At 41.2% G+C, this 72089-nt stretch overlaps 2 protein-coding genes across 6 annotated transcripts; both read left to right on the forward strand.

Moving 5' to 3' along the window:
• The first annotated feature begins 6437 nt into the window (after positions 1 to 6437).
• Positions 6438 to 12906, forward strand: LOC117042299. The gene is made up of 4 exons (XM_033141846.1): positions 6438 to 6496; positions 10100 to 10261; positions 10941 to 11426; positions 12349 to 12906. Exons 2-4 carry the CDS (start codon positions 10109 to 10111, stop codon positions 12676 to 12678), a joined length of 969 nt encoding a protein of 322 aa, XP_032997737.1. The 5' UTR covers positions 6438 to 6496; positions 10100 to 10108; the 3' UTR covers positions 12679 to 12906.
• A 20013-nt stretch (positions 12907 to 32919) lies between these two features.
• Positions 32920 to 57281, forward strand: SLC25A48 (solute carrier family 25 member 48). Of its 5 annotated transcripts, none has more exons than XM_033140141.1 (8): positions 32920 to 32938; positions 44468 to 44511; positions 47560 to 47631; positions 48745 to 48997; positions 50300 to 50560; positions 52231 to 52364; positions 54513 to 54639; positions 56879 to 57281. In XM_033140141.1, the coding sequence occupies exons 4-7, from the start codon at positions 48766 to 48768 to the stop codon at positions 54630 to 54632; spliced, it is 747 nt and encodes a 248-aa protein (XP_032996032.1). In that variant the 5' UTR covers positions 32920 to 32938; positions 44468 to 44511; positions 47560 to 47631; positions 48745 to 48765; the 3' UTR covers positions 54633 to 54639; positions 56879 to 57281. The 5 variants fall into 5 exon arrangements, with proteins under 5 accessions (XP_032996032.1, XP_032996028.1, XP_032996029.1 ...); XM_033140137.1 differs by lacking the exon at positions 32920 to 32938 and adding an exon at positions 36517 to 36820; XM_033140138.1 differs by lacking the exon at positions 32920 to 32938 and adding an exon at positions 36517 to 36820 and having other exon boundaries at positions 50303 to 50560.
• Positions 57282 to 72089: the final 14808 nt, after the last annotated feature.

The raw sequence follows: 72089 nt of genomic DNA on the forward strand, positions 1-72089 counted from the left end.
AAAGATACCACCTCTACAACACGGTTAAATGCATGTCTGTTTGACACATTATTATTTTGTGGCAACAACCTTGTGCGTCTTAGCTCTCATTATGGAAATTCCGCACATATCCATAAAAACATGCTAGCAAGAAAAAAACTGAAATGGCTGCAAGCCACCCCAAAAGCCTATAATAGGTTTAGCATTCCATTCTTTGTCCTAATGCTGTTGCATTTAAATCAATACAACCATTGATGAAGACCAGACTCTAGTAGTGAAAACATTTCTGGAACTCACTGTAGCATGGAACACCACAGCAGCACTTGTAAGCAACATTTCAAAAGAGAATCCATCTAATGTTCAGAACTCAGAGGATTAATGAAATGCTTATGATGACCAATGTTAACTTTGCAATAACAATTCACACACAGTTCAACTGTTGAAGGATTTGTGTTTAAGCATGCCTGAAATATATAATAGTATCTATGACTATCTTGATTTATAGACTGAAGGAGGGGTTGTCCAAAAAACACACACAGCACTGTTAGACTTTGGAATTTGATTTTCTGGGTCAGTATGCAGTTGTCCATAAAAAGCCAACTGGGTTGTCCAGAAGTCTTTGTCACTGGCTGGTGTCAGTAGGGTGGGGATGTTTGCATGGTATTCTTGATTCTCAATGTTGTGTACAAAGACCTACCACCATTCATCTTGCATAGTTTATTGAATGACTGATTACTTCTTAGATTAATTCAACCTTCCCAAGCAATAGTGATAACCAAGTGTAAACTGAAGAAAGGTTTCAGCACCCTCTTGAAATGCTTCAAGTAGTTAGTATGTAATGCCTGTACCTTAACACCCTGTAACAAAAAAAATATACTCCTTGTACAAGACACCTGAATGTGATGTTCCCACTTATATGAAAGAGCTGAAGTTCTAAAATCTAATTGCTTAATGATGAACTGGGACTATATGGCTTTCATAACAGGGACACTGAAATTTTCTGTATATGCATAGACCGCTAGCAGCAGCATATACAGAATATATATACAATACTGAAGCTTGCATGTCAAGTATACCTATTTTACTAGTATCACTTTGCATGAAAACCAGTGTGTGGATTGCACAGAGATCCTGGTTTCTTGAGCTTCTTTCAGTGTGTGATGGTGGCGAAACCATGATCTCAACACTTCTTTGATGTGCTAAAGGCGCCATCTTCATTACTTCCTGCCATAAGTCATGAAATATTAGTGTTGCTAATATTTTTTAATGGAAGCTCAGTGTTTCATTACTTTAATTCATTGTACTGTCTGCTTTTTATTTCTGCCAGGGGAGCTTTGAAAGATTCTAATGGTTTTGCATTGTCTTTCACCAATTCATTATACATGTGTTTGCAAGAGAGAATGGAATCATTACTCATTAGAGAATTATTTAACTGTAGCGTTAAGACCAAAGAGTCTCTTATTGTCCCATAGGGCTCTTCCAGCATTCTTTTGGATGACCCATTCCTCACCTCTTTCCCACAAATACTCACCTGAAGGCTAATATATCTCTGCATCCTCTTTCTCAAGATTGATGCTTCCTGAAATCAGCAGGTCTTCACAAGTATCATCTGAACCCAATTAGCCCATCTGAACCCAATTAGTCCATGCAATAAATGGACATGCTGTAATTTCTATCGGTTGTGAATAAACTGGTCCAAGGCCATTTGATCTTCAAATGAAGTCTTCCACCCACTCTCATAATATGCCAACCCAGGGTCACCCAATAAAACAGAATCGTGTGAGATTCAAGACAGTCCAACAGGAAACAGTTCTTCATCCAGAGTACTGTTCAGCTACACAATCCACTGCCATAATATGCAGTGATGGTCACCAATTTGGAAGGCTTTAAAAGAGGATTAGACAAATGCATGGAGTTAAAGGCTATCAATAGCTACTAGGCTATGGTGGCTATGTACTACTTCCAGTGTTGGAGTCAGTATTGCTCTGAATATTAGCTGCTGGGATTCACAATTTGGGATAGTGCTGCTACATTCAGGTCCGGCTTATTGCAGATATTAATATTGCACAGTTTGAAGTGACTGGGTGCATTAAAAACTGACTATGTTTGAAATGAAGCATTGTCTAGATCCATTAGATGGTTCAAAACTTTACTGGCAGAACTTCCTTCATAACATAGCAAAATGATACATCCAAACAGTTCCATGAGACATATGCGAGTCCAAGGCATAGGCTCATCACTTTACAAAAAATTAAATACTCCTAACATGCCTATAAAGGATGTGGGTGGCGCTGTGGTCTAAACCACTAAGCCTAGGGCTTGCGGATCAGAAGGTCGGTGGTTCGAATCCCTGCGACAGGGTGAGCTCCCGTTGCTCGGTCCCAGCTCCTGCCCACCTAGCAGTTCGAAAGCACGGCAAAGTGCAAGTAGATAAATAGGTACCGCTCTGGTGGGAAGGCAAACGGCATTTCCATGTGCTGCTCTGGTTTGCCAGAAGCAGCTTAGTCATGCTGGTCACATGACCCGGAAGCTGTCTGCAGACAAATGCCGGCTACCTCGGACTATAGAGCGAGATGAGCACCGCAACCCCAGAGTTGTCCGCAACTGGACCTAACGGTCAGGGGTACCTTTACCTTTACCTTTAACTATAAGCAGAGGTCTCTCTCCCTTTGCAGCCTGCATTTGCCCAGAGCTGTTTTCCAGGAGAGCTTCATTTACAGCCTCACTCTCGCAGAGTCTGAGAACAAAAAGACTCCAGCACTTCCAAGATGGCAAATTTTGCAATTCAATACCTCTCATGTGATCTAAGGTTAAACTATCACATCTTAGCTAGCAGAAAACAACAATAGATAATTATCAACCGAGTTAAAGTTCAGAGTCCTATTCTTGGCTTCAATATACAGTAGCTCCATAGAAAATCCCCATGTTAAATCTTTCATTGATACACACAGCCATTTCATTTCAATGTGAATTACGGTAAACCAATTATACTTAACACTGCTTGCAGGCTTCCCTTAGGCATTTGGTTAGCCACTAGGAGAATAAGTTGCTGGATGAGATGGGCCTTTGATCTGATCCAACTAGGCTCTTCTTGTACTCTTAAATTATTGTATTTCTCATTTCTGTTCATTTAAGTACACTCATTTAATATGACTGTGTTGGTTTTTCTGCAGATATTACAAACATTTTAATTTTCTTACCATTTCTCACATTATGGTAAAACTGTAACAGTCTCTCTGCTTCTTATTTGATATTTTCCACTTTCCATTTCAACCTTATTACTCATCTGCTTTCCAGTAGTTTCTCTCTTTTCACCTTCACTTTAAACTACCTGTACTTACTTTAAAAGGTTATCGTGATCTTGCTTCTCCAGATCTGACGAATATCATAATTTCTACCCATAGGGTAGAAGCACAGGTGGAGAGCATTGTTGTGGATAACAAGCTGTGGCTTGTGTTAGTCCATCACTACTGATCTCGAAGTCCTTGAAGACTTGCATGAATTATTACACACAATGCTTGTACTGTCTTGCTCTAGAAACACCCTGGAAGTTGCTCTGCTTCTCTGGCATTAACCACAACAATTTGAATTTCAGTTGATTCTAGTACCTATGCCATATTTTATTATTTTGTTTTCTTTATTGCAATTATATCCCACTTCTTCTCTAAGGAGCTCAAGGTGGTGTGCTCCACATTTAGTCCCCACAACATCCCTGTGAGCCAGTGTGGTGTAGTGGTTAAGAGCGGTAGACTCGTTATCTGGGGAACCGGGTTCGTGTCTCCACTCCTCCACATGCAGCTGCTGGGTGACCTTGGGCTAGTCACACTTTTCTGAAGTCTCTCAGCCCCACTCACCTCACAGAGTGTTTGTTGTGGGGGAGGAAGGGAAAGGAGAATGTTAGCCGCTTTGAGACTCCTTCGGGTAGTGAAAAGCGGGATATCAAATCCAAACTCTTCTTCTTCTTCTTCTTCTTCTTCTTCTTCTTCTTCTTCTTCTTCTCCTCTTCTTCTTCTTCTTCTTCTTCTTCTTCTTCTTCTTCGAGGTAGGCTAGCCTGGGAAGCAGTGTTTGGCCCAAGGTCACCCAGTGAGCTTCATGGCTGATTGAGGATTTGAACTCTGGTCTCCCAGATTCTATTCCAATACTCAACCACTACACCACACTGGCTTTCATATATAACATATGCCTCAGCATTCACCTCTATCATGAAAACACACACACTTAATGAATGGGGTTTACTGATTCATAGAAACTGTGGTGTAAAGTGCCCCTTGTCCTACTGAAATTGATATGTGTGTGCAAATGTGCAGTAAAGGATAATATTAGTCATTTTATCTGGCCTGTTCCACACACACAAAATGTTTCAGTTACAGTGCCTATTTTAGGGGGGAACAAGTGTACCTTGCAGAAGACACAAGAAGAAATACTTCCCTCACTTTTCTATGCTGAGAGGAGCTTGACTTATGGATTCCATGTAGAAGAAAATTAATGATCTCCTTTCAAAGAAAGATTCATACAAGAACCAATAAAATAAAACAGATGTTATGACTTGACCTGGGTTGTGTGTATCAAATACAAACCTACATCCATATTTTAAAATCAGATGATAATAATAGAAGCCTTTGTTTTAAAGAAGGGGTCTAAACCAGAGGCGCTGTCACAGCTGGTCAGTGGGAGAGATTACACCCATTATTCTGTCCTGAAAAAGAACAGAATTAATGGCAACCACGTTTTAAAGGGAACAAGAGGGCACTTGAAATATTTCAGTAGGTTCTCTGTTCTTCCATGACAGATTTTTCCCCTTCCTGCCAAGTATGCATTTTTATAAATAACTGATGATTTGCTTGTTGTAACTATAAAAGGATGGATGCCCCCCCCCCGATTTTTATCAATTTGTAGTTTAAAGATCTAAATAAGGGATTGGGAATCTGTGTTCCTCCAGATGTTGTTCAGTTACAACTCCTGTCCTCCCTAACCATTGGTCATAATGGCTTGATTTCTAACAGAAATCAAGCATTTGTTTCCTTTCGCAGAAATCTGTTTTCGTCCAGGGTTTGATCTTCAGTAGTTTGTTCAGTACCTGGTGGTTCTCTTTGAAGTTCATCATATACTTTTTGTACATTTAAAGAGGGCTGCGTTGTTTTAGCCCAAACTAACACCCTGTTCTATTCAAGAAGGAGTTGGAATTATTTAGCCAGCTGTGAACACAGATGGAATAGCTTGGAATGTATTTCCAAACAGAAATCTGGAAGTTATGCAAAGAAAAACAACAAAAACCTAAGATTGTGCTGTTGACCAGGCTAATATTAAAGTATTAATGTGTTTTTGCAATGGACTGATGCACATGAGAACTTTTCCGAAAAAAGAAGTGAGCCTTCCAGTAACACATGGAACCTAAACATCTGAAGGGATCCACCATACATTTCTTTTGTCTTGCCTACAAATGTTATGCTATGCCTCGCCCCATCTCACCCCAAACCACCCAGTATGCTAAGTTCTGAGTAACCCACAATCTCAACGGATAAAACTGCTTTTGGTGGACTGGTAAACTGAATGGACTGAACATTAAAAAATAATAATAATCAAGTGGTTGAAAATGTGCTTGTATTTATATTTACAGGAGCACGAAAAATCACAGTTCATCATCACAAGAACCCTGTAAGGTAGAAAAGGCAGGGAGATAAGTGACTTACTGAAGGCAATCTAAAAAGCTTCATATTTCACTAAAAATTGTCCACCTGAGTCAATCTTAATTATCTATATACAGTTGTACCTCAGGTTACAAACACTTTGGGTTACAGACTCCGCTAACCCAGAAGTAGTACTTCAGATTAAGAACTTTACCTCAGGATGAGAACAGAAATCATGCAATGGCAGCGGGAGGCCCCATTAGCTAAAGTACCTCAGGTTAAGAATGGTTTCAGGTTAAGAACGGACCTCTGGAACGAATTAAGTACGTAACCAGAGGTGCCACTGTACTGAAAACACTATGTAAGCTTCTCCCCTGCATTCCAAACAGGCCCCCAGCCCAGTTTCAATTTTTAAAGGGCTGGGCCTTGTGTGCGATCCAGTAGGGGTAACTTGCTGCAGTAGCCCAAATTGCTGAAGAGGGATGTTTTCTCTGTAGTTCAGCAAACACCCAGCATTATCGGTCTCACATCATGCCACCATATTGTATCTTTGTACCTTACTTATTTTGAAATATACACCAGAACAAGTGATTTCAAAGTTCCAGTATAATAATGTCTCTTGAAGAAATACGACAAGGATCGGGTCCAAAAGAAGATGAACAATGTATATATCTGAAGCTTAACAGCACTTTTTGGTATTATCAAGGAATATGGCATGGTCAGACACAATGTCAGGAAAGGAAAATGGGGAATCTTCTATCTCCATGCAGCTGGTCTTGTTGGAAGCCTCTTGGAACCTTACTTATGACCTCACCAAAGGAGAGAACAAACTGCCGTCTTGATGTCATGACTGAATCCTACTATTCATAGGTCTGTGGTTTGACAGAAGGTAAGCTATGAAAAGGGGAAAGCTGAATATATCTATGAGTCCCTTGAAAATCTCTCACAAACTCCTCTTACGCCCACACCCACACTTCATTGGCATATGTTTGAGATACAAAATTAGGAATAGTCACTCTAAAGAAAGAAAAGGGAAGCAATATAACCAGAATTTCCTGAGTTCAGAAAATGTCTTTATCCTCCCCATCCTCCAATGATTCTAGCTTATTTTGAAATGTGTGGGCTTTTGCTCTGTGAAGTCTTTATAGGGTGCCCTGAAGTTGCCTTCAAAGAAACATTTCTTGGAGAACAGTTTTTGGCTTGAAAGAGAAGAACCCACTTGGGAGTTGGTGTGGATGAAAAATCTTCAAACACTAGTAGATCAAAGATAGACCTTACAAAAATGTGACTTTCTGTTCGAGCGTTGGTGTATTTCAGTTACTGTTACAGCTGGAAAGGAATTGCATCCAGTGTAGCTGCTAGGAATTGTTAGAAAAGGAAGAGAAGACAATGGAGGTGCTTTTATCACTCTCATGCATAAATGCAAGCAGTGTGGTCTTTTGTTTTTATCCTTCCAGAGCACATGCTAAAGGTCACAGGTTCAATCCACAGCATCTCAAAGCAGGGTTGGGAAATAAACTTGTTGGAAACCCCAGAGGAGAAGCTGCTAATCTAGGCATAGGCAAACTCTGGCCCTCCAGATGTTTGGAGACTACAATTCCCACCATCCCTGATCACTGGTCGTGTTAGCTAGGGATGATGGGAATTGTAGTTCCAAAACCTCTGGAGGGCCGGAGTTTGCCTATGCTTGTGCTAATCAGTGCAGGTAATCCTGAGCTAGATCAATCAATTATCTGACGTGGTATAAGGCAGCTTCGTATATTCCAAATCATACAGCCTCACACAGACACAACCAAGAAACAATTCAAACAAAGCACATTAAAGCATCATTGATTTCAGTGAGACCATCAAGCACATGCTTAAATCTCTACTATTCAAATCAATGGGAGTGGGGTGTTTTTAGTTTTTAAATTGAGAGCCAGTGTGGTGTAGTGGTTAAGAGTGGTAGACTCGTAATCTGGGGAACCGGGTTCGCATCTCCGCTCCTCCACAGGCAGCTGCTGGGTGACCTTGGGCTAGTCACACTTCTCTGAAGTCTCTCAGCCTCACTCACCTCACAGAGTGTTTGTTGTGGGGGAGGAAGGGAAAGGAGAATGTTAGCCGCTTTGAGACTCCTTCGGGTAGTGAAAAGTGGGATATCAAATCCAAACTCTTCTTCTTCTGTAACATACTCATGAGTGAGCTGCAGAGGGTGCTGCCCTTCTGACCTCCTGTTGTCTGTGTTGCTACTGCTTACTGGGAGTGCAGGAGCAGCACAGTGTGGTGGAAATGTCTACCATTGCTGTTCATACCTACACTGCCAGGGCCGGTCCTGGCAAGGTGAGGCAACTATCTCAGGTGACAGGAGCCACAGGGGAGGCAGATGTAGATCTTTATTCTCCCCTTCTTCCTGATGTAGATATTCACTCACCCATTCTTCCCTGGCAAGGAGGGAGGCAACTTTTGTGGTGTGCCTCAGGTGCCAAAATGTCTTGGGCCAGCCCTGCCTATTGCATACACATTTATGTGCTTCCTCTCGGCTTCAGGATATGTACACCCAGCAGTTCCAGAATATGGTAGTGTAACAGACGAACCCTTTTGAATCAGACCAATGGCCCATCTCATCCAGCATCTTGTTCTCACAGTGGCCAACCAGATGTCTGTGAGAGGACCCGCAACAAAGACACAATCGCACTGTCCCCATGTGTGAACCCTGCAATGGGCATTCAGAGGCATGCAGTCAGTGGTGGAGCTTCATGCTCCAGCACCAGGGGGTGGAGAGCAGGCAGGGGCGGGGCTGGCACGTGTCCCAGGGGTGTGGCGCGCCGTCCACAGGGGCATGATGTGTGTCCCGGGGCGTGGCACAACGCCTGTGGGGGTGTGGCACCCAGTGCAGGTGGGGGGCAGCCGCAATGGCACCCCACCGGGATCGCGCTGCCAGGGGTGGTACACTCACTCCTCCTGCAGTGGAGGTAGAACATAGCCATTGATCGCTGTGTCCTCCTGTTTGCTTAACTGAGCAGACATAGGAAGGGCTATGAAGAGCTATGCATGGGCCTTCTATTCCCCATAATGACATAATGTAGCATCTATATTTATTCATTATATTTTTACCCCATTCTTCCTCCCATAGGAACCCAGAGTGGCATACACATAGAATCATAGAATTGTAGAGTTTTAAGGGGCCCCAGGGACCATCTAGCACAGCAATCCAGTTTAAACATTTTAAACAGCTGTACAAAAATACTATCAGTATAGCAAACTATACAGCACAGCAGGAGGGAAATAACAGCCGGAGTCACCTTTCCCCAAAGGCCTGTATGCACAAACAAGTGCATTTTAAACTTTTTTGAGAATGATGCCAAATGGGACCATATTATGCAAAGAGTGGGTGGAAGACGGAATGTGTTACATCCTGTTGAGACGGAGCTGAGTCATGCGTGCATCTCCCGGAGTAAGAAAAGGGAAGAGGAGCAACAACAAAAATGGGAACGTGGAATGAATTCAATGTTTACAAAGGTTACAAAACCAAGGCTTCTGTTTTACACACTAACTTGGCTGGAGGGTGATGGGTCTGATCAAGACAAATGAGAAAACAGTGTCAGCTCTGGGGAAATTAAAGGAGTAAAATGTTTTTACCTTTTTTATACAGCATATGAATGACAAATCAGCTAAACAGGCAGCTGGATTAATATAAATAGGAGAAACTTTTTTTAAATATTGCAGACAGCTTAGCTGTAAGTCTTTGCGAGAAGGTTCAATGAAGCATCATGTTATGGGGTTCAGAATACAGACATATCCATTAGTTGCCATTAGGTGGGTTGAAGGTACAAAGCAAAAAGAGCTGTTTGGGTTGGTGAGCTCAGATAGGGATTTGGCCATGATTTCAACTGGTTGCATTTGAACCAATGACTCAGGGCACTTCCAGATGACCTTTTTACGGAGTTTTCGTCCTGTTATGTCTGCACAAAGTTTGCAGGAAGTTGTACAATGTTGACTGTTATTGATAATTTATTCTGATTTGTTGTCCGAGAGGTTACACAATGTTGCACCAAGTTATTGATATCCCTCACTTCTGGAAAGTCGCTTTGAGCTGCCTGTGGCAAGAAAAAGCAATGGATGCATTTAATAAATAATCATAATAATAGTCAACCTTGATTTTCCAATTGTGCTGGTAAGGGCAGCATCACAGGGACTAAAACTCTTTTCTGCATTGCTTATGGGCAAAAGTGTATTGAAACCCTCCTGGAATCCCCTTAGGGCTGCAACACTTCTATTATTGCAAACCAGAGGAACTAGAAGGTCTTTGTCGTGCCAGACTGTCCTTCAGTCTTTCCTTTTGTGCTACCAACCTCTTACCCATTGCATGGACTTGCAGTTAGCTACTTTCATAGTAAAGGTGTCTCAATGGGGATATCCTGGCTGTGATTTTATGGATATTAGCGCCTGGTTTTGGTGACTAAATTCAGGGAGCACACATGTGATGACCTTTTTGTTTATTTCCATCTTAAAGCTACACAAGATGAAGGAGGAGGACAACTCAGAGGCTAAAGTAACCCAGGATGAAAGGAATTATAAGCAGAAAGCACACTGCCGATTAATGAGGAAACAGAAAAATGGGATTTCACTCTGGAAGAACACTGGGAAGTTAAGGAAAAGGTTGCAGTCAAAGGAGGTACGGCCTCCTCTAATTCTGTGAAAGAAGTGCAAGCACCCTCCAGGACCTAGCCTTCAATGTCAGGGAGCCGACAAGGAGAGCAGGTCATTCACAGATGAGAGAAAAAGAGTGAAACACTTGGCTAACTTACAGTTAGTTCCTTTATGAAGGAAAGCAGAACAAAGAACACAGAGAGACTTCTAAAGGTTGCTCCTGTCTTAGTGACACTGTTGTCCAGACTGGGTTGTGGCTCCCCTTTCACTCCCTAGCCCTCTGTGTCAGGCCCCTCCCTCTGTCTACAGCAGCCTCCAAGGGGCCTTCTCTGTGGCTGCCTGGCTCTCTGCTCAGCAGCATTCAAAAGATGCCTCACTGGGATTTAAGGCAGGTTTCTCGCCCAGCCCTACCTAGAGATGCCAGGAATTGAACCTGGGACCTTTAGCATGCAAAGGAGATGCTCTGCACTGAGCTATAGCCCTCTCCCCATCTCACAATGTTCAGAGATGTAATATTGGTTTTGGCACAGGACGAACTGCAGCAGAGTGGAAACAGTGTTGCATGAGACGGTTACAGGGAGGAATGGAAAACAATGCATTCTTACATCTCTGCTTACAAGTGGGGTGTGTGTGCAAAATCAATAATTGATAATAGATCATTGATGTATGAAATTATGATTGTGGACCTTTCATTTTCTTTCTAGAAAAGCCAAGAAAGTTTAAAAGAAACAAAGGAAAGAGCACCAACTCTCTCCTGTGAAGAAACCTCCGAGTCAGCTGAGAATAGCGCTGAGGATTTTAATACCGAGTGGACCATTTTTAATGATTTTTTCTTCTCAAGTGATGTGGCACCCTGTAATGAGTTCATACCTTATTACAGGACATACTCAAACCTTGTGGAAATCCCTCTGGAGATAAATACAGAAATGAGCCATGAGAATGCAGAAGGAGAAGAAGTTCAAAGCGATGGCTGTGTCTTTAATCCTAAGTATGAAGATGAGCCTCTAAAGGACGTGAGTCTCACCACTGGATATTTTCCATATTATAGAACATATGAGGAATACTTTGGCAGCTCAGATCTTCCCAGTGAAATACACAGTAGAGCAGAGAGTGAAGAGAGTGCAGCAAACAGTGCAGAGGAAATCAAGAGTGAAATTAGCTGTGAAACTGAGGAAGTATCTGAAGATACTGTAAGTACAAGAAAGCCTAAATATTACGTTGAACCCAATATCATATGATAATTCCCTTTATATCTTACTTTTAAAGGACACCTGAAGGCAGCCCTGTTTAGGGAAGTTTTTAAAGTTTAATGCTGTACTGTGTTTTTAATATTCGATTGGGAGCCGCCCAGAGTGGCTGGGGAAACCCAGCCAGATGGGCGAGGTATAAATAATTTTTTTTGTTGTTGTTGTTGTTGTTTAGTGCTTTATGGATGGCAGAACATTATTTTTGTTGCTGCTCACGTATGAGATTTAGGGCCTAACTAAATGTTACATATAAATATGTGTATTAAAACACCTGTAGTCCTTTTTAAAAAGAGAAAAGTCAATATGCAAGTGGGCAATTTAGAGGTGTGAGATTGTCTAACCTCTCCCTGGGAACTCTATACTCTTACTTGTTTATTATTTTGGAATAATTATTGCTTCTTTTGTCAAATTCGTTATTTGTTACAATATTTTCTTGCCAATTAGAGATACATAAATAATAATGACGGAGAGGTTGCAACACTCACACTTCACAGATCTGAGGCCCATAGATTTCTGAAAGAGCATCCCAAAGTAGTCCACAGCAGGGGTCCCCAAACTAAGGCCCGGGGGCTGGATGCGCCCCAATCGCCTTCTAAATGCAGCCCGCAGACGGTCTGGGAATCAGCGTGTTTTTACATGAATAGAATGTGTCCTATTATTTTAAATGCATCTCTGGGTTATTTGTGGGGCATAGGAATTCATTTTTTTTTTCAAAATATAGTCCGGCCCCCCACAAGATCTGAGGGACAATGAACCGGCCCAAGGCTGAAAAAGTTTGCTGACCCCTAGGTCCACAGTTATTAGGGACTGGTCCTTATTTCACATAATCCATGAATTTTGACCATACACCCCTTTATGTTTTCAGGATATTCAGGAAAACTGTGAAACATCAGAGGATACTAGCCAATGTGCTGAGAGTCTTCAGTTCACTGAAAACCAAGTATTAACTGACTCCATTGTTGAGTCCTGCGATTCTGACCTCTCTCTCTTTGATGAAATTTTAAACCTAAGGCAATCACCTTCTGACAGGGGTTATTTTCCATATTATAGAACGTATGGGAAATTGCTTCTCGGCCCAGAAGCCTCAAGTAATGTGCTCTGTAGCAGCAGAGATGCACTGGAAATGTTTGGTATGGAAAGTGAAGGAACTTTACCGGAAACTAGGGACAATGACAATGGCTGCTCAGTGTGCTGACTGCACTGGGATTGAAATCCCAGGCATGGTTTTAAGGACTCTTACCATTGCACGGCCTAGTAATAATTTATATTGACACATTTTAATAAGAAAATCTTATTCATATTAAGTTGAGACATTGAAAAAATGGGAGAAATGTTCAACTAGCTTTTGCTTGAACTTGAAGAAATTGACCATCTCTGGCAGAAGATAAAGGAGATGAAAAAGTTATCTTTAAAAAAAAAAAAAACTGCCAACCCTATAGATGATCAATCAGACTCTCAAATTGTTGAAGGAAAGAAGAATTTTGTCATGATCAAGGCAAGTTCCCAAAATACGTTCCTCCCCCCTCATATCACTGTTTAAAATAAGAAGTTGATAATACATGGTTTGAGATTTAGCTTCCCTCTCTACCACAAAAACTCAAGCTGAGAAAATTGGAGAAGTCTTTCTGCAACCAAATAGACCAGCTGCAAAAAGTGTAGAATTTGCAGATTGAGGCATGGAGGATAATATACTGCAGATGAAAAACTACATGCATAGTGTACTTAATCTAATGAGCAATCATCTCCAGTTGCTGCCACTGACAATGCCCTCTACAAGCACTCCTGTTACAGAAGGAAGACAGGGACAACCTGACCAATTCTCCATCCTGGCCAACAGCATAACAAAGATTCAGTATGTAATAGAGGTGTTGTAATTGGTCACTAAACAGCAACTTTCAGTCTGTAGGGATGAGAGATGTATTATTCATTGCTATCCTTACCAGGTGATTCTTTGTCAGAGTTTAGAAAAATGCAAGAGAAGAAAGGAGAGGCATGGAGCCTTTGACGAGGATGTAAAAGTCTTCAGATTACTAGTATGGCTGCTGATAAGACATCTTTCAAGCAATACTGTTTTTCTGCATAGGAGGGGACTATTTTGTATAAAAACTTAATAAATACAGCTATTTATTAATGTACCATGTTATAAAATGTGTGCTCTGTATAATCCTCTTTGAGACTGTTCATAAGTAAACCCAATATGTACAAGCAAGCACATATATTTAGACAAATGTTTCTTCCATGAAGCCCGGAGCAGCTTAAAAATGCCCTCGGACAGTCTTCCACGCAAACACGGTACAGGATCAGACCTGTTTAAAACTGCATCATGTGCTATAGGCAATTCCTTAGGCATAAGCAAAAAGGCCAACTGGTTTTAGGAATGCCAAAAAAATTCTGTGGTAACTAGAGCTGCAGCCAAAATTGGGAAAGTATAATGGAATCTGTTTTGATTTTGCCTCATTGAGGGGCAGTGTTTCAATATGTGTAGGAAAATGAGAATACCCCTAAACGTTTTTTTAGAAGAAGAAAAAAAGCACTGCCTTGCTCTAAGATTCTCAGTGGTCCCACTGTGGCCCTAATCTTGTCAACACTCAACCTCCTAAAGTTTCTGTTAGAGGGAATGATGCTGAAGAGTTGTACAAAAAAAACCCCTAAAAGATTATCATGAAGCTTAATTTTTGAATTTCTAAAAATTCAGAGGATCAAATAAAGCCCTCATTTCTAGCTACGGAATATATCTAAAATTAGCTCCTCTATACTGGCTTTTCTGTATGATTTATGTGAACAATGAATCTAAGAAATCAAGGATTTTGGAGATAAGTGCATTATAGGCTTTCTGGATTATGAAAGTAAATCTGAAGCAAAATCATTAAGCACTTCACTTCACATTATCATATGAAAAGTTATTTTTAAAATATTTTTCCCATGGAACCATGAAATGGCAGAATAGAGATAATTAACAAGAAGGCTAACTGCAGTTTCCTTGCTCAAAGAATACTCACTAAACAACTTTCCATTTGTGTTGTTCTATGTAACAAAGTTAACAGAGCACAGGATGAATTTCTCAAAACTTTCTCCATATGTCAGCACTGAATTAGAAAAGGGCACAATATAGCCTTCACCAAGGAAAATGCCTCATTTGGGAATGACAAATATGTCAGTAATGTCTTGGCAGACTGGAGCATATTTACTTTTATCTTTCTGCTTGAAAAATCCATAATTATTGCTCTGAGACCTCAATATTTCAATATTATTAGTGGTTCTTTCAAGTTTCCAAAACAATCCACAATTACTTAGAAACACACCATGTAGTTTCCATTGATCTTATATAATCCTTTAATCTCATGAATCCACAAAGTTAATTTTTGAAAAACAAGACTCAACAAAATGCTTTCTTTTAATAATGAAATGGGTTATATTGGTGGATCTTCAGGGACTTCTCACAAGAGACTGGATGGGCCTCCATTTTAAATCAAAATGAAAAAGTACCCATCATCATTACCGCCACCTTTTGTTTCCCTGTTATGAGTTCGACTTCCACCAAAAGTATTTTGCTAGAGGGGTTTTGTTTGTTTTGTTTTGTAGCCCAGTCACTCTCTCTCAGCCAAGCCTCTTACCTCAAAGAGTTTTCAGAGGATACCTTGAATCCCTTAGGCAAAGTGGGAGGGAAATCAAAACAAATAAACCATTCTTCCCTGTTTCTATATCTGAAAATAAATGCAGGGAATGTGGCTGAATCTAAATTGCCACTGCTACATACCCAGTGTTTATTTAAATGGTTTTGACATTGTCCAGGTATTATTACCCACAACTCGTCTCAAGCTCTCTGTTATAACATGATGGAGTGCTTCTAATCTCATACATGCCTTGTACCCCACCAATAACCATATATTAGCCATATATACTAACCGGGAGCAGCATCTCTACAAGGTTTCAAGCAGGGGATTTGCCCTGTCCAGAGTTGCCAGGTGGAAATGGGCAGATATGTCAGTTTTGGTTTTGCTCAGTTGCTCATTTTCCCAATAAGTTTCTACTTAAAAAGAAAAAGGGGGAAAAAAGTCCTCATGCAGATTCCTCAGCATCGGAGTGCTAATTTCTCCTGATATGCAGATATGTATGCAGTTTTGCCTAATAGGATTCAAATTTTGTATTTTATTTTCACAAATATATACAGTGGTACCTCTGGTTAAGTACTTAATTCGTTCCGGAGGTCTGTTCTTAACCTGAAATTGTTCTTAACCTGAAGCACCACTTTAGCTCATGGGACCTCCCGCTGCTGCTGTACCACCAGAGCACAATTTCTGTTCTTATCCTGAAGCAAAGTTCTTAACCTGAAGTGTTATTTCTGGGTTAGCGGAGTTTGTAACCTGAAGCGTATGTAACCTGAAGCGTATGTAACCTGAGGTACCACTGTACATTTACCTGACTGGAGCGTTACTTGACTGGAAAACTGAGTAGCAAAATTCAGAAAAGTATAAATTTCAAGGAATGGCTGGGTTTCAGTTCATATAATGTTTCAGAAAGTGTGGATTAGGTAAGTTCATTTTTCAATGCAAACTGAATTGAATTTCTCACCTGTTCCTACAAGCCAAAGATTGGATCCTGGACCTCTTTCTTATCTTGGTCCAGAATAGTCTTGACTATCCCCTGTCATGCTAATCAGGTTCCATTGGAAACCTCATGTGCCCTCTGGGACTTGAAATCCCTCTCAAAGTATAGAAGTTATCCGTTGGACAATGGCCAGACTGCCCTGTTTTACTCTGCTTTAAACCCAACTTTAATCCTGCACTGGAGGAATGTAATTTCTATCCCTATCTTCCAGGAGCAGCTGGTAGGAGCAGCTCCCCATGCCTCACTCCTTCCCTCTCTCTCAGTAATGCACAACCAACCTTCTTTGTTGTTGTAATTCTCTCTATCATCGTTATCATTACCATTACAACATAACCAACATTTCCGCCCTTTCTGGAAGATGTGAGGTCAAATTACATCAGATCTTATATTCCTTAGGTCATCGCATTCCAGCTATGTGGCAGTTTCCATTAACACATGCAGTCATGGCAATGGAAATATTTTAAAATGTGGAGGAGATCCCGTGTGCTCCTCTTCTGCACTGTGCATAATATAAGTGTGTCAATCCAACCAAAATGTTCTCTATTTCATTCCTGTGGCATTTGCCCGTTCTTTTGGAAATGTCTGTACAGGGGGAGAGAAAGGGTTAATAGGTAGACCAATAGAAAAGCCCAGAGGCAGAGCCTACCTGTTTTTAAAAGGCTTAGCCAGAGGTTTAGACAGTTGGGGGAAAGCAGTTGGAAAAGCAGTTGGAAGACAGTTGGAAATAGAGAGACAGTTGGTTCGGTTGGTTTCTTGTGGGTGGAGGCATAGGAGTCAGAGTAAGTTGGAGACAGAGAGGGGGAATCGGACTACAGTGTTACAAAGAATTTAAAACTTGTTTGCGTTCACAGTAAACTGGAAACTTTGTTTTTTTTTAAACAGAATTTATTAACATTTTCATAATATAACATAAACCCAACCCCACACCTACAAATACAAAAACAACTACAAATACACATAAAGTCAGGATTCTTCTTCTTAATTGTAACCTTACAAAAAAAAAAATTTCTAGTTCTGAATCTTGACGCTTGACTTCCCCCGCCTTTTCACCTTCGGTTTTAATTCAATATACTATTTCCTTAACAACTTTTCTCTGTAAAAAACTTAACTTTACTTAAAAAAAAAGAAAACATACTTATCTCCATCTTTGCATTATACCTTAAATCGTAACCAGATATTCTTATAGCTAAACTTATTTCTTCTGTCCTTTATCATGCTGCTTTTAACTTAAAATTCAATATCTCCTTACTTATTTAAAATAAACTTATCATTAACAGACTTCACACTCCGACCTCGGATACCATGGCAGACCATTTAGATTATACATTTAGTTCTTCAACCCACTCCTCCTCTGTCCATTGTCTTTTCCTGTCTTTCTCCAGCGCCAAATCTCCCATTGTCTTTCTCCAAGTGTCCACAGATCCAGGCTGCATCCACAGCAAACCCCGCATCAAGCCTCAAGGCGTTCCTCATCTGCATTCTGGGCTCCTCCGTTTCTTTTGCTTCTTCTTCTTGTAAAAATTCTAATTCCATGTCCCTCGCCCCCGAGCTGCCACCTCGGGGTCTGGATATTGTAAGTTTTCCCATTTCCAGTTGCTTTCCCCGGTTTTGCCCAGCCATCTCAGACCATCTTTCAAACGCCTCTCCCAGCTCTTTGCCAAGGCATGATTCCATTGTATAGAACTTTTGAAAAGCCTCCTCTGTGGAAAGTAGATCTTTTTTATGAATAATTCCACTCAAGACTTGTAGTTTCCGATCAAGCAGTTCCATCTGTAAAATAGTGAGCTTTTCCTCATCCTTTAAATATGAGTTCGATGCCAGTGTGAGCGCGAAGTCCAGCATTTTGAGAGAGAGGGTGAGTGTCAGATTTCAGTTCCTGTCTCTTCCTTCCTTTGTTTCAAATTTTTCCTACGACACTCCGAGTCGCCGCCATTTCTCCGAGGTAGGAGTATAAAGATCCAAACTTCAAACGGAGATATTTTTCCCCCAGTTAACCCCCGAAGGGAGGTCTCAACAGACTCAGTTTTCAAATTCCAAATACTTTCTAATGATTGTTGTGGCAGCAGTCACTTAAAGAGTTAATTTCTTTCACCAGCCGAAGGGAGGGAGGCGGGCTGCCTTTCTTCTTTCCCCCAGAGCATTCCAGGAATACAAAGAGTCAATCAATTACTCACAGCCTCCGGGTTCTTATCAGCTCCTTAATGACAGGTAGAACTTAGACGCTCATCACAGGCTTTGCCGCCGCAATTTCATCCCGGTTGGGGCTTCTCCCCTAAAGCCCGGCTCCGTAGTCCCTTCACCCCCACTCCCCCTTTACAGGGGGTGCGGGGGAAGGGTTCGGAGCCACAACGGGCACAGCCGGGGAGCCCAGGGCACGGGACGCTCTTCCCGCACCCCAACCGGAGCCCTGCTATGCGGCTGCAGGGCTCCTGACCCCCGGGATGAACTGGGTGCTTCGCAGCCGAAGCGACCCACGACCACCCATAATGGCGTCGCAAGCGGAAGTCGCAAGTGGAAACTTTGTTAATGGGGGCTCTGTGCGAACGCCACAGTTCCCCTTCATGTCTTTAGTTTAGTAGTTAATTTTTACCTCAGCTGTAATTGCCAGGTCCTCCAGATGTGCTGGTGTGACTCCTACTCTGTGGAGAAGCTGGAAGATGAACTGAGCCCTACACAGGTCACCTCACTGGCTGCTACTGATGTCTTCTTGGTTGCAAGCATAGTCAGTCACAACACAGAGGTGTCAGGTTAAAACTCAAGTGGCATGATGCATCATAGCTTCGAACAGCTACCCCAAAAGAATCTTTTTCTTTCTCCTCTTATTTGGCCAGTGTAATGCCTCTTGGACAGTGGCGTAGCAAGGGCAGGGCATGGGGGCGGGGTGCCCCAGGTTCTGGGGGAGGGGGTGACACTTCGGCCAGCCCCACCCCACCCTGCTGGCGGGCCCCAAGCAAGCTGCGGAATGAGACAGCCTCGCCCCGCAGCCTGCTCGCAAACCTGCTCGGCGGCCTGCAAGCAAGCTGCGGAGCGAAGCTGCTTCACCCTGCAGCCTGTCCGGGGTCCGCCTGCCAGCGCCGCTATGGGACTGCCGTGCGTGATCGGCGGCTCGTGGGGCTGCTGAGCGCGAGTAGCACGCGTAAGGCCATGCTGCTTTTTGCGTGTGGCAACACCACAAGCCGTCGATCACTCAGCGGCCCAGCGACTGAGCGCGCATGTGCCAGATTTCGCGCATGCGCACTCCATTCTGGCGTTGCATTGTGATATCACGCCAAAACGTCATGATGCCCCACCCACAGGGGGTGCCTCCGTTCGCCGCCCTGGGTAGCGAGGAGGCTTCCTCCACGCCTGCCCATAGAGAAACAGCAGTGGAACTGGTTTCTGGGGAGATACCACCGAGATCTCACAGAGCACGTGAAATCTCACAATATTTCAGCAAGGTGGCCATCACTGGGGCAGCATGTTCCCATTTTGCCTCACACAGTGAAACAGGATGTGCCATCCCTGAGTTAATAGCAAGATTCTTGCTGATACAAGCAGTTTTTGAATCCACACTCCATAAGGGCATATTTAATGAAACAACCAGTTGTGCTCTGGGAAGCGTTGGTGCCAATGTCCACTGCCCCAGTGAGGTTTTCTCAAGCCCTAGAGTTTTGAAAATGAAAGTGCAAAGCAAGCTGCAGAAAACTACATAAAGAACTAACAGGGTCTGTTTTAAGGCTGTTTAACGGACTAAATTGTTACACTGAAATGCAGCGCCAGTACATCTAAGCTCTTGCCTCTCCCCGTGAATCTGACTTAATAACTTAGCTTTGAACTCTGGTTAGAAACTAAGCTTTGGAATGTCACACATATCACAGAGCTGCAGAAGTTGGCATTCAACAAAAGAGGCTTATAGAGTTTTCTCCTTTCTGGTTCATATAAAAATGGAAAGGATTTTTTTTATTATGAAGCTGCCTTGCTTCCATTCAGAAATTCCCTTGTTATTCAGGTGGTTTTAAGAGCAGCACCTTGACCTGGGATTGCTTTGTCCATTCAGCACTAAGCGAGCTACATTCAATGCATTTCTGCGCTATTTTCACTAACAGCATGTTGAAAGTACCTTTGAATTTTGCACAGATCTGAGTGCTCCGCAAAATGTCAATTTGGAGCTAGGTTTGCATTTTAGATCCTGATTCACATGATTTGTTTGGTTCCGCCAAAGGGAACAGCTGTGACAGTTGTTGTGGTTCAATTTCAAGGATGCACTTTTTATGGTTGAACCATATCACAAACACATCTGAAGAAGTGTGCATGCACACGAAAGCTCATACCAGGAACAAACTCAGTTGGTCTCTAAGGTGCTACTGGAAAGAATTTTTGATTTTGTTTTGACAAACACATCTGTCTAGGAACTCTGGCTTGATTGCCAATAATTCCAAATTAGAGATAAAACAGTAATCTCTCACACTGGTGTGTGTGTGTGTGTGTGAGAGAGAGAGATCTCAAGTTATTGGGTAGAGCAATCCAAACTCTAGGAAGCCAGTGTAATTTATGCCACACTAAATCAAACCAGCGAAATTTACCCCTATTCCAAACTCAGTTCAGCAGCAGGCCAACCAAAGCCTGGCAGAGGGAAAATAAGCCTTTAAAATAGGGGTATACTTGCACCACCCTTTTGTCATTATATCTTTTGCTGAGTTAGTCACAAGATCAAGCTGAATGGAGTTTCAAACTGGGTAAGTCTCCCCCTGTCCACTGAAATTAATGAATTTAAGTAAGTCATGCCCATTAATTTGAATGGGTCTACTCCAAGCTGTGCTAACCCTGGATACAACCCCCATATGTGACAGGTATGCAGCAGGCCATTTGGACTGAATCAGCTTCTCCTGCATCTCTCTCTGCTTTTATGACAAGTTTGGCAAGATACGAGATCATCGCCCTTATTCTTTTTCACTTTTGCTTCGCTTACTGCTTCAAAGGGAAAGCAAGTGGCTTGCCGAAAGTCACCTAGTGACTTTATAATAAAAGAGAGGTTTGAACAAAGGACTTGCTAATTCACAGCTCACAGTGAGCCAGAGTTGAAAAACCAGGAGAATATAAAAATACAGGATGACTGGAATGAATCTCCCTCCAAAAATATAGCAGTCTGTAAAGGCATTGCTGAGGCCTCTGATTAACAGCTCCTGGAATTCCCTCACCACTTGGAATCCTTTGACTTGCACCAGACCTGCAGATGATGAAAATTGCAGTCAGAGTCAAAAGAGGGGGTAGCTTCTGCATCATGTTCTCCTCTTGATCATATTGGTTCAGACTCCCTTTATATATTATGCCTTTAAAGCTCAGTCCAAGGAAAAGAGTTGCCCTAAATTTGGAGTTTTGTGCTTTTTAAAATACTTTTTTAAAAAGATAATTGTAAGTGGACACTTGCTGGGTGACTAAGAGTAGAAACATCTGGGAGACGTAGAGCTAATTCTTATCCTATGCAGTATTTATGGTGCCTGGTCATATAATATTATTATCTCAGGTTTGAAAGGAGAAGAATAGAAGCACACAAAATGAGACAGCCCAGCCAGCTATGATCCTTATCCCTCCTGTACTGTTCTGTACACAATAATATGATTCCCATAAGCTCCCTTGTCTCCCCATCTATGGTGCCACATACAATGCAAGCTGTTCCCAATGATGTGAAGATGTCCTGATAACTAGTGAGCCTCCTGCTTTCCAGGTTTGCAACTCAAATAGTATTCATCACCAAGCTTGTATCCCGGAGAGAGGGTGGGCTGCAGGATAACTGCGTGTAATTGTGGGCAGGAGAAGGACCTCACATTACTGGGAATGTTGGAAGATGTTGTGTTGTGTCTGGCAGAACAGCAGCATCCCCAGCTGAGGAGAGAAAAATCCTCAGCAGAAGCTGACCAAGATCTTTGTCACACACACACATGGAAAGGAAAGCTCATGCTGAAGATTTTTGTGAAGAGGTGATGGCTTTAAAAACAGACACACGAGCACTCTTTAGGAGGCAGCTTGTTTGACTAATACCAACTTGGCCTAACATATCACACGCATGGTCATCAGTCTCCACCAAAGAAACACTTGTTTTAATGAGCCATGCTGTCAATACTGCATTGCTGTGATGGGCCTTAGCTGTCACTGCAACTGAGAGAAATGTTCCCCTAGGTACATACTGTGAGAGCAGCTATAGACAGCCATTTTTGTGTTTGATTAACCACAGTTAAACATTTTCTCCACACCCTAAACTATGGTTAATTTGAACTATGGTTTCTTGAAACAAGCCAGCTTCATAAACTATGGTTTGAAGCTGGCTTCTTTCAAAGAAACCATAGTTGAGATGAGCCACGGTTCAGATGACACAACAAACTGTGGTTATTAAAAAACAGATGCAAACGATTTCAGATGCCTCCTCATGGCACTACCAGAGGAGGATGTGGGCAGGCAGTGTGGCCTGAGGCTCACCAAGTCTCATTTCTAGCATGCTAAATCATAATTTATTGTGACATCTGGATATAGCCTTAATTAATCATTTTTCTCTTTTTCAAGTTGCTCTGGGTATTATTAGTTTTTAACAGTTATAAGCATGACGTATAGTATCCAAAGGGACGCGGGTGGCGCTGTGGGTTAAACCACATAGCCTAGGGCTTGCTGATCAGAAGGTCGGCGGTTCGAATCCCCATGACAGGGTGAGCTCCCATTGTTCGGTCCCAGCTCCTGCCCACCTAGCAGTTCAAAAGCACGTCAAAGTGCAAGTAGATAAATAGGTACCGCTCCGGTGGGAAGGTAAACGGTGTTTCTGTGTGCTGCTCTGGTTCGCCAAAAGAAGCTTTGTCATGCTGGCCACATGACCTGGAAGCTGTACACCAGCTCCCTCGGCCAGTAACGCGAGATGAGCGCCGCAACCCCAGAGTCGGACACGACTGGACCTAATGGTCAGGGGTCCCTTTACCTTTTTACAGTATCCAATGTTTTATTATTATGTGTTAAGGGTTTACTTAATTGTGTATTACATAGATGCTTCCTTTTCATCCCAGAGCTCAGCTAGCAAAGAAAAATAGGAATTTTTAAAGTGATTTACCTCCTGCTTATTTGAGGTCGATATTCAATAGCATTGGATGGGATTACACTGTAACTTAGTCCTTGGAGGACAATATTTTTTTACTTTTTTTTTTTTTAGACCAGTCCAAGTCCTGCTTCCCTGGGAGTAAGCCTCATTGAACTCAATGGACTTAGTTTGGAGTAGACATGCATAAGATGACACTGTTGGTTGTGGGGTTGTGTGACAGTGTCTGGTTCCAAATGAGCCTCGCTAGCATCTAATGGTTTATGATGAGAGATGATTAATAGTGCTTATTCTTTCTTCCCTGTTTTCCTTTCATAAATATTTATATCTGGCAGATGTATCCCCACCGGACTGCTTCAACTATTAGGTCTTAGTCATCAACGCACAGCTGAAATATTACGCAGCAACCTGGAGGATGCTTTTCAAAAGCGCCACATGTTATGTGCAATTGTATCTTTACATCATTTTTATGACACTGTTAGACAAAAATGTTTCGTTCACATACAATGAACAATGAAATAAAAATATATAAAGAGTGAGAACTAAAAAATTGACATTAAATGCTTAAATAAGCTATTTAGAGCTAGTTACATCACCACACACAGTCAAAGCCACAGAAAATAATTTAAAGAACCTTTAAAGATGACAGCTTTTCTACTTATGGAAATATCGCTCCAATTTGTTTGGGGGGGGGAAGCTTGCATTAAGAGAAGCTTAACCGCTCTTTTGCATCATCTGCTTAAGATGTGGAGATCTCCTGTTAACGGAGTTAATGCCTGTTCATAGGTAATTTATATGACTGTCTCATAAATTAATCAGAAATCAATTTGAAAAAACATATGGCACTTTGAAAAGCATGATCCTCCAGACAAAATGGCAAATAGTTTCTGTCTTGTTTCTTATTGGCAGAATTTATTTCTGCTCAAACCTCTGAGACCCAGTCATTTGATGATGGGAATATGCCATTGTGTCAAGATGTGTCAAGCCATGGAATGTGAAGGGTGAAAAACACATCCCCCCCCCGTAGTTGCAACATAATCCTATCCATGTTTACTCAGAAGTAAACCTCACTGAGTTTGTGGCCACTGATTTCCAAGGTAGTGGGATAGAACTGCAGTCCTGGTTGGCATCCGTCTATCTCAGGAGACAGTGATGATGTGCGCCTTTGAGTCCAACTGTTGGAGAGTTACAGCACCTGCTGTGGTGTAGAGACTGATACAGGAGGGACATGTTTTGTTGCAGCTGAGGCAGATGAAGGAATCCAGTTGTGCTGCTGCATATGCACCATGGTGTTTCTTCTCTCTGCACTCCTCTGAGCAGTCCATTCCTCCTCTGATCACTTCTATGGATGCATGACCTGTCTGTCTGTCTCTAGGCACTGTGGTTGTCTGCAGGGGATTCCCCCATGGTGGGGTTGATGTTTCCAGCCTTCATATCACATTTGCAGGTGTCTTTGTAATGCAGAGTTAGTCTGCCAATGGGCCTGGTGCCTGAACCCAGCTCCCCATAGAGCACGTCCTTGGGGATCCTACCATCTTTTATTCTGTGGACATTACCAAGCCAGTGTAGACGTTGCTGAGACAGGAGTGTGAACATGCTGGGTATGTGGGCTTGGGACAGCACATCTTTGTTTGAGACTCTGTCCTGCCATGTAATGTTAGCAATTCACTCCTCCTGTTGCTGATATGTGGCTGGATAGTCACATGCCACTGTTTACTTTCCTGAGCTGGGAAAGTCTGAGGACGGAAGTTACGTCTTATCTCTTCCGTTGTGTTGTGCTGTTGCACTGTTTCTTTCTCTCTGTGTCTCTCTGTGTCTGCTGCTGCTGAAGAAGAAAGCAGACGCCATTATGATTTGTCCTGTAAATATTGCTTAATAAATCCTCAGGATGCTCACATTCATGCTTCCACCCATCACTGCTAACTCTGCTGATTAATAACGTGCACAGGATCATCCAACCTGTGTCACTGAGCACACTGGAAACCCAGGTAGACAAAATTGTCTACCACCTCAAGTGTGTGGTCACCAATGCTGATGTGTGGAGTGCTGGCGATGCCCTGACCTAGGATGCTGGTCTTTGTCAGGCTGATGATAAAGCCAAACTCTCTGCTGGCTTGGGCAAAATGGTTGATGAGTCTCTGCAGAGCTTCCTCGGAGTGTGTGTGGTCAAGGCTGTGTCATCTACAGACAACATGTCTCAGATAAGGACCTGCCACACATTTTTCTTGGCACTGAGACATGTCAGGTTGAACAGACTCCCGTCACTCCTTGAATGGATGTCAAGCTGAAGGCATATGAGAACAACCTATTTCTTTGCAAAACAGGGCAAGAAAAGGGGAAGCCAGCTTACTTTGTTAGCTGGACTTGCTCAAAAGGAGGCTTTACAGCCTAATTCCTATGCTTTCAGTTGGCTGTCAAGAAGGGGATTTTAAAACTCTGCTTAACTCACACATGTGGATGCCTGGAGGCATAAAAGGGAATTAAGATATCCTTCCCCTCCCCACTAAAACCCATCCTATACAGCTGACCTAAATCTTGTTATTTAAATTTCCACCCACTGGAGTCTGGTGAAGCTTGGCAATTGATTAATGTGCCCCTTAAAAAATAAAATAAAAAACAGGGTCTCCAAATTTAACTGTCTGTAGCAGAATTTGTGGGAAGCTAGGCAGGAGTATATACAGGTAAGTAAGGAACACATGGGGAAGAGCCTGACTCCATGAGTACAAGGGGAGCCCCAGTTGACAAAGCTCCATTGTGGAAGAAAGGCAGCATAGAAATGTAATAAATAGAAATGAATCAATTCACAGGGTGGTGGTTCCATAATCACATGTAGGAGCTCACTCTTTATGTCACTACAAAATTGTGTTGTTGTTGTTTTTGTCATGTGGCAGAACAGTTTTATTCTATTTGTTGTAATCAGAACTTGAATAGCACAGAAGTCCTCTTGAATCAGTTTGTTCCCATCTTTGCTTTTCATTTGTTATAATCAGTTGAAGAAAGCAGGTGAACAGGTGCTGGGGTTTATTTATTTATTTATTCTAAACCCCGATCAAATTATAAGCACACACTGCTGCCTAAAGGCTATCCGAGGAATGACTCTAAGCAAGGAAAGTACTGGTGCTCTGAATATATTATATGATATTTGCAAATATACATCACCAATCTAAGCAAATAGCCTCAAATTTTAAAAGGTCCACTGGTGTGTTCAACTTATGTTTCAGTTACAATTTAAAAAACAACAACCCAAAAACCCATCAGAACTTAGAGAAACAATGATTTTAGACAATGCTTTGTCAACAATGCTTTGAAATATAGAAAATTAATATTTCCAGCATGATTCCCTGTGATCTTGATCAGTAGGCTTTATTCTCTCAAACCAGTCCCGCTAGTAACATGCTTGGGATTGGGCGGAATCCCACCTTGTTCAGCGTCACTTCACCAAAAATGGAGGATCAATAGAGTGCAATGTGTATTCAAACCACCTCAGGAGATGCTGCAGCATTCTCAATGAATTTGTCTAATCCCCCTTTAAACCCTCTAACTTTGTAGCCCTTGCTGTGTCTTAAACAGCATCATTTTAACCATGTGAAGAGGTACTTCCTTTTGTGTGTTCTGACTCTCTTGCCATTCAGCTTAATTGGGTGACCCCAGTTTCTAGTATTATGAGAGGAGGAAAGAATTCTCCCTGTAGGCGGCTGATTGGCTACTGCCAGAACAGGGTGCTATAACAACAACAACAACAACAACAACAACAACAACAACAACAACAACAGCAACAACAGTACCCCACCCATCTGACTTTTCTGTGATCTGTCAGGGCTATTTTTATATTCCTGTCCACTGTATAAAACTTTTATAAACTAAAAACCAGGGAACCAGGCAGAGGGCCTTCTTGGTAGTGGCGCCTGCCCTGTGGAACACCCTCCCATCAGATAGATGTCAAGGAAATAAACAACTATCGGACTTTTAGAAGACACCTGAAGCCAGCCTTATTTTGGGACTTTTTTTAATGTTTGATGTTTTACTGTGTTTTTAATATTCTGTTGGGAGCCGCCCAGAGTGGCTGGGGAAACCCAGCCAGATGGGAGGGGTATACATAATAAATTATTATTAATATAATAAAAGGTTATACAACATTATAATCTTTCCTCATAGGAGCTGTGCCCTGTTTTCTATGGTTGCCCTTTTTCTTACTCAAGATCTGCAACATATCCGTGAATCTTCAGTTTCCTATAAAATATCTGACATGCACAGAAGTGGAGAGAGAAATATATAGCCACATGGACATCCTCTACAGGCAAGTGTTGCGTTGTTAATGGAAAAGCATTTGCTCCTAATATTCTGGGATCTGTAAACAACTATTTCTGCAGATTCATAATCAATTATTTGTTATTGATCCTTTGTACGTGTGATATGTTCCACTTTGGTCTGCATTTGGTTGGTGCGATGGAAGGCTTGGAGCAGGTGTGGGATACCTTCTGCCCTCCACATGCTGGTGAACTACAGTTCCCACCATCCCGTTTCATTTCCCATGCTTGCTATGGCTCATGGAATTTATAGTTCACCAACTTCTGGAGGTCTGAAGGTTTCCCATTCCTGGATTAGAGGATACACCAGTCAGGAAACTTGACAAGTACTGCAGGGCCGTCTTAAGCCTATCCGGCGCCCTGGTTCAAAGATCCCTCTGGTGCCCCCCCCCCGCACCCCTGTCAGCTTGGGACTTCCATTTTCACTCACAGACCCTGCACTGAGCTCCTGCATCCTCATCCACTGCAAAGCCTACCGTGCAAAGATAAGAGTTGCATCCATTGCGCTGCCCTTTTAAAATCTCAACTGCTACTCCTCACTAGCAATTGGTTGCTCTTGAGTCTGTTAATTCCCTCCCTGGATCCGTACAAATGTTTCTCAATTCAGATGTGAACCATCCGCATAATCCTACAGACAGCAATGGCCATTTGCTTTGAGGCTACACTCCTATGTACACTGACCTAGGAGTAAGTCCAAATGAACTCAACAAAACTTATTTAGGAGCAGGCATGTTTAGGAATTGAAAGCAGAGTGTTTAAACAGTTTTAAAGATAATTTTGCTCGCAGTTATCTGCCTTGGGGATCTTGTAACCTTTCCTTCATTCCTCAAATAAAAGAGCAACGGGGGGGGGGGGATGTAACTCTGTGAGAAACCAGGAAATTTGTGGGGCTGAAATGGACACTGGATATAGGGACAGAGTCACGTCTGAGACTAAATAGGAATCAGAGAATGTGTGTTTTCTCCTAAACAGAAATGGCCATGCTCTGTCTGTTGTGGTATTTCCTTTCTTCCATAAAAATTCTCAGTGCTATTCAGGGCTTTTCATAAGTCTCTAGGAACTCTCCTTTAAAAACAACAACAACTGCCTTGTGATTTCACTGTAGCACTGTATTTCCCCCCATTTTTGTTTGACAATACGTCTGTGGGTAAACAGAAACATTTGCCTTCAATACAAGCCAGCTTCTCCTTCCTAAATGATGACCTCAGGCTGCCATTGAGCCCCATGCTGGCACCAACACAATCCCACCCATGGAAAGCAAACAACAGAGTGAGAAAGGGGGAAGAATGCTTGGAGAGGCAAACATGGATGGAGCTATATTTAGCTCCAACAAATTCCTACAAACCTATACTGTTCCTGAATTAAATATTTCAACAACTTAAAAATTGGGTTTGCTTTGGCATTTGAAAGCCCTTCTCCCCAAAGCTGTGCATATCAAGGTACTTAGCTAGCAAGTAAATATGTTAGTGAAAGTAACATGCAAAAAGCATTATATTATTATTATTATTATTATTATTATTATTATTATTATTATTATTATTATTTTATTATTTAAATCTGTTAGTTGCTTTATCTTGCCCAGGGCTAACCAAAGAAACTTATAAACAAACAGACAGAAAGGCAGATGGACAATGAACACCTCATAGATACATTAAAACCAAGAGGGAAGAGAAATACAATAAAAACATCCCACCCGCTTCTAAAAAGCCAAAGATGGCTAAAGGCCAAAGGGCTGGTTATAGAGGAAAGTTTTTGCTGGGCGCTAAAGATATGTAATGAAGGTGCCAGGCAGGCTGCCCAGGAGAGAGCAGTCTATAAATAGGGAGTCACTGCAGGAAAGGCCCATTCCTGTGTTGCTGCCCTCTGGTCCTTTTGTGGAGGGGGCAGGCATAGAAGGGTGCATGGTCTGGGTTGGTTCATATGGGCAGAAGTGGTCCTTGAGGTATTGCAGTCCTGAGCCGTTTATTGGGTAAAGGGGCTTGCAAAACAAAATGTGCACATTAGTCAAAGCTACATACAGAAATGTGATTAAAATTCACACATGAATTTTCAGGTGGATTAAAAATAAATAAACTGGAAAATTCTTTGGAAATGCGGAGAACTGAATTTAAGATTGGGAAAAAATGAGAAATTGGCAGGTTTGACTGTCCCTAGGAGTGAGCATTTCATATCAGCATCTTTAGTGGGAATGCCACCACGAGCTCTATGTAGGGATTATTTGTGTGCAAACAAAGCGCTACAGTATTTGTAATTGTCCTTAGTCCTGCCTCAACAGCAAATCAGCGATATAATACTTCCAGTAAGGCAGGAAGTGATTGGGATCCTTCTGGTTTGCTCTCAGCAACAAACACCAATCTCTCCCATGATAACTGAATGATATCAAAGAACCAGGCCAGCAACAACCTGAATAAGGATAAGGTCAAGGGAGGAGTTTCCAGTTCTTCTGCTTTAAAGTTTTCTCTCTCCACACATACAGAGGTAAGAGATGCCTGAGAGTGGGCATACAGTGGACTCATTCTTGCAGCCAAAAACTAGCTGTTTTATTTCTACCCCTCTCAAGTTTTCCTTCTTGATGGATCCCAGGCTTAGAGGCTTTGGCTCAAGAAAGCTCACATCTAGACACATCTGCAGAAGGAACTGCAGCACACACAAGAGACAGCTCCACTTTGCACGTGCAAATTGTGTTAGACTTAATTCTCTTGATCATACTGTAGCTCTGTAAATTCTGCACGCAATCAACAAAAGTCTGCTTGACAGCTACACTGTTTTATTGAAAGTATTCGGGATCCAGAACAAAACACAACATCTCTGGACATAAAAGCACAGAATTTTGCACCCAGTTTGGAATGGAGAGCTTCCTGTTGTTCTGCTTCTGGCTATATTACAGTACTTTGTGCTCCATTGTGTCTTCAAGACTCAGCGATGAGGATATGCTAATCTCATATCTCATTGGTAATCTCCAGGCTTCTTATTAGAAAGAAAAGATGACTTTGAGTTCCACTTGGGACAAAGGAATATTTTCCCTCTGTGTATGAAGTCAATATAAACAGAGAAGGGAACTCTGCCCAGATGCTAGAACATGAAAGAAATCCAGGACTTTAACTGATGAATGTTATGAATATGGGAGTAGAATGTGTTGCAGTAAAACAGGTGCAGAGACATGAATTATAACTGCGGATAAAGGACCTGAAGGCCTTGATGGCATCCAGGTGGCTTTCTTTCCCCACCCAGAGAGTTTCATATCCTCAGCAGCCAATTGGATTGAGAGCTTAAAACATCTGCATTAGCACAAGTTGTTGGCAATGCAAGTGAAGACAGAAGAGTGGAACTGGACAACTGGGGAAGGGAGCCTGTCTGCCAAAAGTCCAAATATCCTGTACTAGTTCAAGCTCTCACGCTAGTCCAAACTCCTACATTAAGGCAAGTTCTTCAAGAGTCCATACCCAGCATGTATTGAAGTATTGAAAGCAAAAAGAGGAGGGGTTGCAGACGAAGTGTTGTTATATCTTTCCTTTGCTTCAAGACATTTGAGCAAGTCGGTACTAGATTAATAGCTATGCTCTGGCATTAACTGACACGTTGATGAAAATATCTTCTGCTGAATATTCTCATGTGTCTCATTTGTCTTTTTAAAGAAAATTTAGCACTTCAGGGCTGAGACAGATATGACAACAGAAGTAGATCTCTGATCTGATCTCCTTTTTTTAACTTTACAGCACACACAGGGCCCTCTGGGTTTGGCTGCAAAAGCAGAGCTGGTAAAGATGCTTAATTCTTTTATTGACACCAGTTTCCTGATTAAATTGGCCTCCTAATTAAATTGTTATATCCACAGCAGGGGTGAAAAATGAGGATACAGTATTCTACCTGTATTCCACCCCCTGTGGAATTGTGTAGTTTTGGGGAAGTGGGGAGTACACCCACACCTGTTGTTTTTTTTTTGTTGTTACATAATTTCAGAGTGCCAGTCATGTATTTAATTCCTCATCGTGCCTTATTTACCAGCCCTCAGTTGTATTGGACAGACTTGGGGTTCACTAAATGGAATAATAGAGGCCCTGGGAAAATCAACTCTTGCTGACAGCAGATGGCAGTGTGCTAACAGTTTTCCTTTCTTTGTTTCTTTTTCATTTCACCTGTTGCTTGAGTCAGAAGCAGTTTGTGGGTTGTCACTGATGGCCCAAATGAAAAAGGCAAACAAATTCCTCACAAGCCAAGACTTGGAGCCTAACTACAATGATGCTAAATGCATCACTACCAATAGCAGGGCAGGGGAGGGATTTTCATGGATATCACAGCGGGGATTTGGAGATGTGAAATCACCCTTGCATCATAGTATTGATTAAAAGTGGGTGTTCACTATTAAATAAACAAAAGCCACTGATGTGGATGGGCAGTGACCCATTTAATATCACATGTAGTTAGAGCTTTAGGTTTGTAAGGTTATCAGAGCCAGAATTTCTCCTTTTTAGGTGAACTGTGAGCTAAGTTTACAGGCACATACAAACAGTTTCACATGTACCCCTTTCCTGGGAAAAGCAGCATTTCAAGGTGAAGTATGTGTGTTGTGATTATCTTATTAAATGAAGTACAGTGAAAATGAACCAGTTTTGGGGAAAGTTGCAAAAATACAGCACATATGTGTTTTGAAAGTTTTATCTAGGCAGTTTAAGGAACCATAAAGTAATTTAACACAGATTTTTGAGCAATGATGTGCAATGATTTTGCTTTCCCTCAGTTTCTCATTTGTCCAACCTTATGTTCTGTTCTTTACATTAGCACATCGCTTTGCGAATTTTTTAACTCCTCATATAACCTTTGTATGCAATTTTGCCTGTTAGACTTGTTTTTACAAAGCATTTTTTTTAACTTTTCACAGATATATGCCTTTTTAATATACCTTTTATCCTAGTGTATGACTTTTTGCACACATTTCCTGACGGGAGAACTGCATTGAAATGTTTGGAGAAGCCTAAGTTTCACAGGATGGCTGTCTTTCAGTTTGCACAATGTCTCAAAAAGTGTGAAATAATTAGGTTTGCCTTTAAATGAAAACTGAATTGAATATATCTTCCCTGCCTGCTCAGAACTAAGAGATGACAGAATTCAACCAGTCTTACCCTCCAGTATTTGTGACTGGCAATATGTCTAAAAAGCTGGAAAGGCGAGCCTTATTAGACTTGCTGTGTCAATTATTATTGAGACGGCTGAGAAGATATTAGAGAAGCTGTTAATCTGCTGATGTAATAAAGTAAGCCCATTGCAGAGTATTATCCCTTGGCACTTTTTCTCTCACAGACATTTCTGACAGGTCATCTTTGCTCTGAGCTGCTGTTGGACAGCAATAACCAAACCCCCTCATTTAATTTTAGACCTGTACTGTATTTCCAGTTACTGTTTTCTCTCACTGTATGTAATTCAACTTCATGTTGCAGAAGAGCTAAGAATAGTCATTGAAGAATGGGCACAACAGGAGTTTGGATTGGGTAAGAACTCAGACTGTCACAGTGGAAGTCTGGAGCATATTCTCAAACAGAAATTCAGAAGCCTGGTTAACCAAAGTATGTGGTATAGTGAATATGATAAAAGTGACCAATCTGATAGGGCAAGAGGGGGAAGGCAGTTTTAGAATGCTTTGTGGAAGAATGAAGTATGTTCATAATGCATTGGATGACTAAGGTACAATAAAATGCAACTCACACATACAGTGGTACCTTGGTTTAAGAACAGCCCTGTTTACGAACGATTCGGTTTATGAACTCCGCAAAACTGGAAGTTGTGTCCGTCCCGGTTTGCAAACTTTACCTTGGTCTAAGAACGGAATCCGAATGGTGGAAGGGCACCAGCGGTGGGAGGCCTCATTAGGGAAAGCACACCTTGGTTTAAGAACGGTTTCAGTTTAAGAACGGACTTCCAGAATGGATTAAGTTCATAAACCGAGGTACCACTGTACTTTGTTAGGTGTGATCTATTATTATTATCATCAAATGCACACTTATTCTTAGTCTACAGTATATAGCCATGTATATGATAGTATAATTATTAATGGAAAAGGTAATCTTTTTTCTTCATTTTTTAATTCTCTTTTCTTCTTCTTTTTGCACATACAGTATATAAATATATCTTCCTTCACTGGTACTGTACTTTTTTACAATCATGATCATGATAATGACATTCAGAAGATGTCACACAGTGGTGTCTCAAACATTTTCCATAGTTGACTTTGTTTTAGCGACTTGTTCATGTCCAAACTACTGTATATTGTTTTTAAAAAATCCCAGTGAGATCATTTGCTTTCATGGTTGTGGCTCTGTTGACTGGCCTGCTTCTTTACACCTCTAGAGATTATTTCTCTAAAAGCTTAACTTAACTATGAAGGCACTTAAATGATAAGCAGTTATTTTCTTAACAATAGTCACAGACGTGAGGAAATAAGAGTTCATTCTGGGTCTGCACAATTCACAGTTGGAAATCTTTTACCTTTGGGGTAAAAAGTAAAGAACTGAGGTCATCACATTATGAAATTACGTGATCTTAGTTAATGTGCCACTGGTTTTATCTGGTAATGTATAACTATAGGTCAAGCGTGAAAATCCTGAGAGTTTGGTTACTACTGTGCTAGTGAATCCCAACCCTCATTCAGAGTATTAGCACTGGGGTCTGTGGATTCTAAGTAGCAAAATGTCATTTCCATCATGGAATTTTTTTTTAATGCACAGGCCAGGGGAGGGGATGCAGTGTTGAGTTTGGGAGTGGGAGGCTCAGATTCAAATCTATGCCTAGCCATGATTGAACTGGGTACATAGACATTTTCTTACAAAGAGGGGCAAATCTCTCCCACCCCACCCCGATGAATGTGCAGAAAACAATATCCAATTTCTTTGGATTTGCTTTTTGGGACAAAACACATACACAGTGTATACAGTGAAGGAACAGCACAGTACTGCTGGCTTAGCCATTTTGCAACCTCTGTGATACATTGTCCACTCTGGACAGTTACTTTGTATTTCATAATTCTGAGATTAGGAAACCTGTTTTTCTAGTTCTCAGTAACCTGGCAGCAGGTGATGTTACTCCTAAAATATGCCTCAGTTTAGCAATCTGTTTCCAAAGAATTCAACCCATTAATTTGCTTGTTGCTGGTCCACTCTCCTTCTTTGCATGACATTTGCACCACTGTCCCAATAATGTGAAAAGTAAGCCAGCAAATCTAAGCAGTGTGTGCATATAGTGAAATGTACACAGGAACAAATTCAGCAGTAACAAAAGCCCCATGTAGAATAAAGATGTGAGGGTGGACAATTGTATTGCACCTGCTGGTCCTACCACTGGCTTTCATATGTTCACTTGAACCTACGAAAGGAGTCTTCATGCGATTCAGGGATCACTGATGCAAAGGTTGCAGGATATGTGTACTGACCCAAAGCACATACAAGATGTATGGGTGCAAGATCTGTCCAGGTATTTGGGCGAACAAACAGAGGGTGCAGCACGTATGACAAGTCCATATTCCAAAGGGATTGCTATCTAAAATAGACCCAGGGAAATAACAATATTAAATAATTAGCTGAACACTCCTTCTGGAAGTATGTAGGTAGTTTTGTTGCAGCAAAAGGGGGAAAGAGACAAAGTAAAGGCAAATTGATTATGGCACAAACTTCCACATCCAAGTATCTATTCGAAACACCTTCCTGTCCATTGTTACATTTTGCTGGAAAAAACAATTAAGAGCATAGGTATATTTCTGATTATCAACAACAATCCTCCTAGTGTTGATGGCTGGGGGTGGGTGGGTATTAACAGAGGAGCAAGTTTGCCCCATCCTAGCCTGCTTGCCTTTTCACCAGCCTCTGCCAGTAGAGAAGAGCATTGCTGCTGGGGAGTAGGGGGCTCACTAAGCAAGCTTCACCTGCCAGGTGGGAATGTACCACTAGCAGCAATCCAGGGTGTTTCACGGCACTGGGAGCTTTGCGCCTGCTGGATCCAAATCCTTGTAATCCCTCCACAGCACTGATCCTCAGACTCCTCATCTGGGCAAGCCTAGAGCCAGTGCAGCAAAAAAATGTGGGGTGGGTGGGAACTGTCCCCCACTCACACTTTCCGCCTTGGCCAGCAGGATTTGGCAGAGCTGCAGCTGAAGTGGTAGATGCCAGACCTTCCCCAGGCCCCCATCAGGATTGCTCTGTAGTTCAAAATGAAGGAGCAGCAACTCCTTCTGCCATTTAGCCTAAATTCTCTTTTGGCTAAATTTTCTTTCATATTCATCCAGAGAATTCATGATGATCTTCTTGAGTTCTTCTGTTTTCAGGAGGATACTTAAGTTAAAGATTGTCAAGATCTTTTAGAAGCAGGGTGCTCTCATGTTTTTGTAACTGCTTAGTCATCCTATGGATGAGGAACTGAGGTGACTTTCATTTCATCCCCACAAATATCGCTGGCCACTTTGGGTTTCTTATACTCTGTCAGGTTATATCATTCCAGCTATATGTCCACCAGTGCAGGATTTACGTGTAAGCTAAACAAGCTATAGCTTAGGGCCCCACTCTCTTGGGGGCCCCCCAAAAAAATTAAAGGGGGGAAAAACTGGATGTATATTTCCAAAATATAAGATAAAAAAACAAATAAAATAAAACCTACTTACAGCAACAGTGTTTTGTGTTGTGTAGGCTCCTATGTGCAAATGGCTTTAGATACCTATTATGTCCATAAATTACCATATAGCATATATTCAACACAAAAAACAGTGACAATTTGTTGTTGAAAAAAGAAAACTGGACATATAAAGGGCCCCATTACCTTCGGTAGCTTAGGGCCTCATCAAACCTAAATCCAGCCTGATGCCCACCTATACATTTGTACTTTTGGGTTGCAAACCAGCACATACACACACAGAGAGAGAATGAACTTCCCTTTTTCAAAAGCAAAAAAACCATATATGTGACCAAAGCAACTTATTTGCATTTAATTGGTAACATATCCACACTGTTTCTGTAGCCTTTGACTCTTGTGGCGCTGTCCCTTTAAACTGGGTGAGTGTGATGTCACCGTGGGCTTTGAAGGCACTTTGAGAGAGACACAGTGTGAGAGGTTGGAATCAGAGTTGTTTCAGTTCTGAGGCTGCTGAAAGTTGTCAAAGAAACAAACTGCTGCAGTCACTCTGGGACACTGTGGGATGTGGAAAAAAACAGGCTGAAGGAGGCAGATTCAGATTCTCTTCTGTTGCTTGCTTGGTGCTGAAGGAGCTGAATGTGAACTGCAAACTGCCCAAGAATAAAACTGAACAGGACTGCTTTTAAAAAAAAATAGCATTATTATTATTATTATGGGCAGCCTTCAGTTGGATGATTTTGTAGCTGGATGGGTAGGAGGTAAGTGACCCTTGTGGGGTGCTGTAAAAAAGGATCAGCCGAGGGGCACATATTTAGCTGAATACTAGTTAACTCTGAGCTTGGCTGATGGTACACATGACATTCTGTGTAAGGGTTCCATGTATGTTAATATGTCCAATTTTGGAAGAAAAGTTCTGAATTAAGCAGTATTCCTTGTGCCTCATGAAGTGTTATCTACTTGTTATGAATATAAAGACCTGTGTGTTTGTGTACACCCACAGGTAATGGTTCAGATTTTTTTAAAAAAGTATACTTCTGGGTGAAATACCATTATTAGCATTTCCTAAGTCAGTTAGCTATGGAGACAGAGCCTGATGTTTGGACAGCTGGGACATCATTTTGGCCAGTCAAAATGCACCATTCATCCACTCCCTTGCCCTTCATGAACTCCAGTTCTTTCTAGAAATCCTGATAAGAGAATATGGGCAATTGCCAGCATTTCCAGTCCACTTTGCTGCCTGTTTTCTGTTTGTGGACAAAAAGGCTGATTGCCTCCCCTCACTCTTCTTCTTCAGTTGGATCTAGAGGTAATGTAAGGCCCTGCAAAAGAGATTGTTTCCTTGGATTTCCTCTTCCCATGTAACTCCCTATCCTTCATCAAAATTTGCTCTGGAGATGTGGGGGAAACATAAATACCAATGGGCTGGATTCATAGATCCAGCGGATTTCTGCTCGTTGAATTTTTCAGTTGATGGAAAGGGGGCTGCAAATTTCCCAAATTTATCTGCCAGCAGCCTACTCCACAAAAAACTGCATCAGAGGCTTAGAAGACTCCCTTCCCCCAAGAACACCATGAGAGGTAATGCGGGTAATTCAAACCCCCGACCTTCCGATCGGCAAGCCCAAGAGGCTCCGTGGTTTAGACCACAGCGCCACCCGCATCCCTAGGGCATTAATAGGGGAAACTAAATGAAAATCACCTTTCCCTCCTCTAACTGAGAGGGCTTCTGCTGGACTGAAGCCCGATCTGCAAAGAGAATGAGCCCTTCCATGAATGGAAGAACCCCTTTTGTAAATGGAAGGGCTCTGCTGGCTTCAAGCCAGTGTCTTTTTCTGGATTCCTATTGGGAAATGAAAGGCAATGCTTGCCACAATGGGCTACTAACAGTCCATGAGTAAATACACACATACACGAAGCATTCAAAAGTGGATCCTGTGGTGACAAGCCCTGCACTGTACATTGATGGGTAAAATTTCTCACCAGCTCCCTTTTTGCTCAGAATTTACCAGCTCTCTGAGCAAGCATTTGGGAAAACCTCCTCGGTTTTCTGAAAACGTGGGCTACAGGAGCCACATGCACCCCAGGAGATCACCTTGTGGTTTACGATGGTGACATTTGCCATACCTCCACGGCTACTGAGAGCTCAGACAATTTGCCAGAATTTGTTTTGTTGTTGTTGTTTAGTTGTTTATTCGTGTCTGACTCTTCGTGACCCCATGGACCAGAGCACGCCAGGCACTCCACTGCCTCCCGCAGTTTGGTCAGACTCATGTTGGTAGCTTCAAGAACACTGTCCAACCATCTAGTCCTTTGTCATCCCCTTCTCCTTGTGCCCTCAATCTTTCCCAACATCAGGGTCTTTTCCAGGGAGTCTTCTCTTCTCATGTAAAACTGTCCAAAGGAAACATTCCGGACAGGAAAAATTGCTTTCTGTGCTTTTCTCACTGGAGGAATAGCCATGCAAAAAGTTGCTTCAATTTAATGAGCTCTTAATGCATTGCAGCCCTCGAGATTAAGCTGAAGAAAGGAAGAGTCATTGGTCAGTGGTAGCAGAGCATCTGCTTTGCATGCAGAAGCTTCTAGGTTCAATCCCTGGCATCTCTAGTTTGGGCTGGGAATGTCCCCTGCCTGAGACCCTAGGGAGTTGCTTCCAGTAGGCAATACTGAGCTAGACAAACCAGCAGCTTATGTTCCTAGGAGGAATTGGAAATACTGGTGTGTGTTTTTAGTAGAAAGTCATATTGGGTAGTATGGGCTTTTGTCCCTCCAGTAATTGGCAGTTGATTCAGTGAAGGCTCATGTAAGCAGAATGGAGGGAGGAAAGCAATTTTTGCCTATTCCCTCTTCTCCCTGCATTATCTACCACCCACCCCTCCAAATCTGCCCGGTGGGTTGGGGGAGGTGGCATTGGGGATGAAGAAGGGAGGGCAAATTTGCATCAATATTCTCCTCCTTGTTCCATTGACAGGAGCCTCTGATGGATTAAAGAGCCTCCCCGTAGCAAGAAGCAGAATTAGATATGACTAATGTATTCCCGAACCTTTGTTCATGTGTTTGTTTTCCAAGTATGACACAAAGTAAGACCCTCCTGGAATGCATCAGGGATTTGTGGCTTTCTCCAGAAAGGAGAGCATATGAAATGTCTGTGATAGCCTTGCAAAGTTTCATTGAACCTGATCCTCCTTTTAGCCAAAGGATTCTTTGTACTGTCTGAGGCAGAATATGCACATATTTTCCCACTGTGCAATGTGAGAGCTTCCTCTCTTCATCAGGCCCTCATATGTTCATGAGGAAGATCATTGAATCTTAGAATTGTAGAGCTGGAAGGGAGCCCAAGGGTCATACTGGTGGTGGGTGATGAAAGGATTCTGCTTCACATATTACAATGAAGCAGAGAACAGGGAGTGCAAGTGGCTTGTGCTTCCTTTGGTGCTCTTCACCAAGTCATAAGATTCTAAGTCACTGAAGAGATGAGTTATAGAGAAGAACAGGAATACAATCTTCCTTGTTTTCTTCTTTTGAGGAATTTCCCTACTCCTTAGATTGGGTTGCCCCTTTCAGTGTTTGGCCCTCCTCTGGCTTTGGAGAAGGCCTTAGACCTCAGGTCCAACAGCTTTTCCATGGGCTTCCCCACTTTCCCCAGTTCCAAGGTTTGTCCCTCATAATGATGTGAATGCTTGTGCTCTCTTGATATTGACTGTTCATGCCTTCCTGCTTTTCAGAGGTGCAAAGATGTATAGTAGCCTCTTATTGTTATTTGCAGAGTAAGAGTTCAGGCATGCAGGTGTACCGGGGAAATGTATGAGATCTCCTGAAGAGGCTGCAACAATGTCCTTTAGTTTACCAGAAGTGAGCATAGAAGGAGGTTGGGGTGGAAGATGGACTGGGGATGTTCCTGGTAACCCTGTTGAATTTCTTAAGCAGGAGAATCATGGGCACCACCTTGAGTTACCCCCATGGAAGTTACCCCCAAGGGTCGTCTAGTCCAACCCCCTGCAATGCAGGAATCTCAGCTAAAGCATGTAAATGCATACATACATACATACATACATACATACATACATACATACATACATACATGAGTGGCAAATAGAAAGGCCAATTATCCCAGGGCTCTTGTTTTTGCTAATTAACTCTGATAAGAGAGACTGTTAGTTACTTTGCAAAATCCTTGGAGTAAGGAAAGTGGTTATTAGTCTAGGCTATTTTTCTCATTGCTTCTTACCCTAAGATGCATAGCTTTTGTAACATGTGTAAAATTCTTATATTTCACTTGATGAAAGAGTTAAGGAAGGGGGAAGTCTTCAAATTATAGCCTAATAGTGTGTGTGTGTGTGTGTGTGTGTGTGTGTGTGTGTGTGTGTGAAATGAAATGCTCATGCAACATCCTCTTCTGTTTTTCAATGGGAAATTTTCATTTGGCAAATAGCACAGCTTGCTGTCTTGCTATTGCCTCCTAAGAGAGCACATTTGATGGCCATCAGACTTGCCAGCTGATTCTGTCTGGTGGCAGTCCCAGACATTGTAGTGGTTGTTTATACTGTAAATCTGTAAAATGACAAGGTAATTAATGGTAAGGAAAATGTAAATGACCTGTCACCTTTACAGTAGATGCAGGATCAGTTCTGGTGAAGATTTACTAGCAGCAAATGTTGTTAACTCACATTACCAAAAATAAACTCCAATTGCACTATGTGTACAAATGATAGAGAGGGGTGGTCTGCCTTGCATGCTATCATGTTCACCATGCTAAATAGACAGTGTATGAAGAAGCCCTTGGGACTACTGAGTTGATGGCTGACGTAATTCAGGTTCTGTCCTCTATGTGGAAGAAAATTTAAGCAAAGCAACGTAAACATTCTCTGTTCAATTTATCCATTTAAAACATCATAAAATCTTACAGGATCATTTACAGATATTCTGAAAATTAGATAAACAGGTATGACAATAAAGAGACATAAATGACGAATGGGTTGGATCATGAAATTCTGTGAATGGAGTTCCACTCTTGCAATGCTCCCTCTTATAGATGCAGGGAGAGGCAATTTCCATTGAATGGCACTACAATATATATATTTATATCTCCACTCATTAGTGCATATTCACTGGGTACTTTATAAACACTTTCTGCCCCTGAAAGTCTACTCTGGATAATTGGGGGATCCTTCAATCCTTCATGGAAGGTGGTATAGAAGCTTGAAGCAGAAAAGTGGGGAATTTGGCCAAAAAAATAAAATAAAAAAATCACCTCCATCAGTGAGAGTCTCTGCTAGATCAAAGGCTCTCCAAGAATGGAAGAGCAATTCTAGATCCAAAATTCTCTCTTCTATTCCACCTCCGATTTTACACCAATTTTTAAAAAGAAAAAAGGGGAAAAGAAGATTGTTATTTCATGTGCAGAACTGCTTATGTTCTCAGACTTTGCTTAAACAATATAACAAGGAACAGTAACTGTTCAAATTTGGTCCAATGGTCAAGAAGGTGGTTTCTGCAAGTGTTGTAGAGGGAAATGAGGGGCAGGTAGCCCATTTCTTCACAATTAAAAAAACTACAACAAAAAGCTAAAGGTGAGGTATTTGCCTTACTGTGCTGGGCCTGATCAGATCTAAAAGGTGCTGCTAGTGATCTTAACAGAATTCCAAGAACTGATCTTAATAACACCTTCTGATACAACCCAAGATCTCAGTGGTAGAGCATCTGTCCTGCACACAGGAAACTCCAGGTCCAACCCCTGGTGTCTCTATGTAGGGATGGAAAAGGCTGCTGCCTGACACCCTGGAATGATATTGCCAGTCAAAGTAGAAAATATTGAGCTAGATGGGCCATGGGTCAGATTCATTTTAAGACAGTTTCCCTATGTTTCAAATAGATAAACAGAATGCAATTCTTGCATCAAGAGAGCAACTGTTGATTAAGTTTGGAACCAAAGGCTTGTATCCTATGTAGTGTTTGGTAACTGTCATAGAATTGTAGAGTTGGAAGGGACATGACCCCCTGCAATGTCCCATCAGTGCATGGATTTATTCTTGCACAATGGGACTTCCCCCCTCTCTCTTCCCACGTCTTCTATGTGTGCCCTGTGCCCTCCTCCAAAAATCTGCTCTGGAGCATTGGGGGAAGTCCCAGAACAGATTTAGGAGGCATGTAGGGGGAGGAGAAAAGGAAAAGCACCATTGCGCAAGTGGAAATCCTTGTGCTGACAGGATGGTTATGCAGCGCTATATTGGATACAAGCCTAACAGTTTAGAAACATTGGCAATATTTAGATCCCTGGTGCAAAGCAAGCCAAAATGCCAAGGTGCTGCTGCTAATTGCTCGACTTTTCATCTAACAGCTAAGCTGTAGTTGCCAGATATCTCAGCTTGAAAATAACAACCACAGATACTGATGGGTTTAAACTTGTTCTATTGATTGGTTGTCAGTACATCATCTGTGACTTACCTGGCTAATGACCAAAGACAAGAATGTTCATTTCCTCATCTGTATACTTAAATAAGTTTTGTCATAGCACTTGCTCAAAAAAGTTAACAGTATATTTGACTCCACCTAGATATGTGCTAAAAGAAACACACCTTTGGTGCAGGAAAGTATAGGTAGCTTTCTCTGTCTGAAAGTAACTAGAAGGGAATACCTTTCAATTAGGATAATGCATCACATATGAAAAAAGGATGAAAAGAAAGAGACAAAGGGTGGAACTAAATTTTACTCAGAATATTTAAATTGATGGGCTAAATCAGTGATCATTCATTCCAGTGGGTTTGCTCTGAGTAAAACGTAGTTGAATATCACCCTAAAACAGGAAACCGTTTCCAGATGATTTCCAATAATAGTTGCCAATAAAGTTGATCAAACTAATTGGTTTCAAATTGGTAGGCACATTTCTGCCCCATTTATTTACGTTGGTTTACGAATTACATTGGTTTCAATGTTAACTACACCAAATAGCATGGTAACAATGGGGATCCTCATCAATATTGTACTTCAAAACCTCCCCAGGAGCAATATCCTCTCCTGGCACCTTACTTCACAGATAATGCTGATGCAGTAGATGTTTTCCTGCTGAATGAAAAACAGGTGGGTAAGAGTTGAGAGTGTTAGGTCAGATCTGGCAGCCTCTTCCTCTTGCACAACTACTGTCTTATTGGAAAACTCTCAGAAAGAAAGAAAGAAAACTTATTGGAAAACTCTCAGAAAGAAAGAAAGAATGAAATCTAAACAAAACGGTCATTTATTATCCCCATAAGAGAAATCTGAAAACTTAAGACATGCATAGCATGCATACAAAAATTATCTATAGTATGTTTAATTATTTGACTGTATTCTCAGTGTCTCCTGGCAGTTTTGAGTCATATTGATCTCAAATTGGGTGAACAATCAACTGGATGCAAAAATCAATGTTAAGGTTAAAGCTTCCAACACATCCTGACTCGTGAATGAAAGCTGCAGAGACTCTTTCCAAATATATTCTGTAGATCACTTTTAGCACCAGTTGTGGAGGGTTATGGGCTACATCATTCCTCACAGAAAAAGTACTCTCTGGATAGGTGAATTGAAAATAGGCAATATTTAACTTCAGCTGATGGTCTGTAGTTATTTCATTCATGTATTTTTCATGGCATCCAAGCTATTGTGCTCAGTGCTGTTTTTCTAGAAAAAGAGGTGCCAAAACTCACCACGAACACCTCCCTCATTCTCCTGAGAGGTGCCAGAACTGAGTTCCTGTGAGTTCTCCCTGAAAAAAAAGCCCTGATTATGTTCTGAAACCCAGCTTGGGAATTGCCAGCTCAGGATGCAACCCTAATCCTGGCAAGGCTTAACAAAGTGGTGGGGCCATTGCTGCATCCACAGCCCCACTGAGCATGATGTCAAGGGTGAAAGGGAAGGCTGATTGCTGCACTAACCTGGAGATGACACAGTGAATGGACCCAGACTGGACCCTATGCTATCATGCGGCAGCAGCGGGGCTGGCCTCAGATCTATTCCAGAGCTTTCTGTTGCCTTCTGTCAGTGGGGAACCCACCAGCAGCACTTTCACCCATCTATTTGGTGGGCAGAAGGGTTGGTTCTGTGCTAGAGATGTGGCATCACGCTGCAGACAGAAACTGGCAGAGCTGGGCAGAGGAACCCTTTTGCCCAGTCCAATCCACACCCCAGCCTGGTCCAGAGAAACTACAGATTTGTACTGACAAGCAATTCCTCCAGGGTGCTTATGCAGCGACCATCTATGGTTCACATTGTTTACTCAGCCTGCATAATTCTGCTGGTGGGAGCTGACTAGGAATTTACAAAACAGAGAGGATTGTCGTTTGTTCAGATGGCAAACCCCAGCATGCTTTGAGGTAAACAACAAGATACTTTTAAATATTGGCTTGTTTTTTATTCAGTTGCTTTATTTTAATCTCCAGGAGCTGCTGCTGTAATTGTGGGACATCCTCTGGACACAGTAAAGGTAAATAATGTTGTGGTTGTTCTGAAATCAGTTTAGTATATAGAAAAGAGAAAGAGATTAGGTGACGGAGAACATGGATACTTTTTGTAGTGAGATATGTAGTGAGGATCTTGTGCACCATTCCAAGATCGAGGTGGTGTGCAACAGTGTGTGTGTGTGTGTGTGTGTGTGTGTAAAAAGGTAAAAAGTAAAGGACCCCTGGACAGTTAAGTCCAGTCAAAGGCAACTATGGGGTGTGGCGCTCATCTTGCTTCAGGCCGAGGGAGCCAGCTTTTGTCCACAGATAGCTTTCCGGGTCATGTGGAAAGCCTGGGGCAGCATTTCACAAATACATGAATACACACCCCGTAGGTGTGTTTAGGGTTGCCGCCTTTTCACTGAACCTGCTCTTGTCTTAACTTCAGAGAAGTCACAGAAATATCAGTGAAGTTTCCTCCATATTTTACCTTATTTGTTTACTGCTGTTAATTCACAGAAGTAGGACTAATTTTAAAAATGGCAAATCCTAGTTATAATTGGCAGGAAGTTTAGTATCATACAGTAAAGACATAAGTTGCAGGTGTCTGTACGCTTTATGCCTGGGGAAAAAGCCCATATGCCTTTTTTGTCCTGTTTCTGCAATGTTCTGTTTGATTTATTGTGTTTAGCGAGCAGTTATTATACACATAAAATTAATAACAGTGGTTTACATTTCTACTCCCCAACCTCTACAGGATACATAATTTCCCATTCCCCTTTAAGTTTTGTTACACGAATCTGTAAAGCCTTGGTAGAAATTTGGATGTTCTAAAGGATAAATATACCTCTCTACATCAGACAACAAAAATGATGTCCTTCCCTTCTGAGATCTTAACAATGAGTGGATGCAATTGTTTCTAAGGGCATAATAAAAAGGGCAAAAAAGGTTTCTGCAATGTGAGTCAGAAATGAAGGTCCATGTTATAGGAACTGGTAGCTGCTCCATTTGGGGGATTCTTCTAGAGGTGCCCTACATTTGTGTGTTTGTTTCCGTAGCTTGAAAATATCCAGTGCTTTTTTTCCCCCTTAAAAAATGTTTAGGGGTACTCTCATTTTGGCTCAAGAAAATCGCCATTTTTATAGTTCAAATCAGGAAAAATAAATACAGTAAATGGACAAAAGTACAAAGATTCACAAAATGCATAGGGGCATGTGTACTCCTGCATCCCACCAGAAAAAAGCACTGAAGAGATATCTGAAGTGAAGCCACTGTGGCTGCAAAAAGCACCACCAGAGTTCAGCTCCTGATTTAGCATGCCACTGCCAACATTTTACCATGGATTTGCCATGCTGCAACCTAAGGAGCACTTGCATGCACACGGATGACGCTGTAGATTGCAGAGAAGCCCTGATTGTCCATGTGAGACTCGGCCCTGAGACTGGAAAGGGAGTCTGTTCCAACCTTGGTTTACAGCCTGGTCCATTTTACGATGCAGAAGATGCTGCCTGTTGTCAGGGGCAGGATATTGCAGGAGACTGTTCCAGCGTGTAGCAAGTGCTGTCTCCCCATGAACAGGGTTGTGGCTGTGCATGCTTGGCGGGTTTGAAAGCGAGACGCGTCAAAGTACAGTGCTTGGCTGAATGCTCTCCTTCCTGTCATCGCTGTGCCAGAGCACTAATCGCATTTGTGTGTTTACAATTTGTTGTGCCGTCCATGAAGTAAGCATCGAAGGAATATGTGCCTTCCAGTTCTGGCAAATGGATTGTTTCATACTGCCGCTGCTGGTAGTGCGTGCCGCAAGCCGACAATAGGTCTTGTGGGAACATTTTTGCTACGTTTCCTACATTTGCTTGAGCACAGCCAAGAAACAAGCAACGCATCTTTCAAGGCTTAAAAGACAACTGTCAAGCTGGCACCTTCTTTGCCCTCGGATCTGGACGCAGCAGGGGAATAGCAACTAGGCAGCTTTGTTGCATTTCCAAATCAGTGGGGGGAAGGGAAAGGTCTTAAATGGTGAATGGAGAAGTGGAGTCATAGAGTAATTCAGTATTTACTGATGAACATAGCAAAGGCGCATCCTGAAGAATAGGGGGGTGAGAATGGGGAGCCGTGCGGAATAGCTTGGTGCATTGAATGTGGATTACGTTCCAGTACATCAGGTCTCTTCAAACTAACAAGTAAGGCATGTAGGCCGTGCTCAGTGTGAGTACTTTGACAAAACTTTAAACCCCATGAGAGATCTGCCAGCCAGAGGGCTGATTTCAGTGAACAAGAAATTAATGTGGTGGTGAGTGAATAAAAGGAATTTGGAAGGTAGCTTAAGCAAGCATGACTTGGATTTTAATGTAGCTAAACCAGATTGCTTTTAAGCTTTTTGTCTGTGTATGGGTAACTATGGGATTCCGCTTTCACTTAAAGCCAGACAGAGACACTTAAGTGCAGCCCAGCACTCTAGTTTTTGATGAGTCCTTGAGTAACAAATCTGTTAAATGATACGATATAATTAACCAAGCAGATAATAAAATAAAGAAGTGAAAAAGTAAAAGATTGTGATAAATCCCACATGTGCTGTCTCCCTCTCTCCCTCTCCCTCTTTTACTTTTTGGTAAGACAGTAGTTAGCCTGGTATAAAGAATTTAAATGCTATTTCCCACACTGATAGATCTGTATAAGATTCACTCTCATAAATAATATAGGATCCCCCCCCCAATTTTTGTACTGTACTCAATCTTCCCCAAATAATTTTATAGTGTAAACTGTCCTGTGTTCCTCAGATGAAGGGCTCTATAGAATAATAATAATAATAATAATAATAATAATAATAATAATAATAATAATAATAATAATAAAATATTAATTCTTACATTCAAAATATGTTGACAGTAGAGAGCTTTAGATATCACAGTGTGTTTAGAACTGATTCTGGCAATGCATAGACTGGACAAAGAGCATGATTTGTTGCCCTGATTTTTCTTTGGAACAAAGCAAGAATTATAGTCAAAGAAAAGTGGACACTGTAAAGCATGTGCTCTCGTTTAAACAGAAAGAAATACGTTTCCAATTAATTTCATAATTGTGTTCTTCTGCAGACTCGCTTACAAGCTGGACAAGGCTATGGAAACACATTTAAATGCGTTCTCACTGTCTACAGGAATGAAGCTGTAAGTATATATTTTTGTCAGAATACACAATGACAACTCTAGATTTGAAGAGGCCCTCAGTATACCAGCCTCTGATGCTATTCTGCTAGTGCCTCACCCACCCACCTGCTCACTGTGGCAGCCTTAGCTGGTGTTAGTGGGTATGCGTGTTAGTAGCAGGCAGCAGTGTTGGTGATCAGAGTGCCAAAAAAGGGTGCCTACCGGTAACAGTGTTTGGCCCAAGCAGGACATGCCAGGTGCTGATACTGTCCTTTGAATATACAACACTAAATGGACCAATGGTCTACTTTCATGTAAGGCAACTGGCTCATGATTCTGCTAACCAACATGGCCCATTCTGTGGTGACTTGAGACAGGGCCTTCTTGGTGGCAGCACCCAGATCAGACAATTCCTTCCCTGATAAAGTGTGATTGTCCCACACACTGGCAAGTTTGAGATATCAGGTAAAAAGATTTTTGTTGGAGATAGGCTTTTCATCCTGGGTCTCCACTGCTGCATACCCTCCAACATTTCTCCAATGAAAAGAGGAACGTCCCATTCCATAATGATAATTTTACTATTTATACCCCACACATCTTACTGGGTTGCCCCAGCCACTCTGGGAAGCTTCCAACATATATAAAAATGCAATAAAATATTAAACATTAAAAAAGCTTCCCTATACAGGATTCCCTTCAGATGGCTCAAGGGTTGGAGAACTCCAAACCCTCCAACATTTCTCCAACAAAAATAGAGATATCCTAACATACCCTCCAACACTTCTCCAATGAAAATAGGGACATCCTTAGGAAAAGTGGGACATTCTGGGATCAAATCAGAAACCAGGATGACCTCTGTAAATCAGGGATGTCCCTGGAAAATAGGGACACTTGGAGGGTCTGCTGCTGTATGGTGTCATTATTTCAGTTGTGCTGTTCTTAAATGTATTGAGTTACTTTGTACAATTGCTGCACTTGTTATTGTGTTGCTCAGCATCAAGAGGAAGGAAGGTGTGTGGGTTTTTTTAAAAGCCACCACTCTTGTCTTATCCAGGTAATACAGTGATTTTAAAGCTTCCTGGAAGGAACAATCATACGCATTCTTATTCACATCCAACTTTCTTTCATCTGCAGGTGGCTGGGTTCTTCAAGGGAATGTCTTTCCCACTAGTTAGCATTGCTGTCTACAACTCAGTGGTATTTGGTGTCTTTAGCAATGCCCAAAGACTCATTAGCCAACAGCGCTATGGGAATTCTAACCATCCTCCATCACTTACGGACTTGGCTTTAGCAAGCATGGCAGCAGGGGCTGTTTCAGTTGGAATTGGTGGTCCAGTTGATCTGGTAAAGATAAGGCTGCAGATGCAGACACAAACATTTATAGCAGGTAAAAGAAAATCCATTTTTTATTTCTTTTTAATCTTCTGTGTTTGTTTCTAGCTTATACTTTATCCCACCTTATAATGATGTGTCGGTGGTGTTATAGCTAGATATGACCAACGTATATGGCTCATTCTTGTATATATATATATATTTTACTCTACCATGTGTTCTCATATGTGTAGAATGAAGTGTACCTAATACAACTCTCATTTAGCATTTATGGACCGAAAAAGTTTAAAATGCTTCCAATTGCAGATGGATAAATATTTAGCAGCATGAAGGTTCAAAGATTCATCAGAGTCCTGACCTCAAATTATGTGATGCAAAACATACAGTGAATAGAAGCAATATTGTGAGGCTCATTCATCTGATATGAGTGGAGAATTTCTCCCGCACTTTAATTTCCGAGCTTTGAGCTACAGAGACCTACACAAGCAAAAAACAGTATCTTCCACAGTATTGTTGTATTTATTAAAGCAGAAAACAAATAGAAAACAATAGGTTTTTTATAAGCTGTTAAGGCCAGAACATGAGTATGACAAAGAAAATCTGAATGTATTTTACAGCTCATTTTGAAAAGTGAGCTGTTGTTGAAATGAAAAGATTAGCATCAAAGCTGCAGGCAATTTTCCTTCCTCCTTTTTTTTTGCCATACTAGCTTGACATTGCTGTCAGTTTTCTCCCAGTGTAATATTACAGAGGGATGTTCCCAAAACTATTTGTCCTACAGGCAAACCGCATCGCGTTAGTCACATGTTTAAATTAGTGTGATTAGCACTTAATCTGACCAGTTTTATTTTAGAGAGCAGTTTCAGGGGCAAAAGGCAGACCAGGAAAGAGTAACTGGCAGCAAAGGTTGCAATAGGACCAGAATGGGAGCGTGTTGCAGATTAAGGTTCTGCAGTGAAGATACTTTTTATTCAAAGTAAGAGCAGCTGGATCAAACACTTTTGTTAAATATGAAAGGTAGTTTGGACCTTAAATTGCAATCCCAAGCACCAGAGCCAGCACTGGGTTTGTAGGTAAGGTGCCCCCCCTCCACCTTCCCAGAACCACCTGGGAAGAATCATAGAGCTGGAAGGGACCCTGAGTATAATCTAGTCCAACCCCCAGCAATGCAGGAATCGCAACTAAATAATCCATGACAGGTGGCCAGCCAACCTCTGCTTTAAAACTTCCACAGCAGCTTTTAGTCAGACAGAGATTGTCAAAACAAAAGAAGGAACAAAAAGGAAACATACATGGAAAGCGATGTTCTGAAGAATACTAGGTAACTTGAGACTAAGAGTGTTTTTACTTGCTCCAGCAGCCAACCTAAACCTGAAGCACAGAGCGACTGGCCTTTCAGTAGAGACTGCTTACAGAGGTCCAGTTCACTGTGTTGGCATGATCCTTCGGCATGAGGGTTTAGGGGGATTATACCGAGGTTCTGCTGCCATGATTCTGAGGGATATTCCAGGATATTGCTTCTACTTCATCCCTTACACATTACTTTGTGGATGGATCACTCCAGACGGATGCCTTTCTCCAAGTCCCTTTTCTGTGTGGATGGCCGGTGGCATTGCAGGTATGTCCATTTCTGTTCTCCTTCACCAGAAATGATGCTATCTAGAGGCTTGATTAAATTTGAGCTCATTTATTCATTCCTAACATGCTTTTTTCTGTAGTGTTGGCAGTGTTAGTGGTAGCCCTAGTAGTGTTTTACATTGAAGACATATTGCGTCGTTTATCACGTAAGTTGCTCCTAGGGTTGCCATCAATATTTTGAAAAGTTTTAATGTGCTTATCTATTATACGAACATGCACACTGTGCAGGGAGAGGCCCAGAAAAATCTGTTATTACTGTGCCTGAATACAGCCAACCAAAGACAACCAACCACACCCTAAGCCACACCCAACCTCTCTCACTACCAAGGAAATACAAGTGAATAAGTGAATAGTAAGAGAACCCTTACAAGTAACGCTGACACAACCCCTCACACACACACCCTCTCCCCTCTTAATTTTTTTCTTCTTCTCCCTAATTGTTTAAACCAATTCATAAACCAAGAATTTATACATTTATACATTGATCACTAATAATGAAACACATGTTCTAGATATTTCCCCACATTTATTGTGCTAAGAAAACTTGGTATACTTATTTGTATATTGTTGTTGTTGTTTATAAAACCCAATAGAAAAGTGGTTTACATGGAATATAGTGGGAGGAATTCAACCTTTCACTCTTCTCATCATTCTGCCAGTGCAAGTGTTTCTGCTTGCCAGAAGGAACAATCCTCCTCTCCTCTCCACCATGAGATATGTGGGGGTGGGGGTTCCACTAATCAGCCAGAGTGGATTTGGGGGGGGGGAGCTTGAGGGGGAGCTTTGAGGGAAAATCCCAGAACAGCAAAGAGCAAGGATTGTTCCATCGGGCAAGCTGGCATTAAATTCCTCCCTATGCATTTTTATGAGCATGGATCTTTCATTGTAAGCCACCCTGATAATTTCTGTAGAAGGATGGAGCATCATTTTACCTATAAAATATAGTTTACCCCACTGTTGGCTCACTGTTTACTGAAGAGCAGAAGCCCAGCTGAAGAAAGTAAGTTGGGTGACAATTCCATCACATTAGCACCATCTCACTTGAAGACAAAGTAGTTGCTGGTTAACAAGAAGAGGACCTCTAGTATTTCACAACACTGGCACCATCTCAAGTCACTGTCCTGTAAAAACAACTTTAGCCCAATGTGAAAAGCCCCAGATTTAACTACAGTATAGCAAGCAGCCCATGTTTATGAAACTGTAGTGCATTAGCATTTCACAACAAATACCACATTCAAAACTCTGCAGTTCTTAAATGTCACCTCTTTTTAGTACTGAACAGAGAAACACAAGTGTCTCACTTCCCTGCTGTAGCAAGAAACGCTGACAAGCTTGTCTGAAGCAGATGAGGTAATTTTAAATGGCAAGCTAGGGCCACTTCAGAAGTGGATATATTTGTTATTAAGTACACCCGTCTGCCATTCAACAAACAAGAGCATGTTGTATTTAGACAAGCAAGCCAAGTACCATTAGCTACCAATCTAACTTTATTTTAACCAGGTAGCAAAATTCACACTATCTTAAGTTACATTTCATATTCTAGCATATATTTTTTATAGCTTGACTCCTAAAGACAACTACCATTCTCTTTGATGAAGGTGCTCAGAAGGCTTTTGTATTCATATATAATACTTTCCCCTTTTCTCGTAGGAGCAATATCTTGGGGAACAGCCACTCCTATGGATGTTGTCAAGAGTCGCCTTCAAGCTGACGGGGTTTATTTGAACAAATACAGAGGTGTCATCGACTGTATCTCCCAAAGTTACCACAGTGAAGGTCTAAAAGTAAGCACTATCAAAATACCAAATATCAGGAAATAGGTTTTGGTAACAAGTTGCATGTGGGTCTATTGTCCCCATGGCAGCCCTTATTTACAACTTAACTAGCACAGTTATGCATAATGAAGAAATGGAATTCAAGTCCAATTGGCCTTGAATAGCCATGATAACCACCTTCTGCCTCCAGTAAATGGGGCCTACCCACTTTTTTATTTTCAGGGCCCACCTTATTTCTATGATTGTAAGCTGTTTTTAACATGGTGTTTGTTGTAACTCACTCTAGGACCTTAGGGTGGGAGGGAGGTAATTAATAATATTGCTTGCCAATCTGTGGTGGCAGAAGGTCCATTCCCATGGACCATAATTTTTACAGACACTCCTTTCCCAAGTGAAAAATGTTGCCTCAGGTCTCTTGAAAATCATGCAGACTAAAGAATTATGGCTTGAAGTTTTGCCCATTAACCATTGTTGATCATGGAGCTGTTTATGACTGATAAGAAACCACTAAACAAGGCTAGTGGTCAATATGAATTATCCTCATTTTGTGATGTGGGAAGCAGGCACGTGGAATGTCAGTACCAATAAATCAGCACTTGCTTATAGATGATTAAATCCTGCTCTCTCAGCACTTACCTCAATCATCATCATCCCGTTTATCTCAGCTCATCAGCCTTAGGATGCTGCCATGAATATTCCCAGTGCCAATTTATATTGCCTGCAGCCACCCACAGCTGTATAAACAGATATAATCAGTGGAAAAAATATCACCCCAGACAACTCCTTGTGTAACACACATCAGGTTGTCTATATGGCATCCCAATTGTGGAAACATCTCCTTCTGAAGTTTGTCTGGCACGTAATTTATTTATTTTCCAGTGCCAGGTGAAGATAGTTCCCTTTCCCCAGTCTTTTGGATAGGCCTTCTGAATATCTGAGACCCATATGACGGATGGGGGTGCTGATAGGTTTTTAAATGTAGTTTTCATACTGCTTTTATACTGTTGTGACTTTCCCTGTGATCAATTATGATGAGGGGTGGAATGTATATTTATTTAACTTATTAAATAATAACAATAAATAAATAAATAATTTATACTCCACCCATCTGGCTGGGTTTCCACAGCCACTCTGGGCAGCTTCCAGCAAAATATTAAAATACAATAATTCATCAAATATTAAAAGCTTCCCTAAAGTAGCCTGGCACAACACTGCTCACTGACCAGTCCCTGTATCCATTTCAAATATATATATTTAAAAATCATCTTTTAAAAAATAAATCATTTGGGGGGGGGGGACAACCTTGTTCAAATTCATTTTGGCTCTATGCCTTGAGACATAAAAGCACAAAAGAGAACACCATCAGTGAGGAGGACAGACATGGGAGGAAAGATTCTCCTGAAATCCATTGTCGTGGACTGGCTGGATGCAGAAGATTTGTGGGAGGCACCAGCCAGGGAAACCCCAACAGAACCACCGGGGAGAAAGGCTCAGAGCAAGGGAATTGGTGGTGGAACAGCAATGAGTGGTCAGAGGAAGAAGGAGCAGGCTGGAAGGAGGAGGAGGTGTCAGCAGCAGGAGAAGTGACAGGGTTTAGTGAGCAGGAAGAGTCTGAGATAGAGTGCAGTTCAGACTCTGAGGATGAAGAGGAGGCTGCAGAGGAGGGGGATCATTTACAGTGCTGGATTTACGTATAAGCTAAACAAGCTATAGCTTAGAGCCCCACTCTTTTGGGGGCTCCCAAAAAAATTAAAGAAAAAGAAAACTGGATGTACATTGTCAAAATATAAGATAAAAAACAAATAAAATAAAACCTAAATACAGCAACAGTGTTTTCTGTTGTGTATGGACCTATTAGGTCCATAAATTACCATATGGCATATATTCAACACAAAAGACAGTGACAATTCGTCATTGACAAAAGACAGCTGGACATATATAGGGCTCCATTACCTTCAGTAACTTAGGGCCTCATCAAACCTATATCCGGCCCTGGTCATTTATCAGTTATCACAATCCTTTTAGAACATTAATGAGAAAACCGGAGTCTCCTGATGTCTAATTCCCATTCATTAGGTCCTATCCCAATTATGTTCTGTTCAAAATACAAATTGATAAGCTCTTTTGATGTAAACTTTACTTCTTTGTTCTGAACAGGTCTTTTTCAGGGGCCTTACAGTGAATGCAGTGCGAGGATTCCCAATGAGTGCTGCCATGTTTCTTGGATATGAGCTTTCACTCAAAGCTCTAAGAGAACAAGCAGAAGCAAATCCTTGAATTCCAGGTCAGCTGCATGGCAGTGTTTCAAGATTTCATGCCTTTTCTGTCTATACAGCTAATAATAATAATAATAAATTTTATTTATACCCCTCCCTCCCCGGCCAAGACCGGGCTCAGGGCGGCTAACATCAGGTATAAAAACAATTGATTAAAATACAACTTAAAAACAGGATTAAAATACAACTTAAAATGCAGCCTCATTTCGGTGGGAGCCCAGATCAAAAACTGTTTTGGGGGAGAAAACGTCAAATCTTCACCAAGGCCAACTATCCAGACTGGTCCTACATGGGCCGGAAAAAAAGCCAGGGAAGTCCCCAAATAGGTGTTCCATCACAGAAGGAAAAGGAAAGAGGGGGAGGGGATCAGGCTGATTCCAAGCCAAAGGCCAGGCAGAACAACTCTGTCTTACAGGCCCTGCAGAAAGAAATCAGATCCTACAGGGCCCTGATCTCATGAGACAGAGCGTTGCACCAGGCCGGAGCCAATGCTGAAAAGGCCCTGGCCCTGGTTGAGGCTAATCTGACTTCCTTAGGTCCCAGCACCTCTAGAGTGTTGTTATTTATGGACCTTAAGGTCCTCCGCGGGGCATACCAGGAGAGGCGGTCCCGTAGCTAGGGAATTATTGCAACACCAAGGTAGACAGTGATGCTACATATATTTATTTGAAGGCAATTTCCATTTTTAAACAAGTTAAAAATACTTTCACATACTGTAATTGACAGTATCCAGCACAGACTTGAATGCTCTCCAGCACATTAAAATCAATGTAAAACCAATTAAGGTTGTGTTCCTACATGGTCTGCCTTGAGAATGAGTCTCATTCAACAAATTGAAGTTTAATTCTAGGCATGTGTGCATAAGATTAGACTTTAAATGAACCAGATTGGCTAGGAATGGAGGAGAAATTCAATTTAGTACTTATGTAAAGTCGAATCTACCAAATATGCACTTTTTGAAGCAATATATGAACTAAGACACACTTGCACTACTCTGAATTTTGTGGTGCAGTTCTTCACTCAAACAATATTTACAGCAATGCATATATTAGGGGAAAGTATGCATAACATGAAAATATTAGTGAAAATTACATGCAAAAATGCATTACAGTAGGGGAAATTGCTTACAAAAAATGGTACATTGGTCAAAACTGGGTATAAAAATATTTTAATTAGGAGAAATTTGCATGAAAATTGACTTTTCGTGAGGATTTCTTTTTTAAAAAATCTCAAATTGCTGCAGAACGGAATTTAAGATTTGAAAATGAGATGGAAATAACTAAAATTGACAGATCCTCCAATCCCTTAACCTTTGTGTAGGATTGTTGCCACTAAGTCCACCATCCCTCATTTTCAGACAGAAACACCATTCTTTATATAGCTAAAACTACACTGTGCACACACAAGAGGGAAGAATCAGCTGGCTTGAGAGAATCCCAATGTTTGCAGAAGTAAAAATAAATAAAAAATAGTGAAGGAAGCAAAACCCAAATAGCTGCCATACAGTGTCAGAACACTGGTCTTACCTACCTACTGTCCACACTGACTGGTAGCACCTGTCCAGAGTTCCAGATGGGTTTCACCCAGCCCTACCTGAAGATGCTGGTAAGTGTACATGAGACCCTTTGCATGCAAAGCTCTTTCCATCAGTTATGGCCCTTCCAAACTTGCTCAGTGGCCAAGGAATGCTGACTGACAGGTAAAAAGAAAACTGGGCAGGAGGTAGAATGGAATGGAAGGCCACTGAATCAGAACACTCCACACTGCAACATTTTGTTGCAGGTCCAACTTGTGAAAATGAATGTGATCTTTTCTGGTGATTTCCATGTGAGAGGGACTGCATTCAGTTGCTCCTGTTGTGGTTAATCTTGTGGAGCAGCGTGGGTAACCTTGCACCTTTTCCTCCTTTTTAAAGAGCCAGGTGAGTGATTATATCATATTCACTTTTTGACACAGCATAGTTCTGGTCACGGGCCCATCCAGGAGATCTGTTGCAGGAATATTGTCCATGTTTCTGGAAGTTGGTTATGGCTTTTCCAAGAAACTAGTTTAAGCTTTATAAGCTCTTAAACATGCACAACCACTTCAACCAGAGATGATGCAGGAATGTGTGCGCACGCACTCCAAACGAATGTGTGTACCACAGGCACCAGCTGTGGTACAATACCAAAGTCTCCAAAATGTTGCTGTATGTAGGCAGTTTGTGGGATTGCTTTTCTGATGACTGTTTCTTTTGATCCTCCTAAGGGAACTTGTGTACTTGGCCATGGCTTTCACTTCCTGAGCCAAATCAACTGCGCAGCCTTGATCAGAAACTTGATTTTACCAACATGGAATACGAAGTGAAGAAATTTCATCAGAGAATGTTCCGATCACGATGAGTGATTTTTTGATATGGTACATGGACTGAAGAGTTTTGAGGATGCATCAGCTGAATACTCATTCAAATCCTCTCTCTTCTAAAATGTTTTGTTCTAAAGACAAAAGCAATTTTAACATGTACATGGTTGTCTGGCAGTGATAAAAACGTTTATTGGTGAAGTAAGAGTGCAACGTGTTCTGCTGGGAAACGACCACAAATGTCCCTTTCTAGCACCATCAGTAAGTAGTTAATTGTGGTCCTTGAAGAATCAAAGAAAATATACTGTATTCCCATGTACTCAAACTGTCTTCCCGTTTGTTGCCATGTGACTAGATACTCTATCCATTGTAAGACAAGAAAGAATGTATTAACCTTATGAAGAGTTTAAGCATTTATGTAGCAAATTTACACTTTGGATTCTTTTTCCCCATTCCAAATGTAACTCAGTGTGATAAAATTATTTGTACTGTCCCATGATGTTGCGCTCTCTGACATTTTATCTTATGGAGTGTGGTTCGTTGCACTAAATGAGATTCCAAATCTAAGATCAAGTAAATCAGGTGGAATCACTGTATATCTGCAATCCATTTGGCACTGCTGTGGGTATCTGACTCCTAGTTGGCTCCTGTTAGTAAATGGATGGCAGAGGAGTAGTGCATGCAGAATAAGGCTAGGTTGCTGTTTTCAGAATTTCCCCCACTTACGGTAGCACTTGTTAGCCAAGTAAAAATCAGTTTCTCGATTAGCAGACCTGATGTTGTTGGAAGCTTCGGCAGTCTTTGGTATGATGGAACACACTATTCTCTTGGACCATTTATCTGTCAAGAATGGCAGTACGGTACCTCTGTTCTTTTTGCCCAGTAGGACACAGAGGATGCTTATTGTGGATTATTAACACTGTCACCATGTAACTTAGTATGAACTTGGACTCACATAACCTGATGGATCCTGTCTTTCTACATCATCCCATGCTACACTTGTGGTTGGGAAATCTAGCATGGATCTTTATGCTATCAGTGCACCAGATCAGGACAATGATACCCAAGAACAGGGCACTTACCACTGTTTTCCCTAGCCTACCCCATTGATCCACTTTCCTACTGAGGTGAGGAGGACTTTGCTTGACTGGTTTTGCCAAAGGAATAGTTCCTTTATCATTTTTGTGAGCGCTTAAATTATATTTTAACAGGTGGTTAATTTTTGTGTTTTATGTGAACTGCATTTTGTGTTTTATGTGAACTGCTTTGTACATTTAGGAACCAGACTTTAAAGTGTTTTAATTAAAAAGGGGTTGTATCCAATGTGAATCATACTAAAACCAGACCCACTGAAATTAATGGGCAAGATAAACTTAGGTTCATTCATTTCAATGATTCAAGAGTATAATTTAGCTTGATACAACTCAAGGAATGAAGCCGAATGTTGGAAGGCTTAGGACGTACGAAATTAACTGTGCATTGTGTGAAGAAGTAGTTTAACTTATGGGTTTGTTTGTTTGTTTGTTTGTTTGTTTGTTTGTTTGTTTGTTTGTTTAAATGGAGATTAGACAAATTCATAATATCAATAGTTACTTGGCTATATTGAGTATAACATCAGAAGCAGCAAATCCCTGAATGCCAGATGCTGGGAAGCACACAACACTCACATCATGCTCATGGGGTTCCCATAAGCATCTGGTTGGACACTGTGAGAACAGGAAGCTGGACTAGTTGTGCCTTCGAGCTTATCCAACTGGACTCTTCTTATAACCCTTGTCTGAATTTCTAGGTGACAAGTACTTAGAGTCATTAGGAACAGGTCCATATCTAAGGAACCCAGGAAACTGCCATACAATGGTTCAGACCCATTCATCCACCTAGCTCAGTATTGTCTATGCTTGTTGGCAGCAGTTCTACAGGGTTTCAGTTTTTCCTAGCCCTACCTGGTGATGCCAGATATTGAACATGGGACCACCTGCATGGGTTCCACCAATGAGCTCCAGCCCTCCCCTCTTCCATTTCATTTCCCCCTAAGCCCACTTTAAAACCACTCATCAGCATTCTTGGTAATGTTAGATAAGACAGACAACCCTTGTGCATAGATGGCAAATACCAGTAGGAATTCTGTAGAATTCAGACAAATGTCTGTCTCCCACCCTGTCATGAGATTCCAGGTGAGTTGGGACCCTGCACATACAAGCACTGAGAGACAGATTTCTTTTTACTGACTTCCAAGTTATCCTAAGGTCTGATGTTCTCCGAGACGGGCCTGTCAATTTTTCAAAGAAAAAAGTGTAAACATTAATCCAAAACTGGAAGCAGTGTTGGTTCACTGAAGATGCAATCGTTAACTGTTCTTCTATAAGCTTACACATCAACTGATGGTCAGTGCCAGTGTAAACTGAATTTCAGAATACAACACTTCCAAAAGGGAAATCTTTAACTCTTTGTATGTTTATTTTTATCCGTCATTTGGAAGAGGAAGAAAATAGGAGAGCAAATGACATTTGCAAGGGGTTATTAACCTTTCAATTTCTCCTGTAGCTTCTATATATGCACAGAGGGAATTCATATTGTCTGGAACATAAAACATGGTATAGCCTCAAACTGTTTATTACAAATCATGGATATCATGGCTGTGACGGGAAGAGGCTGGCCATTTTAGTGATCAGTGGAAGTTAAATATCTGCCAGGTGCCATGTGGCATACATGCATATTTATATGCCTTGGATATATCCCAAAATATGCCAGGGAAGTACTTTTTGTAATAACAAAAATGTAAAAAACAAAAACAAAAAACCAGTATGATTGTGTTGTAACATTACAGGTTTTTACCATTATGGAAATTAGCTCCCTGTGTGAATTCTTTTGCCTCTAGCTTAGCAGTTGGATTTTTGCTCCAACTTGAGCCATGCTGGCCTTCCACTTCCACGCATGACATTCTTCAAGCAAGGGCTGGATTTTACTAATTTCCTTGAAGAAGTCACAAAATTTGCAGAATTATGTTCTAGAGAACTTGGGTTGGATGGGTAGGTTTGTATCTAAGATGTAGAGCCACAATAGAGTTGTCAGCTTTCCTTTGCTTAGGCTGCCACTGCTGCATCTCCTGCCCTGCCGCACATGGCCGGCCGGGGCAGAAGGTGAGCAATAGTAAGATCGCTGAAGCAGCCTGAAGTTGATGCAGTGGCCAGGCCACCATGCAGCTGCAGTGTGACCACCTTGGGATCTAATGAGCTGACTGGCTCAGCCCTTTCCCCTCCCTGCCTCATGAATGCCACACTTCAGAGCCTTCCAAGAGCAGGCTGCAAACCAATAACACTCTTACCCAGCCACACATTTGGTGATGCACTCACTGATGGTGTAGTGCTTGCAGGACTCTGTGGGTGGTGGGAGGCCAATATATCTAGGAGAGCTGGCCAGAGGGACACCTCCGCCCAAACCCACACCCACCAAGTGCAAGGTGGGGGGTTGGATTGCTCTGTTACTCAGAGTACTGCAGGCATTCGTGAAGATAGACCTACCCTACCTTTCAAATTATTTCAAGTTGACTTTTACTGTGGTGAGTTCGCGAAGGTAACAATATAAGATATATCCTCCTTATCTTCATGCGTTTTGTGCTAGTCCTACTCAGAGTAGATCCATTGAAGTTAATAGATAATTTAACTTCTGTTTATTAATTTCAGTGGGTTTATTCTGAATAGAATCTTGGAACACAAGGCTGCTGTCAGGAGAATTTCAGTACTTATATTGGTATGTTGTTTTACAGTTCTTACAAACAATTGCTAGTCACATCTACTAAGTGGGAATTTGCTATTCATTTTTGTTTCAAATTGAGATTTATACCACACCCTGCAAGAAAATTACTAGGGCTTGGTATGTATTGATCATTGTAATTGTCCTACAAATAAAGAAGTATGTTTTTGTTTTTACTGCTTCTGCGTTTCTCATGAATAAGGGTAATCCAGAACTGATTAATGGATGGCCTTCTGCTTGGATTTATTCATAAAATAAAGAATAGTCTTATTTGCAGTGATATATAAACTTCTGTACACTAAATTTTAGACACTGCTAGTCATATGCTGCCTATTTTCAGTGTTTTGTTCTTTGAACTCCTAATATAGTTTTTAAATTTGCTTTTTTATCATCAAATTGTGGCAATATTGTTTTTGCTCTTGCTGTTATTCGATTACAATCACATCTTTTGGGGTGTATTTTTTCTGCCTCTGGTTTTCTACCTGCTTCTTCATTTCCCTCCTCATTCTTCGGTGACTGTTCTTGGATATATTCCGCTTTGAATTATAAAAAGAAAAAGTATTGGTAGGAGGCATGTTTCATGGGGACAGGGCCAAAAGCCTCTCCCTGCTCCAGTGGCGTAGCGAGGGAAGGGTGTAGGGGGCTGAGCGCCCCAGGTTCCAGGGGAGGGGGGTGACAATTGGGCCCGCCCCGCCCCACCGGTGGGCCCCGAGCAAACTGCGGAACGAGGCAGCCTTGCCCCACAGCCTGCTCGCAAACCTGCTCGGTGGCCTGCGAGCAAGCTGCAGAGCGAGGCTGCTCCGCCCCGCGGCCAGTCCAGGGTCCGCCCGCCAGCGCTGCTATGGAGCTGTCGTGTGCCATCGGCGGCTCATGGGCTGTCACTGCTCCCACGGCGACCTTGCAAGCCGCTGAGCAATCGGCAGCTCGTGGGGCTGCTGAGCATGAGCGCGGGCATAAGGCCATGCTGCTTTTCACACTCAGCGGCTCACAAGGTCGCCGCAGGAGCTGCAGCGGCGGCCCGGTGGCGGAGCACACATGCGCCGATTTCGTGCATGCACACTCTGTCCTGACATTGCATCACGACGCAACGTCACAACATCCCACCCCCAGGGTGTGCCTCCATTCACCGCCCCTGGTAGCAAGGAGGCTTCCTCCGTGCCTGCCCTGCTCACTTTCTGTCTTTGTGAGTAACACGTGTCCCACCAATCTCTGAGGTGCATTTGAATGGGCACTCAAGATAATAAAATACCGGTAAACAAGGAAAGGAAAGGAAAGTAGAACAGCAGCATTAACATTCACCATAAAATTTAGCACAGGGTATAGAAGTCATCCAATGAAACAATTCACCTTGCATGATAGATTTAAGAATAGCAGTATGTCTATGCCACGCCATCTTGGAAAGGGAATTTTTTAAATCAAAACATATTTAGGAAGGAAAGAAAAGCCAGACTAACGTATCAGGAATATGTGGTTAATTTTATGAATCTTTTCTAATTCTCCCCTTAAAAGGATTTCTCAGAATCTATTCTTTATTTTTCCTTGTGTTAACTAAACATTTGTAGAGCACTTGTGAGTTTCATTTATTTTATCTGGGCTTGATCCAAACATATCTTTCTGCAAAACGATGCACTCCTTAAATTTGAAGAATAGAGTCTGAGCCAGCATCATTATGACATCACATATTTTTTTAAAAAATAGTGACACAATCAAGTAAGGGTTATTTATTTTTGATTGACTTCAAAGATGCATCTGATAATATAAAAAAATTGCTAAAATCACCCTGCCTTCAAATTATTCAACAGAGACAGTTAAAATTATTGGGTAAATTCTTGGAAGCTTAAACCACAAGGATTGACAAGTCAGAGGTTTCTTCTCTTCCCCTTAATCATTTAATGCACAATAGAAGCACTGACACAACAAAGATCAGTAAGACCACCAGTTAAGGTATTCCAGTTAAGACATGTGACTTTAAAATAACCCTACATTCAGATAATATTGTTACCAGTTTGAGTGACCCAACTACATTATTGGCTACTCCTGTTAAGATTATACTAGGCCCTGTTTGCGGATTTATTCATAAAAAGGTACAAACAGCACACTCACATCAACAGGAACTTCTTCGGGGATAAAGGCGGATTCCTTGCTCCACCCCAGGAAAGCTGCTCAGTCTTGTAGGCGAGAAGCAAGCATAGAAACAGGGAGACGTGGACAGAAAGAGGGCGGTATTCTCTTTGCAACAACTCAATGGGTGTCAAACAGAGCTTTAAACGAGATGAATGCTATAAAGAGATAAAGCGAAGAAGACAAAAGGAGCAGAGGATGATGAGTTTTGTCTTCAAGTTATTTTTCATTTGGCATGTGTCACAAGCCTAGCAACTTGACAGATTACGGATTTTCAAAATTTATAAAAATGCGACATGCGCAGAATGCCTTATCCATAGGCTAGAGAAGACAGGTTCTGCAACTTGCACAGCCCAGCAAATTCAGGGTGGAAAGGAAGCAAGACAAATTGATGGTTCTGCAATTACATAGGCTCATTTTTACCAACCTGCTTCATCACTTACTCAGGTACTGTGTATAGTCAAACACCTTGTCAACTTATCATAGTGGTGTATATCAAGTTTTGGGACCTAAGATGTAATCCAAGTTCTTCAAGACAGCACTTGCAAGCTTCCGTGATATTAATTCAAGGTGCAGTTTCGCCAAGCAGAGTAAGAGAACAAGAGCTCTTCAGTTGTGATCATAAGAAAATTCCATGATGTTGTAGGACACAGTTTGGAATCGAGGGAAGTCCTGTATCTTCAGAATGAGACTGTAAACGTGCAACAGTTTTTAAATACTGGGTGGAAGTTTCAGCTGGAAGAATCTACTAAGTATGGGAAATGTGCCTACTTTCATCAAGATTATACACTGATGGCTTCCTATGGTGACATTATTCAATCACATTCAATTTTATCACCGTGTTAAAAGTTCAATAAAAGTTTCCTTGTCTGAAGGAAAACCCCAAAAACAGATGACTCATTTTGAAATTTACTAGCACTAAAAAGTACCATGACCTTAGAAGAAGTGGAAATGGCTACTAAGTTCCAGTTCTGAGACTAGTCTTTCCCCACTTCTTGTGAAAAACGGAATTTTGAACAAATCTAAATTTAAAGGAGTCTCTCTAGCAACTTTGCTGGCATCAAACAAAATGAACTCCACAATGCTGTCTTATGTGGCTTTTTGTTGTTTGAACATAGTGAACCAGTGCAATGTCAATGAATTCAGAAATAAAATAATTAGCCTTGTAAGTATATACAGCTTAATATTATTTTTAGATTAGCATTATTTTCTATGAACAAAAGGTTCGTAATTATAATAAAATTGTTATAATATGTTCATTTCAGAATAACAGTAAAACCTGCCTGAACAGAGAATTTGTAAGTGAACAAGTCTTTTTTCAAATATTATTTTTACAAATATTTGTGCCATGCTGATCTTTAATGCTTATTTTTCTCCACCTTTTCAGGTAAACTTAAGTCTTCCTACTAAGTGGGTAAGAAAACAATTCAAAGACTTAAATTGACTTATATGCATTGTTGTTCTTAACATTTTATTATCAGCTGTTTAAAATTCTTGCGAGAATTAACAAGTTAATACCAATAATGTTATTGACATGTCTATTTGGAATTGTTATTAATTAGCAGGAGATGAGAATGTTGTTCCCAGATTAGTTTAAAAGGTGTAAGAGCATTTTTAAAAAATATAATATGTGTAATTGTTTCTTCATCATCATCATCTTAAATAAACTTAAAACTTAACTGGTTAGAACTGGATTTCATCTTCCACAAACGGAAATGCTTCTTCTGTTTCACAGAATGCTTTTGATCTAGCAGAAGAATGCTACTGATGGAGAGGAGTAGATGATAGCTGTCAATTTCCCCATTTCCCTTGGAGCCTCAAACACCACCTTCCACAGTGCTCCAGAGTTCCCACACCACCGCTCCGAGCTTGTTTCCACTGGCGGAAGTGAACTCTGAATCCAACTTAATAAGACAGGAACACCCCCCCCCCCCAATTTATTTATTTATTTATTTATTTTCCTTACTGCCCTATACCCAAAGGTCTCAGGGCGATTCACATAAGTTTATACAAACATTGATATACCACCATTCATTTTTTTTAAAAAATGAGAGTGGTTTACAACATAAAACCATACAATCAAAACCAGTAAAAACCCATAAAAATTACCTGCAACTTAGATATGTGAATACTTAAACAGACTGCATGCACTCAGTCTGCTTTCAACGTATACTGTACATCTACAGTATATATTTGTGTTGATTTTTTAATATATTAAAGTGGAAGCAGCGGGTTCATTAGATTTCTTTTCCAGACAGTTGTTGCAACACAAACAAAAACAACAACAAAAAAAACATTATCTGGATCTGCTAACCAGCTATATCAAAATCATCACCTTTCTTGAAATTACAAGGGTGACATTTGCAAATGAAATTTGAACATGTTATAAATTTTGGGTTACAAAAAGATGAAGACAAAGGGGTGTTAGAAGTGGAATGTGGCCCAATGGCTTTTGTTGATCATACCAGCATGAAAAGTGCATGGTTCTGAAATGTGAAATATGCATCAAAGTGAATAAACTAGAAACTGTGGCAGTTTTTAAGTTTCACAGAAATCAACAGTGCTGAACTCTCATGAATAGTACTTAACAGTGCTTAATCTGGATGGATCATACTGTATCATTTTTGTAACACATATATATGTTTAAATATATCTTAAAAACTACAGCCAAAAATGCATAAAACATGAAACAAAGTTCCCTCTTGCTCCCTACAAATGAGGGAAAAAATCTAATATTTACAAGAAAACTGTCAGATTTTGTCAACCTGCCATGCATTTAAAAAAAAAAAAATCTCTGAGTGACAAAGGACTAGACCAGGTTTTTCAATTGGATTCTCAAAAGTATATGTTATTTCAAATTATTATTTTTTGGGGTTGGCTAATTCAGATTCAGAATTATACAACTGTTTTCGATTTTGGTAAAGAAGCTTTAAATGCTCTCTTGAAATCATTTTAAATACTTCATTAAACTGAAGACTTGTAGGTAAAATGACATAACTTTAATTTCAAAATATTCACCAGAGCTAAGGTGTTTTTTTTTAAATAATAATAAAAACATACTAGGTTTGGATGTGAACCATTCCCCCTGCTATGTCTTGAGAACTGCATTCAACAGATGCACAATCTCATCCTATGCAAGTATTTAATTGGAAATAAGATCCATTGGGTTCAATGGGGTTTACTGCTAAGTAATTATGCAGATGGTTTCAACCCTAGAGGCTAGGCATTTAAAAACATTTTTGTGGCAAGCAGATGGTCCACTCTGTTCTAAGACCATTTTCTCATGAAGGAACCGTAGAGAGCTACAGTATTTATCTGACTGGAAATGTTATATGGGATAAGCGCATGAACGACTCAGTGTCTGCTGATCACCTACCTCCTTCTTGGAAACAGAAAGTCCTTCTCCGATGTTTATAAGGCTGGCATAGCTTAGCTTATTTTGGGAGTTTGTTGCCTGACTGAACAAATACCTGGGAGCCCAATTTAAAGACTTATAAATTGGCATGATTTGAGATTTTCAGAGTAAAACTTAGGTGGCCCCTTGGTGACCTATGCACTTTTATGTTAAGTATATTAGACATCCAATATAGATATATTTGCAATAGCATTTAACAATCTCTCTCCCTTACACTTCAGACCAGATAATTTTATGTTCTTAGATATCTGGTTTCCCTTTGCCCTTTAAAATTTATAGAAATAAAGATCAGGCCAGGCCGGGTGAAGGTTATAATTAGTTATGACATCAAAACCCATAACTGGTCAGTTCAGAAGTCAAATCTGAATGGTTGAAAAAACTACTGAGTGGCTGACTTGGTTGCAACAGCAATGTCCCTTGTGCATTCCAAGGTTGGGCACAGCACACTTCTGTTGTTGTGGTGGGTTTTTGTTTTTTTTTAAAGTAACAGTCTAAAAGTGGCTACCGCAGGGAAGCACAGGAGCTACGGAGAAATTGAACACAAAGTACGTAACGTGGACATAAATCACATTTAAAATGTGACGAATCCTCTCAAAGGGCAATAGCACGTCATCAAGAAAACCTGTTGTTCTGTGGGACTTTTTCTACCCTGATTTTTAGCTGTGCCACCCCTCTATCAATCTTGATTAGTAGTACTGGCGCCGAGTAGCCTACTGCCTAGAGAGTATAACAGAGAGTAAAACAGGAGTTGCAGCAGTGATTGCAAGTACATGGACAGGACCCCTGCACTAGCCACAAACAGGAGCCGGAAGTCGTTTTTTTAAAAAAGGAAGATAAAAAAAAAAACAGTTACAGGATCTGTTAAAAGTTCAACCGAGATGATGGTGCAAGAATTAAATGGGGAGACAATCATGTGTTCCAACAGTGCAAGTTTGGCCATCCCCTATTGTTACACAGTGAGTTACACCTCCGCTCACTTAACCATTAAGGATGGCTTCCACTCCATTGCTGAAATATAAACGCACACTAATAATACATTTGACCATGAATGACAATGTTAGCAATAAAATGGTAGTTTTATATTATGAGAAGTATGCCACAATTTCTAATCCAATATATGTATGTTTCAAGTACTGATCATTGTTTTATGCAGTGCTTTTTTCGGGGGGGGGGGCGCAGGGGGACGCATACCCCTAAACATTTTGTGAATCTTTTTACTTTTGTCCATTTGCTGTGTTTATTTTTCCCAATTTGAACTATAAAATGGTGAGCGTACCCCTAAACATTTTTTTTTTTTTAGAAAAAAGCACTGGTTTTATGCCATTTTCTAATATAGAGAATGGGGTTATGTTTTACACAGTGTATGTTTTACACAGTTGTCATTGTTATAAGTGCAGTTGGTTTTGACGTTAAAATAGTACTTATGTTTCTCAGACTGGTTGTAAATGGTCATGTCTTGATAAAGGATTTGAAGCTATTCAGAATCTGAAGCCAACCTCCAGGTGTGCTGAGAAGATTAAGGACCTTAATAAACGCTATACACAAATCAAGAGGAAACAGGCATGCAAGGTAGGTGGTGTATTCCTACGAATATAAAACACATATAAGAGTTTATATATTTGTAATGCTTAACAAATACAGCTACATTATTATGCACCATTTGTATTTATAAATCCTGCCCTTTTATCTTTCTAATTTCTATTTGGTTCTACACTTATTAGCAGTTCAAACAATTCCACAGCAGTTTCCATACAAAATCTGGATTTCTGTATTAATTTCTCAAATGGAGTTAATTTTCTAGTTATTTTTCTTGTAATGGTTTTTTTTTTTTTAACTGAAGAAGTAACATTTAAGAGGTTTTGTCGTGGTAGCAAGCTGTAAATGGTACAAAAATAAAAGCCACCCAGGAAGTGGCCTCTTCTGAAGTGGCTCCCACAGTTAGCCTTCTCAAGTGGGCTCACCTATTGCCTTGTTTGTGGTATTTTCAGCACCAGGTAAAGACTGTTCACCCAGGCCTTTTACATATTTAGGGAATCTGGGTGTCTATTTTTTAAATCTACTTTTAATTTTAAAACTGCTAAAAGTGTAAAAGAAATCTATTATCTTAATAACTAGCATCCTAAGGAAGGCCCACATAATGCTCCATGAATTTCAGAACAGTGAGATAGTCACCAATAATGCCTGTTCATATGGTTTTGAAGGACAAAGATGGTGTTCTCTCTTTTTTTTTTTTTTTTTTTTTTAAAAATGATTTTCAGGTTTATACATTTCAAGAAGTCCTATGGAACTTATTCTCAGGTAAATGTGCAAAAAAATAACAACCTCTTGTTTTACCTAACTATCATAAACCCCAGGGACCATTTTATTCCCTGACTTCAGAGAAAGAATGTCCCTGTATAGGGAAGTTTTTAAAATTTGATGTTTTATTGTGTTTTTCATATTTTGCTGGAAGCCGTCCAGAGTGGCTGGGGCAACCCAATCAGATGGGTGGCATTATTATTATTATTATCCACCAAAACTCTGTATGCCTAGTGATTATCCAGTTTTCTAAACACCAAAATGATGCACAAAGTGAGCAATTGTATAGTTCCTTTTCCAAAATACTTCAAAATGCTTCACATCCTTTCAACATCTCTGCAAAGCTGTCTCATGTTACCATCAGCATAGTGCAGATGGGGACTATGACTGAAAAAATGTGACCTAAATCCACTTGATGCCTGTTTTCTCTACATCCATGGCTGGAAAGCAGTGCACACACAATGTTAGCCGCAATCTATATTGATCCTGTCATTTCTTATGAAATGCTGCATTTTGATGCATCTTTTCCCCAACCTGTTTCAATCAGAATTGAGAAAAAAATGCTCTATGTTTTAAGCCATACCCAGTTTTAGAAAGATTGTTGGTGGGCCGAGTGAAGAAACTGGGAACTTCCTGACTGATAATCAAAGGCATTCATCATTACATCACACTATTTCTGTTCGCTTTCGCTAAGCCAAGAAGGGAAAATAAAAGCACTTGAATTTCTGTGTGCAATAAATCTGTCCTTTAAACTCGCTTGATAAAATGTATTAGACCATTCATCATGTCCCCCCCCCCTTCCACAGCCTGTAATCTGCAACGCAATGTGTGACAACTCCACTAGCGGAGATATGGGAAATTTTTTCAGTGAGGCTATAGAACATCTTCAAGCAGTGACACGGGAGAACATGAGGTCGATCTCAAATTAGTATTTACTGTATTTGACACATAAGGCCATATCTTTCAGTAACTTTCTGTAAAACCATAGAGCTGCCATATATGTGTGCAGAGAATAAAGATTTTCGTATGTTAGCTTTTTACTCCTTTTTTATTTTCCAAATGATTGTGCCAAGAGCTTTCTCAGCAAACAGGCCTGGGATATGCCAGGTAACTTGCATCATGATCTCTTTGCAAAAGTTTGAGGACCTCATTTAAAATAATCAATTTGCACAATGATACTCTTTTCTAATGAGCAACCCTATTTTAAAGGGCATTTCTTGACTAAAAGTTTCACAACCTGATGCTTCCAGACAATGCCTGGAGTTTACCTGGATTACAAGTATACAAGACAGCCCTACTAGAAAAATTAACCAGTAACCTGAAACTGACATGGGGACAAACAGAAGAAGACACCTTCACCCTGCTATGGTTCCCCTTCATCACACACGCAGCCCAACAAGACAATGACAAAAATCTACCGACAGCATACAAATCAATATGGCTAACCTGATCCAAAACACCCACCAACCCCACTCACACAGAAAACCAAAGATCACCACAGCCAACCACAAATGAACAATCACACCCTATGTCAATCCCAACCTCTCTCATCGCCAAAGAAACACAAGCGAACAACAGAGAACCTACACAATCAATGCTGACACCAAACCCTACATATATCAAGGAAAATAGAAACATCATCACCCCACCTCACCCATCCCCACCTCCTTTACTCCTTCCCTCCCTAATGTCTCAACAACCAAATCTGATTTGTAAAAATGTTACATGGAAAAAATACGAGAGAGACATTGCATTTACTTTTGTAAATCAAGAAAATCTTTAATTTTTTTTTAAAAAAAAGATATTTACAAGTATACAAGATGCCAAACTCCACACAGGGCAGAATTCAACATAGCGCTAAGAATATACTGTCAACACAAGCATTTCTTATTGCCCAACAGAATGATCTTCCTCTTCTTCCCAGTGCACTGATCTGGGGATTCTCCAAACTCTCCAGAGCAGATTTGGGGGAGAAACGGAGGGTGAAGTCAGGGGGGGGGAGCCCTGTTGCACTAGCACCTTGAACTGCCTTCTGCTAGTGGAATGGGTACTTGGATCTGGACCCAAACATTTTATTCATGTTTTATATCCTCCAACATCCCTCAGATGAAAATAGGGACATTTTTCACACACCCCAATTCCCCCCCCCCTTTCTATAGAGCATTTCCTATCAGAAGTGCTACCACCACTACATCATTGGGACAAGCACAAACACCCTCCACCATCCTGAGAAAACTCCTTAATCCCTATTTTATTTTTATTCTGTGGCATCTGTCCCAAATCAAAACTCTAGATAACCCAATGCTTGTGGCTTCATCGCCCAGATAACACTGCTCATAAAGTTCAGCATAACACATTCTATGAAGCCTTTACAGCATGCATCACCAAGGGCACCTGCAGGGTCCTGCCTGGTGCTGAAATCAGGCTTGAAAAAAGCTTTGTAACTGCTGTCAATAGGAGGTTTTTTCCAGTCCTAATTGTGACGGGTGGGTTATAACTGGGGAGAGTTTATTCCTCTCCACCCAAAATTCACCTCTGCCACCATTAGGCTTGAATGAAGCATTCTATTGTAGCCAATAGAAGACTTTGTTCAACCTTCACTGTAATCAAGGTGTTTTAGTATGTGCAATTTAGGAGGCTCTTACTAGGAAAGCAAGAACTAACTCTTCCTTCCCCAGCTGCCACCGACACCAAAATTGCCCTTCTCTCACTGCAATTAGCCTCAAAGAAGTCCTCATATCACCTGCAACAGAATACTTTTTGCAAGCCAAATTGCTGCCAGAGATGCGTGTGCACAGGTGGCTGTGTTGCACAAGCGCAAGGTTGCATGTGTTTGGTTGTTCACATACATGGTGTCCTTGACTGCGGAATGTTTTGTTTTTGTTTGCCGGCTATCTAGGGTCAATTTTCTGTTTGGGCTCTCCAGTAGGTTCACAGGCATGCATAACTTGGATATACTTTGCTATCTACTGTTGATCAAAGCAAAGTTGCAATTCAAGGCAGACTAGACTATTTGCAGCAGTAAAACCTATCGTCATGCAGTCAGCTGCTGCTTACTATTGTGGAGTTTTCTTTAGGGTACAAAATTGCTAAGATTCTACAAGGCAAACTGAGTTTTGTAAGATCTGCTAGCTAGATTAAGTGAACAGAAACAACGGTGCTAAAACATATTTTCAGCGAAAACAAACCATCTGTTATCTTGATCTCACAAACCTTTATAGATTATTCAGTATTTACCATGCTACTGATTCTGACATTTCCCAAGATAAGATTAATCTCTCCTTTTTTTAACCAAAGGTTGGCTTGGCTTGCATAACTTAATCCCCCGGAACTCTTTTCTTTTTCTTCGTTCTGATTGTACATCCTCTATTGCATGTGTAACTTGGCAATTTTCTGTAAGATCATTTTGAAATGGATCTGTGGGTGTGGGTCTCTTTTCACAGGAGCAGTGCCTGCTGAAAGTTCAGGGCTGACAGAAGCAAGGATAAACCATTCAGCTGGAAGTGTAACCTAGAGGCAAAGTTGGTATAA

The sequence above is a fragment of the Lacerta agilis genome, chromosome 2 (genome assembly GCF_009819535.1).
Source record: "Lacerta agilis isolate rLacAgi1 chromosome 2, rLacAgi1.pri, whole genome shotgun sequence".
Taxonomy (NCBI): Eukaryota; Metazoa; Chordata; class Lepidosauria; order Squamata; family Lacertidae; genus Lacerta; species Lacerta agilis.

Coding starts and splice junctions, on each gene's coding strand:
- LOC117042299 (XM_033141846.1), top strand. CDS start 10,109: ATGAAGGAGGAGGACAACTCAGAGGCTAAAGTAACCCAGGATGAAAGG. Junction 10,262..10,940: donor AAAGGTTGCAGTCAAAGGAG/GTACGGCCTCCT, acceptor TTTTCTTTCTAG/AAAAGCCAAGAAAGTTTAAA. Junction 11,427..12,348: donor AGGAAGTATCTGAAGATACT/GTAAGTACAAGA, acceptor TTATGTTTTCAG/GATATTCAGGAAAACTGTGA.
- SLC25A48 (XM_033140137.1), top strand. CDS start 36,775: ATGGGCAGCCTTCAGTTGGATGATTTTGTAGCTGGATGGGTAGGAG. Junction 47,632..48,744: donor CTGTCTACAGGAATGAAGCT/GTAAGTATATAT, acceptor TTTCATCTGCAG/GTGGCTGGGTTCTTCAAGGG. Junction 50,561..52,230: donor GATGGCCGGTGGCATTGCAG/GTATGTCCATTT, acceptor CTTTTCTCGTAG/GAGCAATATCTTGGGGAACA.